We start from the raw sequence: 72,089 nt of genomic DNA on the forward strand, positions 1-72,089 counted from the left end.
TATCATTCTTCAATGGGCATCTCTGGCACAGTGTGTGTGTGTGTGTGTGTGTGTGTATACATGACAATGGGTGAGCAATAGGTTTCCCTGAGTGGAAAGCTGATAAAATTAGTCAGGAAAGTAAAAGTTGCAATCTGAACCAGAAAAATAGTATTGTCATTGACATCAAGGACAAAGAAAATTTCAAAAGCAGAAAGTGATCAGCAATATAAGCTGGTGTAAAGAGGAAGATATGAATATAAAAAGCAATTGACTTGGATAATGAGTTTATTGAAGTCATTCTAAAAAAACAAGATACAGTAGGGAATGAAGTGAAGACTATTTTCAAAGCAAAGTAAACTGGATAGTGGAGACTATTCTAAAGTAAAGTCTTTGAGCTTATAATATTATTTTTAGAAGTTCCCTATTAAAGGAAAGAGATGAGACAGTAGCTTAATGCAGAGGCAGGATCAAAGAAGGGATTTGTTTTAGGATAGGGAATATATAAACATGTTTGTAATCAGAAGGGGAGCAACGAGGAAAGTGATGGATTGAGGATGAAAGGACAGGGATGATTGATGGATCAAAGTTCCAGAGGATGTAAGGATAAAAGGCATCAAGATACCAAGTAGAATAATTATTTTACATAAAAACAAAGTAATTCTTCCTCTGAGACAGGACCAACAGAGGAAAGTATGGGTATTGATCCAGGGAAAATCTGAGGTGAAGAGGAGGGTAATGACAGGAGCAAAGAATCACAAAGAAATTCATCCTGTGTTAGGTGTGTTTGGTTTTCAGCCAGGTCAGAAAAAAATATTGGCCTTATCAGAGACTCAGACAAGTGTGAGTTTGTTGTAAATTATATCTGAGCCATGTGAACATAGAACAGCACTTACATTGGTATGTAAGGTAAAAGTTTTGTTTCTCAGTGAGACTTGATGACCAGGTCAGGCTCTGAGCCTTGTGAATATGAATGGGCCAACACTAATACAGTCTTCTCACACCTGCTCTGCACTGCAGGCCCAACATTCCTCTACTCCAGTATGCACGCTACTGACTTTGCAGAAGCAGTTATCATCAAGGCCTTCTGAGCTAATGGTTGCTCCTTCTTAAAAGGCAACAACATTTTGAACACGTTTCAAAGGGTGTCTGGACGTGTGGGCATACAGCCTGACAAGGTAAATTGGAATGAAAAACAAAATATAACTTGAAAGAGCTGAGTTTGAAATTAATTTATTCTTCGGTGATGAAGCTAAAAAACTATTTGTAGTATTTGATAAATATTATATAAATATGAATAAATTTAAAGTTTCTGTTTGTGTCAGAAGTCAGAAAAGATTGTCAAGCCAAATTATGAGAAGTCCACACTAATAATTTAAATGATATTTAGATTTGTTTCTTAATTTTTTACCTTTCCATTTCTCGTAACACTTCCTGATCCACGTAGTCTAAATTTCATCCTTGGTTTGAGTCAGATCCACTGAAACTTAAATCTTATTCCCCAGAATCACTTTTACTGGACTGTGCTTTGGTATTGTGGATGAAGATACTATGGGGAGATATATGGAACATTCTTCTTGCATCTCTTATAAGAATATTATTTAAAAGTGAGTTTAGGAGAGCAATTTTTCTTTGGCTTCAGGACCAAAGTTGAATTTCTACTGAGAAACTGAAACTTCTTGATTCTATGGGCATTAGGAATATTGTAATTAGTTATGCTTCCTTTTTCACTGTGGCTGTGTACCAGCCAAGAAATGCTTTTAGCCACAATTATATAGATAATTCAGTCAGTGAGTTCTTCTTTTTTCTTTTTACATAGCAAGATGTCTGAAGGTGAGTGCCTGCTGGGGTTGGTTCTGCATGTCATTCAAGGACCAATGTTTTTGAGTTTCTTTCAGACACAGAATAACTCCAGCCATAGTTCTCAAACTTTGGTATGTCCCAGAATTGCCTGGAGAGTCTACAGCCCACAGGCTCCTTGGAGGAGAACAGGGCCTCAGCCTGGCACATGTTTACTATGCTCCTCAGGTGATTCTCCTTTGGACCAAAACTTAAGAACCATTGCTGTAGTGTCTGCTACTCAAAGCAAGAAGGCATAGCAATGTAAAAGTATTTTTCTTTGTCTGGCAACATGTTCTAGCTAGTTAACTAGACAGAAATTATCTGAGTCACCTTAGACAAATTCCTCTTAATTCTGCTTTAAAGAAGGCTGAGGGGAGGACTACACTTCCCAGAAGTCAAAGATCTTTAAGATAAAAATTTGGTGTGATGGAAGAAGCAGAGGAATAGACATTGGATGGGCAAAAGTTGGTGATTTTGGACCTAAATTCCCTCTAATTGTTGTTCAGAAACTTAGTCTATACAAGGGTTTCATGGTTGCAAAGCCAAGTGCTGTACAGTTTGAGTCACACCTCCAACTGTCATACTGTAATCTTTTCTTAAATTATTTTGCTTTTGTAGATTTCTCTGATTTTTCTATTAAAAAGTGTAGTCATCTATCTTTAGTTGTTTTCTGAATACGTGAGTATTCTGTGATGAGAGTCTTACATTCTATGACCCAGAATGTCCACCATCCTATCATGAACAAAATTGAGGCTGGTAGCACTGTGATGTCTATGCTGCCCTGGGAGCACAATGAGAAGAAGGCAGACATGATGCATTTTGACTTATGTTCCATGTTGTAAAGCAGGTGGCTGGGTGAGTCATAGAAGACTTTACCTTGATTTGACACAATTTGGAATTTGCCTCTACTGGGGTTTCTCTTAAAGCCTAAATATGAATGTGGTTATTTCCTGATAGTCTGTGTCCCTAGCTCATTAGATCAAAACCCCCATTATGCATCATAATTGCTTGAAAAATACTTATGTGCAGCCCACTCCATTGGAGATAGGGCCTAGGTATCCACCTTTTTATTTCAAAGTTCCCCAGGTGATTCTAATCGGCAGTCAAAGTTGAAGAACTTCTGCACTAACTGATAGGCTCTCTGATCTAACGGTATCTTATTTCCTCTCACTCTTATGATTGTATTCCTACTTTCATTTTTTGTTTGCATATCTCATTTCCCAAACCCCTCTCCATTTGTAGCCAGACATTAACCTGATTTTTTATTTGTGACACTTCTTTGAGTTTTGAATTAGCTTCTTTGTTCCTGTAGTTCTCAATAGACTCTGCTCTAGTATTTCAGCAGCAAAAGCTGAGATCCCTTTTCTGATCACCAGTAGTATCCCAACTCATTCCACTGATAGCCAAAAAGTGTGGGAAGCTTCAGACTCACAGAGTGTACATGGGTAGGCAATTATTGATCCTGAAATTAAAAAATCCAATGTTTCGTCTTTTGGAAGTTTTCTCTTCTTCATTCCATCTTATTCATCTTCATGTCAGCTCAGTTCTTCTTTGGTTCCAACCAGTTTCCAGTTCAGTGCTTCTCTCAAGCAGCCTTTTGGAGCAGCTGACAGCAGGTTTCTAAACCCAGAAATCTTTGTAACTCTGCTTTCCCCTTACAGGTATCCAAGAGATCATCTTCCTCATTCTAAAGTTTTGGCTTACTTAATCTTTACCCTCCCCAAAATTATTTTTTCTTGAATTTGACCCTGTTTTTCTTTATCTTTATTCATATTTTCAGCTCTCTAGTTATACCTTATATACCAAGTTACCTATAAATACAAAACATGGCTCAAATACAGGTAGTGAAATCTGTGGTTAAATACCCAGGTTTTTGGAGTCAAGCAGCCTGGGCTCAGAGCCTAAATCTGTGACCTATAAGTTTCTTTGTTCACTTGCAAAATAGGCTAATAATAGGACCTAATTTGTAAAATTGTTGGTAGAAGGAAATAAGGTGGTGCAAATAATTTTGATACATACAAAGTGCTCAAAAACTGTTTGGTTTTATTGTAGATGTTGAGATGGAATTTGGATCAAATTTATTGAAATCAACACCTATGGAAGGAAGTGGGAAGAAATTCAACAGAGATGCCTGCCATGCTGAGTGCTCTAGTGAATATCTTCTGTTGGGGTAATTTGTGTGGGGTTGAAATGGCTGCACCCTCAAATCCTCACCTTCTCAGTCACCAGGTGTGGCAGGCCCAGGGAAGCTCTGCAGGTAAGAGCAACATAAAGAGACTGACAGTGGGAGACTGTTTGCTGATGGCTTTCCTGCACTCTGCAACAAGGTCTTCCTGGAAGGATCAGATGCTGCCTCTCCATGCCTATACAGCATTCCCATCACACTCTGATTGGCAGTGAAAAGTGCACATGTGACATGCACTGGGCAATGATAAGGTGGTTATTCTTCACATTGCCTGCATTTAGAAATAATGTGGTCTCTAAGATTCCCTATTGTCTTAGTTCATTCTGATAACTAAGGTTCATCAGCAGGGTGACTGATGAACTGCAAAAATTTATTTCTTACTGCGTGGAATCTGGTAACAGATTTGGTATCATTTGAGGATCTGCTTCTGATTTCACAAATGTCAACTTCTTGCTATGTCTTCACATATGGAAAAAGCAAGTCAGTTCTTTTCTTTAGGGTCTTTTTTTATAAGAGCAATAATCCCATTCATGAGGGCTCTACCTTCATGACCTAAGCACTTCTGAAAACCATCATGTCCTAACACTATCACCTTGGAGGTTAGTTTCAATGTATGAACTTGGAGGAACACAGTTAGACCATATAACCTATCAACAAATCTACTGATAAATAAGGCATTTAGAAACCCCAGGGATATACATGAATCTAGGTTATTACATTCCCAGACTTCACTCTAGAGTTTTTATTATCACAAATAAGAAAAGAAATATGAAGTAAGCATAAGGAGGGAATGGGGTAATTTTAAATGTATACCAATCCTCAGGCTTTTTTTGAGGTCTTTCTTGGAGATTTCACTAACACAGACTGTCAGCGAGCAACAGCAAATTGTGAACAGAGCTCCCAGGACTCCACTTTCCAAAATCACTCAAGCTATCACTTCATAATTTATAAAAGGCCTAGTTTTAATAACTTGTAAGAAATTTTAGAAGTGAACCTAAGCACTGATTTACAGCAGTTTATTTTCCAGGGTAACAAAAACTCAAACCTTACTTAAAGTGGTTTCCCAAGTCTTAATGTTTAACTTCTCAGATGCTGTGATCTTCATCGTTCTTTACTTTCAATTAAGCAGGAACTGGATTCATTCCTAGAATAAAAAGGTGAACTAAAATGATTTTTCAGTAAGTTTGGGTAAAAGTTTTCTGAATCCCTTTGCCTGGATAGTCGTATATGCACACCATAAGTAGACCTCTGTGGAGTCCTGGACCACTGGACTTGGGACAGAAAACACAAGAACTCTGTCCTCGAGGCTATCCATGGTTCTCCTCAGCACATTGTAAAATCATGTCAGTCATAAGGAAATGTGACTTTATTAACAAATTCTGGCAAAGTTATTGTAAAGATGGAGTTAGGACTTTATCATCTACTCAAAGGTAATGTGGAAGGAATGAAGAGCACATTTTGGAGGAACAGAAAGCTGAGTCTGAATCTGCCACTGAAAGGATGGCTGTGGGTCCTTATGCAAATGAATTTTCATCCCTAAGCCTTAGTTTTTCCATCTAAAACATAGAATAATAATTCCTAACTGTGGGACTTCTGTATTTATTATCATGATCAGTGTACTAAATGTTCAACAAATAAGTGCCAACAACATAGCAGTTATTATTGTCTCTCTTTTCTTTCACAATTGAAGTGGTCAAGAGAAGAATCCATTTTACTTTTAAAGGATTTTCACACTTTGGTCCATATGTTTAGTTCTTTTTCCTTTTCATCTATAGATGCTGATGTCAAGGACCTGTCCCATGATCCTAACACTCCTGTCATCACACTCTGATATCCTCACCTCTGAATGGGCTACTACCTTCTACTCACTGCCTGGTTCCTTTTTGCTTCTCTGTCAATCTTATCCCAGTTCAGAATAGCTATTAAGACAATATATTCCGTAATCAGATTGTTTAAATCCTGGTTTTGTTTGTTACTTTCATCCCCAAAATAAGGGTAAATGTAATACCTGTCTCAGGGAGTTATTAAAAGGATCAGGCACAACAGTACCTGTGACATACATAGGCTAGTGTCTTGCACAATGAATATTGGCTGTTAACATTTTATGATACCTATACTCTGATTAGGTATCATAATCAGAATCTAGTTTCTTTTAAGTTTTTTATGGAGAAATAATCCTCTAATTGAGGCAAGGAGAGGTTTTACCAAAGAAGGAGATGTTAACTTAAAGTCATCCACATAGCATCATGAAACATGTGCAAATGAAATTGCTTCCACAAAGTTACAGAGTTGAAAAATACAGGCCTGGTGATAACCACCTTACCAAGCCTATGGCTTTGAGACTTGATCCAGAATCTCCATTCCTTCCATCAGCCCCTCTATTAGTAGATCTTAATATAATGACAACTCAAAGGATCAAGTCCTCAACAGAGAACATAAGAAAGTGTTAAAGAACGTTAGCAAAGTCTAAAACTGCTTCTTTTTCAGTGGCTGTATTTGAATAATAGCCAAGGTCATCATTGACTGCTACTCTAGAAAACAAACAACACAGGTGCTCTAGAAAAATACTTTCACAGTGATCTCATTTGACATAAATATTTTTAAGAGTTAGAGATTTTGAAGAGAATAAATATATAACTATAAATTAATAGAAAAAAGTACTAATAATACTGATGTACTAACTACACAGTTTGACCAATTAGTCAGTCCTCCACACATCCATCTGTATGAAAATAATAAGGTTGTAAGAAGAAAGTGGGTCAAAATAGCCATAAATATAAAATATATATTTTATCACAACTACCATGATATTTAGGAGGAAAGTAGTTATAATACAAGTTAAGTGCAATATGTGCTATTTGATTTAAAGATTGATGACTATTTCAGTTTTCAGGCATTTATTTTATCATAACCAAGTTACTGTCTTCTTTATCTTTCATAGCAGTACCTGAAACTACATCATAGTCCATATTAACTGGATTCCCAGGTAACTGGATTATTAAGGATTAATCTTCCTTTTTTAAACCTAAAAAATTAAAACATGCCACTTATTCCTCATTCAAAATATTCTTAGTTCATTTCTTATATATCTACACAGAGACACATAAAAATGCAAAATAAAATATAATCTTTCTGATTCACAGACAAGGTGACCACTAATGTTGAAGGCATGCATAATTCAAACATACGCAGTATGCCTTTTCATTAAGTAAGCAAATCCTGTAGAAATGCAGTGCATGTCTTTGGACAAAAGAAAGGATTCTATTTTAATGGGGGTCTGAAATACTCTGGAACAATATGATACACTATGGAGGGTACAGTAATAACTGGCTTCTCCCAATAAAGTATGATGAGTGTACAATGACCTCACACTCCAATATTTTGATAATGACATTTCAGAGAAAGCATTCTGTATGTACTCTTAGTGAATAAACAAATGTCTTCAAACGCATTATTCTATGAATCATAGAAATAAAACCCAAAGCATCTTAATGAAATAAACTTGAACAATAAAGTGTGAAATACTCTATAAACATAATTGCAATGCCTGAAGGCATGAATATTTTCTCCCTCATTTGCTTTTGCTTTTTGATATATAACAATTCATTTGTGATTTTACATCATTTATTTCACTCCAGCTAATAATTAACTTATTTTTGGTAATGTTACCTGTGGAATGACAGCACAGAACTACTAACAATACCTCAGGAGGTCATGGTAATGATTTCTCTTAGGTGTTTATCAGAAGAAAGAAGAATATGGCAAGGACAAAGTGAATCTGATAAGCACTGAACAGCAGTGTTGCTTTTAGGACAAAATAATATGAATAATTTATCAACCGCATCCATGAATATATTTGGCTGCATACTGTGAAGGTGAATGCCCGGGCCACATGTTCCTCTTGCATCACTGGGATTCAGGATCACCACTGTTTGATCACTAGCCTTTCTAAGAGCTATTTTAAAATAGATATGACAATTTTTTCTAACACAGTAATGAAGAAATATAGGAAAGGTTTTGTCACCTGAATTTAAAGATACTTTATCCAATGGGGGGAAATTCTTCCATAAAAAAGATATGCCATAAACAGGTATATTGTATTCCCAAAGACCATGATAAATTCAAACCTTGTTAGAAATAACTTCCATAGTGCTCAGTAGTTCTTCAGTGTCCTCTTCCAGTGACCTCTTTCTTGTCCCTCTAGACGTCTATTTGTTCATAATAGTAAGGACTGAAAGGCATGCTCCAGAAGAGACGGAGCCATTCTGGAGTGCTACTTTTTTGCTCTAAATATATGTTCTTTGATTTCATTGCTATCTTTTATGGGTTAAATTGTGTACAGTAGAAAGATATGTTGAAGTCTTAACCCCCTACCTGTGAATGTGACCTTATTTGAAATAGTTTTTGCAGATGTCTTCAAGAGAAGGTCATTAGGGTGGAATTCAGTATGATCAGTGGTCTTATAAGAGGAGAAAAGGCATAAGCATTGTCACACAGGGACATCCCACATGATGTTGAAGATAGACTTTAGAGGAGTACTGAGTATTGCCAGGAAAACCAGAGACTAAGAGAAAGTCATGGAATGAATTCTCTCCTTCAGAGAGAATGACCCTACTGATATCTTGAATTCAGTCATCTAGCTCCAGATCTGTGAGAGAATAAATTTTTCTAGTTTTAAGTTACCTAGTTTGTGTTATTTTTATACCAGCCCTAGAAAATGAATTTAAATTTCCAGAGTGAGGGGCCAAAAGCTAAGGAGCACACCAAAACAAAGTGATAATGAAGGATGAAGATTGTGACCCAGGGTGCAAATGTTTCCCCGGGTCAGTTCACAAAAGGCAGTAAGGCAGTGATAACCAAATGTATGGAGGATATAGATTGACCGGTTTTGTCCCAGTTTTTCAGGGAGTCATGGTCTCCACTTACATTCTGGGTACAATAATTAATTGCTCCCTTTTCATTTTCAAAATATCCCACCTTGGATAGTAAGTAATGATTACTCTACATGTGCACTCTTAATTACCTAGCAAAAGAATACTTTCACCCCTGGTATTCAATATTTTTGATTTAAGAAATTTTAGTATCATAGTGAAAATCCAGTTTAAAAAGTGAAAAATAAAAACAGTGCAGTGAATTAAAGGTTTAAGATTCCTAAGGCCTGGGTCATTTTAGGCTTAATTCACTTTGGGACACACAAATTTTACACATCTCTTGTCTGAGTACTCAGGAAATAACGTTACAGACTGTCTGAAGCAATTCAAATCAACGCAACTAGTTACAGCTGGGGTGAGGAAGGCTGGAGGGAATGGCAACTGAACTCAAGTGGGACATGGGTATTCTGAACCACACAACTCTTCAGTTATTATAAGGTGATCAGCATTAACAACGTGAACTTTGATCTTGAATAAATGTGTCTCTGCTCTCAGTTTTCCCACTGGAAAACTGAAGGATTGACTAATTGGCTTTTAATTTTCTTGATATATGTGTTGATTAATTAGGGAATGCTCGTGAATGTCTTGAACAATTTGAGAACATTTTGTATGACCCATACCTTGATGATGGACCTATGAAGAATCTTACTAGTCAGTGTTAGAAAGATTAATCCCATCTCTTGTCAGCTGCATACTTGTTATATTGCCATACTATACTCTTGGTGAAGTGAATAGTATATGAAAAATGACTTTACACGGTGCCTACAAATCTTGTTCACTCTGCTTGCCTCACCTATATGCTGTTCTTCTTTGAAATAAAGCAATGAACATCACTTTCTTCTAGTGACTGATTTTAGTCTCTACTCTGGCTTCTAAATATAAAATGAAGTTTTCTATTTCTTTCTACACTTACAATTGTTTAAATGCCTTTAGAAGATGGTAGGGGAAGTTGTTGACTGCTAAAAGCAGGTTAGAAGTTGTTGGTATTAGGGAAGTATGGTGTTTTCCAGGGTATTTGTAAATGTTGGCATAGGTGAGGTGATCTAGTATAATTGCCAACATCAATATTGTGTGCTGGTCCCCCTCTGTGCTTATATAATGCCTTCTGAACAGCCATACAATTGCAGTGACAATTTTCTGCTTCTTCCACTAGATGGTGAATTCCTGACATTTGAGATTCTATGTACTCATATTCTTATCTCCAGTACTTTCCCAAACATTGAATGGTAAGTGGCACTCAATGCACATTTGTTAAGTAAATGAATAATATCCTTTTAAATAACAATAATTGACTTGTTATTTAGTAAGTGAACTACTTTGGTGGCTTTGGAATGAGTCAATTTGGCTTGGATGAGCTATATTTACAGTATTTACTTTTTCTGAATTTTTTTATGTAAGGATGATTCAGAAGAGAAATTTTTGCACAAGATATTAAGCATAAATGCAGATGTTAATCACATCCATATTCTTTTTTAGTGCTCAAAAACTAAGGCAAGATCATCTGACACTAGCTCACAAACATTGAACTCTCCTTCTTGGTGTGAGATAGTGGCCAGTACTAGAACTGGTTTACAGGGCTCTGGATCCTCTTTAAGTTCCTCCAACATGTGTGTTACATGTGTGTTTAGCTCCATAATGAAGGGTTACCCATGGCAAAATCTTAGATTCAAGTTTGGAAACTTTGAGAACTGATACTGGTTCTAGTCTGTCTTTGTGGATTACAGCTGCACTGTGGGTTCTAGCTTGTCCCGTTTGCTCTGCAGTCACCTTGCTTTCTGCCAGCCTGCCATGTGGACTTCAGACCCTAACATCAGATGCAAAGACAACAGCCTTACTAAGACTGCTTAACTCCCACAACTGTGTTATGCTGAATTCTCTGCAACAAATTCCATTACATATACACATACACACCCCTCCAGATATATATGTTAGTACAGACGTATACTTCCTACTGGTTCTACTTCTCTGATAGAATCATATCAACTGGTCTATAAGACTTTGGAGGTAAATTGCCTAAATGTATTCCTGTATGTGTATCTATGCATGTATGTGTATGAGTGTGTGTGTGTGTGTGTGTGTAGAACTGAGACAAAGACATTACTGTTTAAGGTATTATTAGGATATTAGAACAAATATCCTTAAGACAAACTTCTTAGCAATTTAACACAGTAAAAAATATTTTCTTACTCTACAAAAATCTAGTATGTAAATTTCTACTTGTTGAAGAAAGGGGAACCTTTTCTACTTTTTAGAAACCCAGACTGAGGAGATTCTACCATCCTTAAGAAGTAGTATTTGAAGTCTTTCTGGACAAGAACATTTAGCCAGCGGAGACAATAACAGAGAGGATGGAATATGTCCACTTACTTGCTCATCACTTCAAGTTAGAAACTTGCTGTTCTGCATATAATCCACTCATGAGAACTAGTTCCAACACATAACTTAGAATAATGTGATGGTGCTGGAAAGCAGAATCATGAATGGGGCAGTTCTCTCCCAGACACTACTGCATCATGGGAGAAGAGCCCAAATGTTTGGAGGGATAGCTAGCTATTCCTTCCATGCAGTCTTCTGCAAAAAAAAAAATATTGGTTAAATCAGGAAAACAGTCATTTTTGTTGGTAAATTTCAGCCTGGTTCCCAGTTTGCTTAGAGAGAGAGTGAGAAGAGGGAGAAGGAGAGGGAGAGACTGCAGGGAGCCAGAAAGAAGGATGAGGGAGTCTGAAAGGAACTAGAAAGGAGGATGAGGCCAACTTTAGGATGATGTATTCCATTGTATCCTGAGGCAACTGCAAGGTAGCACAGCTTGTAGCCACTTTAGAATAAGATCTGGCCCTTGGAGATCAAATTAAAATTGAAATATCCATTCAAAAATTCAATGCTAACTACCAACACCATTACATTCAAGTTCCACCTGAATGTGTCTTAAAGCGAGCTTCTCTATGCAGCAGCTCTGCCACAGTCTTATTCCCTTGTTGTCTGGAGTTGGCTGGTTGTACATAGATATCACTTGTCTGAAGTAAACAGTTAAGTACCAGGTTTTGGCATATCCTTTGGAACAGATTGGTTTTTGGCCTTCTTCTTCCCCTCTAGACTTGGCAGCACTTGTGCAAAAGTTGAAGTCAACTTCTACTTAAATCTTATTTTGTATTCTTTAAATATGCCTTATATTAAGTATTTTCATTTTCCTACACAAATAACTGATCATAGATTTGCAGTATGGGAAAACAACATCTAATTAGAACTCACATATGTTTATACTTTTCTTCCATTTACTCATATGTATATAAAATTCCAGTTTTTCCTGTTTTGATTTTTTATTCTGGCATTTTCCCCTTATGTTTGTTTCATGAGCTAAAATTTTATGATTTAATACAAATCAAGAAGCTATCCAAAAAGGCAATATTTACTGAGGACTGTGTATAAGTCAACAAGCTGTTCACTTGTTGAAAATCTCTGCTAAAGAAAGAATGATTTAAATTATCAAGATATAATTTTGATGTAAAATCCTACATGCATGTTAAATAAATCTACTTGACTAGTAAAACTATTGCTTAATAGCTGCTCATATGAAAAATAAGAGTTTTATATGCTTTGTGAATTTAATGTAGGAAGGCAGAGTGAGAAAGCTTTCAAAATAGCCAAAATAAATTTATATTCTACCAGTATAAAGGATAGAATTCCAGTCATTGGAAATGAAGGTCATTCTGTAGTTTGAACTGGTTACATCCAAAGCCTCAGGTTTATAAATCAGTATCATGAATTGCTTATTTTGGGAATAAAGCTTGTTATAGATTAAGCCTTTCAAAAATAACAATTAATAAATAGAATAATACATACACAAACCTATTTGAACACATTGGAGTACTTTCTAGACAGCCATGATCTGAGGTACCAAAATGCCAGATACAAGAATAATGAGTTAAGATAAGCCTGGAGTTGTGTGCAAATGTTCCCCTTGAGCCATTTTGGCAAAGAGCTTTTGAGCTGCTAAGAATCCATGGAATTTATGGAGTGGGGATCTTAAGCTAGGGCTTTCAACAGTCCTGCCTAACTCTCAGCTTTGAGAAACGAAGATCTCAGAAGAAGGAAAAACTGGTACCAGTTTACCAGAGGACGGAGGTGTAATGTCATTGTTGTGGCCTTGGTTCTTGAGAACAATGTCTGAAGTGATAACATCCTCTTGGTGGTACAAAAAGGAGAATAAGAAGAAAAGCACAGTGGAAAAAGAGACCTATTATGAGAAGAGGATTTAATTAAATGTGAAAGTGTACCTGAAAACATGAGGTGGGAAGTTAAGGGAGAATTTGACTGCTATAAATTTACTTAGCAAAGCAAAAGAGAAAGGCACCTTCCCACAGACAGTGGCAAGGGCAAACAAAATGGCACACAATTTATCTCTTCCTTCCCCCCAGCATCAGGAGTCAATAAAGCACACAATATTCAGACCAGCATTTAAACTCTCCAATCTCACTTGGCAGCTGAAAAGGACTCAGAAATTTCAAGAGCAGAAATGGAGAATCACAGAGGAAAGACCACAATCTGGGCCTCTCAATTGTTGGGAAGTCACTTCCTTCACCTATGCTGAACTCAGATCCTACCAATCTCCCACATTACTGGGAGAGGGGTGAAAGAAAAAGTGGCAAAAGAATTGTTAAGCATTGATTTCCTTTCAATTTTACCATTCACCTTCAAACATATTATCTCATTAATCTAAAAGCCATCTTGCCAGCCAGGCATTAATATTTCCTTTTGGGGAATTGTTTTTGCTTTGGGGGGTCTTTTTGGTAAGGGGGACTATGACTGGGGTTTGGACTCAGGGCTTTTCACTTGCAAAGTTCTCTACTGCTGGAGTCACACCTCTAGTCTCCATATTTATAGTAACTTATGTTTACTGGTAAAATAATGCCTAAATTTAACTCAGTAATATATGGGTAATGGGATTTACTCACAGTTATCCATTATTTCTAAGTGACGCAGAATCTTCAGAAACAAGATAAAGCAAGGGAAGATGGGAATTATATGAAAGAAGGTAGAGTTAAGAAAGTCATTTTTTGGAAATGTGGACTACTCTTCAAGTGATTTCAGGGGCTCTGGCAATGCTTGGGTAGTATATGCTCACAAAACTCTCCATTTTGCTATAATCTCTTTGGCTTAAAAAATGATTCTGTTAAAGAAACAACACAGAAAAGAATGTACTTCAACAGATCTTTACCACTTATACTTTTAGTAAGGAGCTCCCAATGCTTTAGGAAGAAGGGGAACTTTAATTACACCAAAGCTGTGGACACCTAAAACAATTTGGAATTCCTCCATCAGAATTATGTTCTGGGCCAATTTATCAACCACTTAAGGATCTCTGTTTCATTAGGCATGTCCATATATTTTTCTTAATCCAGTTTGTTTATCTCCTTTTTTTATTTAGGCTCTAGGTAAGTCTTAGCTATTTCCAAAACTAAAATTCAATATTAAAGGATAAAGATTGGATACTGTGATAAAAGTACATATATATGTATATGTATAGATATACATATCATATATTATATATATATATTATATTCTAAAGCAAAATCCAAAGACAACTTGAGTAAAGTTAAAAAAAGCTAAGCTAAGTCTATGACTTCTAAGCAGTTTATTTTGAAAGAGGAGCTCAAACTTCTGAATGTGAAAGTGAAGCTATATTTGTTATCATTTTCATTACATTAGGAATAAAAAGTAATTTCCTTCATACAGTATGGGAAATTTCCTACTTATACAGCAAAATTTAAAATGAAAAAAATTCCTTTTTTCCCCTAGATGTATGAAGTTGGGCATCAACTGGTTTTGCAGAGGCCCTTGGAATATTGCTTTCTTGTAGTATGGGATATTTCAGTGTGAAGTGATATAAGGGATATATACTCATAGTGATCTGGAAAGAGAAGAACAGAGCACTGTAATGTGTGAAAGTCCAAGAATGAAACAGTTAGATGCTGCCAGAGTCCCCACCTACTGAGATCTTATAAAAAACACAGACAAAAGAAAAGAGCTTCTGGGGTAACATGGCAAATTAGAAGCTTCCTCTGTGTGAGCATATGAATGAGAAGGCTTAGGACAACACGTAGAGACTATGTTTCAAAGAGAAGAAAAGCATCAGAAATCAAGAAACAGGTGACAAGACAGCTATCAACCACAGAGAAATAGAATGGCAATACAGAGAAAGGTAGAAAAGAGACCATAGTTCCAACCCAGGTAGGGGGTGGTGAAGGGTGAAGAAGCAGATAACAAAACCACTGGATTTAAGGCTTATATCTGTGGCTTTTTCCTTTCCAGCAGTTCTAGTGACAATAGACTAGCATTCCTAGTCATAGAAGAAAACCTATGTTATAAGACTTAAATCCAATGTGGGGATTTGGTGTGATCACGATATCTCCCCAAATGGCAGGTAAGTATTAGAAAAGAGATCCATTGTGTCACTTCCCATATCATAGAATGCTAAATATATATAGGCACTTGATAAGGGGCTAAGGGGCCTATGGTTTTTTTTAGACTGACCTACTCAGAGGACATGAAAACAAGGAAAAATCATAAGTCAGGGATCTTGAGAGCACCCTGCTATGGTGTCTAGGTGGAAGATGGTCAGAGAGGCCATTGTAGAGAGGAGAAGCATCAGGCATGTGCCCACTGATAAGTTTAGGCATCAGGGAGGTCAGGATGTAGAGGGCCTGGTGGCAGGTCATCCTCCCCATTGTGGTGAAAAGCAAGCCCCATCACTTGTGGGATTACTACAGAGACTGAGACTCCAAGCCTGTGGTCAGTGTACTGTTTGGCCTCTGAACTGCCTCTCTAACACATGTGATTTACTTGTCAAGTGGGACTGAGAATTCTGAACCCCAGTCCACCAGATTGCTGGATTTCTCCAGTCTCCTCTCTCCCAAAGGGTGGCTTATTGCTTGGTGGGGTCTGAAAGCACTGAAACTGAGGGGCAGAGCACCAGATTCCCTCACTTCTCAGTGTACTGTTTGTTTCCCCCACTCTCTGATGTGCTTGGGGTGCTTAGTTGAGAACTATATAATAGACTCAGATATGAACAGCTATCCCCCAAGTCTCCACTATTAGAAAATGCAAAAAGAAGCTTCTCTGAGTCTTTGCTTTTTATTTTCTTAACTTTATTTTTACTATATTTTAGTATTATTTTTATTTTTTATTCCTCTTCTCAACTTTATCTAATTGTACTTGTATGTTTTTCTTTATTTTGTATCACATATTTCATCTCTTGCTTATATTTTTCATCCTCTTGCTCACATTCCTTTCCTTTTTACTTATTCCTTTTTTTCCATTTCCATGCTCCCTCCATTATTTCATTTTTTATTATTATTGATTTTTACCTTGATCAGTTTTTAACCTCATCTTTTATTCTGTGTCATTTATACCACCTTCTTCCCTTTGGTTATTGGTGGTGTCGTAGTTATCGTTAGACTTTTTTTTCTTTGATAATAATTTGGTATGAACACAGGGCCTTGTACTTGCTAGGCAGGCATTCTACCACATGATCCATTCCCCCAGCCTTTTTTTGCCTTTGTGCCTTTTTTATTTTTCAAATAGGGCCTCAGATTAATGCCTGGGCCACCTCGACCATGATCCTCCTATGTAAGCTTCCTGCACAGCTGGGATGAGAGGTATGTGTCACCATGCCCAGCTATTTTATTAGTTGAAGTGTGGTCTTGCTAACTTTTTGCCCAGGTTAGCTTTGAATTGCAATCATCCTGATCTCTGCCTCTCTGGTAGCTAGGATTATACACATTATCCACTGTGCCTAGCTAGAATTTTATTATATATCTATATCTGGTCTGATTTGGTGTTGCTGCTGCAACAGTGATTTGTTTTCTCCTCTCAGAATGTTTTAGGGATTGAGACCTCAAGAGAAGGTTGCTCACTAAGGAGACCCCTATTTTAAAACTGGGACAGATATCCATCCCAACAGATGCACAAATCATAGTACAAAAACATAAGGATGGAGGGGGGATAAAGGAGAATGATTGAGGGAGTGAATTCAGCTATGTTATATTATAAGAACTCTGTAAATGTCACAGTGTACCCCCAGTACAAAAATAATATGATAATTAAAAAATGTAAGGAAAGAAAACATAATACATGTAAAAAGCAAGGCAAAATGACTCTATGTCAGATCTTCATGAGGAAAACTCTGGCAGGGATTCAGCCCAGTTAGTGGCCATAATAACACATGTACCAGAGTGAGAAAGACACAACAGTGTTCAACCTGCAACAAACACCCCTTTCTGGTCTACCATGCTTGGTCATTAGAGAGAAAATTACTAAAATACCCTTTTCCCCATCCCACCCCACCCCCACACCAAGTATACTGCAAAAAGCAAGCCTAGGGAAAAAGCAAAGCATATCTATTTTCAATTTCCTCCACAGAGAAGAAATATTGACTGGTCTTTTTTTAATGTTTTGTCTTGCCCTATATTTATTCTCTGTGTGTGTTTTCCCTCACTATTATTTCTTGCACCCTCATATACTATACTTTTTCTCTCTTTTTATATCTTTTTTCCTTTCCTCATTCCCCTTTTTATTACTTATTAATACTTTTACCTTATTAAAGTTCAAATTCCTACTTTCTCTTGTAAGTATCCTAGCTCCTCTCTGTTCTATCCTTTTTTTTTCTTTTATTATTCATATGTGCATACAAGGCTTGGTTCATTTCTCCCCCCTGCCCCCACCCCCTCCCTTACCACCCACTCCGCCCCCTCCCTCTCCCCCCACCTCAATACCCAGCAGAAACTATTTTGCCCTTATTTCTAATTTTGTTGATGGGGGTATGATTGATGTTTCCGATTAGTTTTTACTATATTTAAATATCTGGGGCTTTATTTCAATTGTGCTGTTACTGCGGTTTGTTTTTCTCCTCTGAATAGTAATGGAGATTGAGACCTCAAAAGAAAGGTCCCTACTAAAAAGTCCCTCATACAAAACTGGAAGATGTATCCATCAAATTTCAATATAAAACATAAGAAATATGAAAAATCAAGGCAATATGACTGACTCCTCCAAAAGTTTATGACTCTTCAATAACCAAATTCAAAGATACTGAAATGTTTAAAATGTAAAGAATTCAAAAGTACAGATTGAAAATTGATCAATGACCTCAAAGAGTCATTCAAATAAACAACTGCATGAAGGACAGAAGTCAATTCAAGACTTGGAAGAAAACTTAGCAAAACAACAGAAATTCTTGAAAAAAAAAAACAGAAATCGTGGAAATGAAGAACTCAGTAAACCAAATAAAAATTCAATAAAAATCATTACCAATAAACTAAACCAGGGATTGATACAAGGCTGAGAAACTATTATATTCAGATAATAAAAAATCTAAAATGACCACAACATTTAAGACCTCTGGGGCACAATAAGAGACCAAACCTATGACTCTCTGTTATAGAAGAGGAACAGTCTAAAGGCATAGCAAGCCTATTCAATCATAGCAGAAAATTTCTAAAATCTAGAGGAAGAAGTGGACATCCAACTACAGGAGGCATTTACAATACTAAATAGGCATGACTAGGAAATAATCTCTTCACATTATATTAAAGTTAAAATGCCAATAGTACAGCACAAAGGAATATTGAAAAATGCTACAGAAATCATTAAGTTTCTTACAAGAAACAAATCTATGATAATAACAGCAGAATTCTCAGCAGAAATGCCTAAATGCGAGGAGAGCATGAACTGATGTATTTTGAGCCCTGAAACAAAATAACTGCCAAGCAAAATTACTATATACAGCAAAGTTATCTTTTAAAATCAAAGGAGAAATAAAGACCCTCCATGATAAGCATAAATTGAGCAATTTGTGACCACTAATCCAGCATAGCAGAAGACACTTAAAGTGATATGCACAGGGGATTCCAAGATGGCGGCTAGAGGGAGGAAGCAGAAAGCAAGCCTCCTATAGTGAAATCTTGGAGAGACACTGGAGACACACTTTGCAGGCATAATCACTGAGAAGAGGCATAACTTTGACCCCTCCACACCTCCAGCCAGCACAGAGAATCTCCACTTCACACTAAACGGAGAAACCAGGAGGGCTCCTGGGCCGCCAGTTGCCCGCGGCCAAATGGCTTGGGAAGACACAGACCAGGTGAGCTTCATGGTACCACGGTACTACCACAGACAAGCCTGGGCCAGAGCAGCGTAGCCCCCTGGACAGTCTGAGCTCCACCTGGGGAAAAAAGAGAAACTGAGTAATAAGACACGTGGGAAAGAGGGTGGGGCGCACTGAGTGCCGAAGATTGGGGGAAGGGAATCCTTCCCGGGACTGTAAATAAACAAGCTGGGCAGGCCAGAGAGGCTCTGGCGGGAGCGGGGACGGGGCACACGCCCAGCAACCAGGAGCTGGAAAGCTGGTGACAGTGGCAGAGGGAGGAAAACTCCACAGCAGAGGAGGGAAGATCCACTTCGCATGTGAACTGTAAACAAACAAGTCGGCTGGCAGGAGCAGTACTGCCCAGTAATAAGGAGCAGGAAAGCTTATGAAAGTGGCGGTGGGAGGAAAACTCCACAGGAGAGGGGGGAAGACCCACCTCCCACATGAACTGTAAATAAACACGCAGGCCTGACAATGCAGGTGCAGTGTCATCTTTCCCAGTACTTGGAAAGGGGAAAGCTTGTAGCAGATGCTCCCGCGCAAGAGAAATCTGAGCAAACAAAGCCTGCAGGGCCAGGTGAGTGCTAAGCTCATCCATGAGATCTGCATAAATAACGCCGCCAGCAACAGCAGGCTGACAGCAGCGGGCAGGCAAGCCACAGCTGCAGATACCATTCTCAGAACTGTCTCCAGACTCTTTTTTTTTCTTTTTCTCCCTATCTTTGATGACAGAACAACTGAATTACACCTGCAAGTGGAAAAACTTACTGAAACTGTATTGCATTTGAACATGGGACACTTGGTGGGGTTTTGTGTGTGTGTATGTGTGTGTGTGTGTGTGTGTGTGTGTGTGTAGTTTTGTTCTACTTTATGCATCCCCTTTGATGAGACAACTACAGAACAACATCTGAGGCACCATCTCCAGGATTGGAGACTGAGACAGACACCCAAATTATTAAGACTGAAACTTCATTGCATTTGAATTTGGAGGTTTTTTGGTTTTTTGGTGTTTTTTTTTTAATTTTCTATTTCCATTTTATTTTAATTCATTTTTACATAGAGATATTTCTTTCATTTACTTATTTTTTATTTTTATTCTTACTTATTTTTTTATTTTTGATTTTCAATCCTCTGTCTCTCTAATGTCTGTTCAGCTTACTGTTAATTAGTACACTAATGCTCCCTGTTTATACCTTTGAAACTTTCTTGTCTGAAACCTTGTTCTACTTTCTCCCTCTTGTCTGTGTATTTGTTTTCCCCTTTCCTTTAACTTCTTGCTTTCCATCTCAGCTCACCCTTCAATTCTAAATATTACCATTGTTATTATTACAAGCTAGAAAATACTTAATTGCACACAGTACAGGGACAGTAACGACACCAAAGACAATGATGGGAAGACAGAAAAAACAGGGAAATCAGTTTCCCCACAGCAAAAAATTAGTACAGGAACTAGAGGGGAATGAATAAAACAGAAACTCAGATCCAGACTCCAACAAAATGAAGATAAACTATGCCAAAGGACCCAATGAAGCCCACAAGAATAATTTAAAAGAAGACATACTACAGGTACTCAATGAGAATTTTATAGAGATGATACTGGATATGGTTAACAAAAATGTGCAGGAGACACTCAAGAAATTCCAAGACAACAAAAATAGAGAATTTGAAAAAGCAAAAGAAGAAATAAAGGAAACCATAGAAGCACTGTATAAACACCAAAGTGAAACAGAGAACACAATGAATAAATGGATAAATGAACTCAGGACAAAAATAGACAACATTAAAAAGGAAACCACCCAGGATATGGAAAACCTCAGAAAAAAGAAAGAGCTGCAAAACAAAACGGAAGGCCAATCCAGCAGAACAAAACAAACAGAAGACATAATCTCAGAACTTGAAGATGAAATGGTAATTAAAGGAAAAACCAAAGAACTATTAATTAAACAACTCAAGACCTGTGAAAAGAAAATGCAAGAACTCACCGACTCCATCAAAAGACCAAACCTGAGAATCATGGGCATCGAAGAAGGAGAAGAGGTGCAAGCAAAGGGTATACGTAACCTATTCAACAAAATAATAACGGAAAATTTCCCAAATCTAGAGAAAGATAGTCCCATACTGATGCAAGAGGCCTCCAGGACACCAAACAGACCAGATCAAAATAGAACTACCCCACGACATATCATCATTAAAACAACAAGTTCAGAAACTAAGGAAAGAATATTGAAGGCTGTAAGAGAGAAAAAACAAGTAACATACAAAGGTAAACCCATCAAAATCACAGCAGACTTCTCAACAGAAACATTAAAAGCAAGAAGAGCGTGGGGTGAGATCTTCCGGGCACTGAATGAAAATAACTTCAACCCCAGGATGCTCTACCCAGCAAACCTATCATTCAAAATAGATGGAGCAATAAAAGTCTTCCACGATAACCAGAAACTAAAACAATATGTGACCACAAAGCCACCACTACAAAAGATTCTTCAAGGGATTCTGCACACAGAAAGTGAAACCCAACTTAACCATGAAAAGACAGGCAGCACCAAACCACAGGAAAGAAAAGGCAAGACAGTAGACAGTAATCTCAACTTAGGTACACACAATCAAACCTTCAAACAACTAAGACAACTAAATGACAGGAATCACCACATACCTATCAGTACTAACGATTAATGTTAACGGACTTAATTCACCCATCAAAAGGCACCGCTTGATGAAATGGATTAAAAAGGAAGATCCAACAATTTGTTGCTTACAGGAGACCCATCTCACCGACAGAAATAAGCATAGGCTTAGGATGAAAGGCTGGAAGAAGATTTACCAAGCCAATGGCCCCCCAAAACAGGCAGGAGTAGCAATACTTATCTCTGACAAAGTAGACTTCAAATGTACATTGATCAAATGAGATAAAGAAGGACATTCCATACTAATAAAAGGGGAAACAGACCAAAAGGAAATAATAATTATCAACCTGTACGCACCCAATGTCAATGCACCCAATTTCACCAAACATACTCTGAAAGACCTAAAAGCATATATAAACGCCACAGAGTGGTTGTGGGAGACTTTAACACCCCATTATCATCAATAGATAGGTCATCCAAACAAAAAATCGATAAAGAAATCCAAGATCTAAAATATGCAAGAGATCAAATGGACCTAGTTGATGTCTACAGAACATTTCATCCAACTTCTACACAATATACATTCTTCTCAGCAGCCCATAGAACCTTCTCCAAAATAGATCATATCCTAGGGCACAAAGCAAGTCCCACCAAATATAAGAAAATAGAAATTATACCGTGCATAATATCTGACCACAATGCAGTAAAAGTAGAACTCAATAACAAAAGTAAAGACAAAAAACATGCAAACAGCTGGAAACTAAATAACTCATTACTTAATGAAGAATGGATCATCGATGAAATAAAAGAGGAAATTAAAAAGTTCCTGGAAGTCAATGAAAATGAAAACACAACCTACCGGAACCTATGGGACACAGCTAAGGCAGTCCTGAGAGGAAAGTTTATAGCCATGAGTGCATATATTAAAAAGACTGAAAGATCCCAAATCAATGACCTAATGATACATCTCAAACTCCTAGAAAAACAAGAACAAGCAAATCCCAAAACAAATAGAAGGAGAGAAATAATAAAAATAAGAGCTGAAATCATGAAATAGAAACCAAAAAAACCATACAAAGAATTAATGAAACAAAATGTTGGTTCTTTGAAAAAATAAACAAGATCGATAGACCCCTGGCAAACCTGACTAAAATGAGGAGAGAAAAAACCCAAATTAGGAGAATCAGGAATGCAAAAGGGGAGATAACAACAAACACCATGGAAGTCCAGGAAATCATCAGAGACTACTTTGAGAACCTATATTCAAATAAATTTGAAAATCTTAAAGAAATGGACAGATTTCTAGATACATATGATCATCCAAAACTGAACCAAGAGGAAATTAATCACCTGAATAGATCTATAACACAAAATGAAATTGAAGCAGCAATCAAGAGTCTCCCCAAAAAGAAAAGTCCAGGACCTGATGGATTCTCTGCTGAATTCTATCAGACCTTTAAAGAAGAACTGATACCAACCCTCCTTAAACTGTTCCACAAAATAGAAAGGGAAAGAAAACTGCCAAACACATTTTAGGAAGCCAGTATTACACTTATCCCAAAACCAGGCAAAGACACCTCCAAAAAGGAGAACTATAGGCCAATCTCCTTAATGAACATTGATGCAAAAATCCTCAACAAACCAAATGGCAAAAATCCTCAACAAACCGAATGGCAAACCGAATTCAGCAACACATCAAAAAGATTATTCACCACGACCAAGTAAGCTTCATCCCAGGGATGCAGGGGTGGTTCAACATACGAAAATCAATAAACTAATAAACCACATTAACAGAAGCAAAGACAAAAACCACTTGATCATCTCAATAGATGCAGAAAAGCCTTTGATAAGATCCAACATCATTTCATGATAAAAGCTCTAAGAAAACTAGGAATAGAAGGAAAGTACCTCAGGATTATAAAAGCTATATATGACAAATCTACAGCCAGCATTATGCTTAACGGAGAAAAACTAAAACAATTCCCTCTAAAATCAGGAACCAGACAAGGATGTCCACTATCTCCACTCCTATTCAACATAGTACTGGAATTCCTAGCCAGAGCAATTAGGCAAGAAGAAGGAATAAAAGGAATACAAATAGGGAAAGAAACTGTCAAAATATCCCTATTTGCAGATGACATGATCATATACCTTAAAGACCCAAAAAACTCTACTCAGAAGCTTCTAGACATCATCAATAGCTATAGCAAGGTACCAGGATATAAAATCAACATAGAAAAATCATTAGCATTTCTATACACTAACAATGAGCAAACGGAAAAAGAATGTATGAAAACAATTCCATTTACAATAGCCTCAAAAAAAATCAAATACCTAGGTGTAAACCTAACAAAAGAAGTGAAAGACCTCTACAAGGAAAACTATAAACTTCTGAAGAAAGAGATTGAGGAAGACTATAGAAAGTGGAGAGATCTCCCATGCTCATGGATTAGTAGAATCAACATAGTAAAAATGTCAATACTCCCAAAAGTAATCTACATGTTTAATGCAATTCCCATCAAAATTCCAATGACATTCATTAAAGAGATTAAAAAATCTACTGTTAAATTTATATGGAAACACAAGAGGCCACCAATAGCCAAGGCAATACTCAGTCAAAAGAACAATGCAGGAGGTATCACAATACCTGACTTCAAACTATATTACAAAGCAATAACAATAAAAACAGCATGGTACTGGCACAAAAACAGACATGAAGACCAGTGAAATGGAATAGAGGACCCAGATATGAAGCCACACAAGTATAACCAACTTGTCTTTGACAAAGGAGCTAAAAATATATGATGGAGAAATAGCAGCCTCTTCAACAAAAACTGCTGGGAAAACTGGTTAGCTGTCTGCAAAAATCTGAAACTAGATCTATGTATATCACCCTATACCAAGATTAACTCAAAATGGATCAAGGATCTTAATATCAGACCACAAACTCTAAAGTTGATACAGGAAAGAGTAGGAAATACTCTGGAGTTAGTAGGTATAGGTAAGAACTTTCTCAACGAAACCCCAGCAGCACAGCAACTAAGAGATAGCATAGATAAATGCGACCTCATAAAGCTAAAAAGCTTCTGTTCATCAAAAGAAATGGTCTCTAAACTGAAGAGAACACCCACAGAGTGGGAGAAAATATTTGCCAGCTATATATCAGACAAAGGACTGATAACCAGAATATATAGGGAACTTAAAAACTAAATTCTCCCAAAACTAATGAACCAATAAAGAAATGGGCAAGTGAACTAAACAGAACTTTCTCAAAAGAAGAAATTCAAATGGCCAAAAAACACATGAAAAAATGCTCACCATCTCTAACATTAAAGGAAATGCAAATTAAAACCACACTAAGATTCCACCTCACCCCTGTTAGAATAGCCATCATTAGCAACACCAGCAATAACAGGTGTTGGCAAGGATGCACGGAAAAAGGAACCCTCTTACACTGTTGGTGGGAATGGAAACTAGTACAACCACTCTGGAAAAAAATTTGGAGGCTACTTAAAAAGCTAAACATTGATCTACCATTTGATCCAGCCATACCACTCTTGGGGATATACCCAAAAGACTGTGACACAGGTTACTCCAGAGGCACCTGCACACCCATGTTTATTGTGGCACTATTCACAATAGCCAAGTTATGGAAACAGCCAAGATGCCCCACCACTGATGAATGGATTAAGAAAATGTGGTATCTATACACAATGGAATTTTATGCAGCAATGAAGAACGAAATGTTATTGTTCGCTGGTAAATGGATGGAATTGGAGAACATCATTCTGAGTGAGGTTAGCCTGGCCCAAAAGACCAAAAATCATATGTTCTCCCTCATATGTGGACATTAGATCAAGGGCAAACACAACAATGGGATTGGACTTTGAGCACATGATAAAAGTGAGAGCACACAAGGGAGAGGTGAGGATAGGTAAAACACCTAAAAAACTAGCTAGCATTTGTTGCCCTTAACGCAGAGAAACTAAAGCAGATACCTTAAAAGCAACTGTGGCCAATAGGAAAAGGGGACCAAGAACTAGAGAAAAGGTGAGATCAAAAAGAATTAACCTAGAGGGTAACACACACGCACAGGAAATTAATGTGAGTCAACTCACTGTATAGCTATCCTTATTTCAACCAGCAAAAACCCATGTTCCTTCCTATTATGGCTTATACTCTCTCTACAACAAAATTAGAAATAAGGGCAAAATAGTTTCTGGTGGGTATTGAGGGGGTGGGGGGAGAGGGAGGGGGTGGAGTGGGTGGTAAGGGAGGGGTTGGGGCAGGGGGGAGAAATGACCCAAGCCTTGTATGCACATATGAATAATAAAAGAAAAAAAAATAAAATAAAAGTGATATGCACAGAGAACAAAAGATATGCGCAAGCACAAAAGTTCAGGAAAGAATAAATCTCACTAGAAGAACTGATGAACAAATGAGAATTAGGAAAGAATCAAACATTATTAATTAAGTAAGCCAGCAAACCTCTAAAATGAAGAAAGGAGAAATTAGTTCATACCTTCCAATAATCACTCTAAACATAAGTGATCTTAATTCTCCAATGAAAGGACACTGACTGAAAGGATTATAAAACAAGATCCAACTGTTTGCTGCCTACACAAAACTCACCCCACTCACTCACACACACACACACACACACACACACACAGACACTGAAAGGATGTAAAACAATATTCCAAGAAAACAGAATATGAATGCAAGCAGAAATAGCTATTCTTACATCTAATAAAGTAGATTTCAAGTCCAAATTAATCAGAGAGGATTAAAAAAGATCATTACACATTAATAAAAGGAAAAGTCCATCAAGAAGCTGCAAAATCTATAAATATATATGCACCAGATATTGGTGTACCCAATTTTATAAAACAAACAGTAATAAATAGAAGGCATCGGATAGATCCAGATACGTGGTGACCTCAATACCTGACTCTCATCAATAGATAGATCATCTAGTCAAAAAAATCAACCAAGAGACTTCAAAGTTAAGTTCATCCGTAGATCTAAAGGACTTAACTGACACCTACAGAATATTTTATCCAATAGCAGGAGAATACACATTCTTCTCAGCAGCCACAGGAAGCTTCTCCAAAATGATCACATTTCAGGCCATGAAGTAAGTTTCACCAAATACAAAGAAATGGAAATAATTTCTTATATCGTATCAGATCATAGGGCAATAAAATCAGAAACCAACAACAAAAGAAACTACAGAAATTATACAAACACATGGATACTGAACAATACACATTTGAATAATCTGTGAATCTTTGAAGAAATCAGAGAGGAAGTTTTTAAATTTCCTAGAAAGAAATGATAATAAAAACACAATTTACCAGAAATTTTTGGCTACATTGAGTATAGTTCTAAAATGGAACTATATGTTCCATTTAATTATATGTTTGTCTAATTAAAAAAATTAGAGAGATCTCAAATAAATAACCCAATTGTCCACCTTGAGGCCTTAGAGAAACATGAGCAAGCTAAACTCAAAATTAGTAGACAGAAATAAATAATAAGATCAGTGCAGAAATTAATGAAATTTACACTAAAGAACAATACAAAGAATCAATAAAATGAAGAGTTGGTGCTTTGAAAAGATAAACACAATTGACAAGCCCTTAGTCAAATTAACCAAAAGGAGGAGAAAGGAGATCCAAATTAATAAAATTAGAGATGACAGGGCAGACATTACAATCAATACCACTGAAATCTAGAGGATCATTAGAGAATAATGTTAAAATGTATATTCCAGTAAATTGAGAAATCTAGATGAAGTGGATTAATTTCTAGACACACATGATCTACCAAAATTGAACCAAGAGGATATGAGCAACCTAAACAGATACATAATGACCAATGAGATTGAAGCACTAATAAAGAGTCTCCTAGGGCTGGGAATGTAGCTCAGTGGTCTAGTGTTTGTTAACACTCATGAGGCACTAGGTTCAATACCCAGTACCACCAAAAAAAAATAAGGGGGGTTTCCATACACAAACAAAAGCCCAAGACTGGGTAGATTTGCTGCTGAATTCTGCCAATTTTTTAAAGAAAAACTAATACCAAATATCCTCAAAATATTGCACAAAATACAAAGGAAAATAATACTTCCAAACTCATTCTATCTCCTAGTACCCAAATCAAATAAGAATAGACAAAAACACTATAAGACCAAATTTCTTGATGAACATAGATGCAAAAATTCTAAGTAAAATATATGCAAACCAACTCAACACATTAAAAAAGATCATATACCAAGATCAAGTTGGTTCCGTTCCTGTGGTTCAAGGATGGTTAACGTATGCAAATCAACAAACATAATACAGCACAGAAGTATAGTCAAGGGCAAAAATTACATCATTGTCTCATTAGATGCAGAAAAGGCTTTTGACAAAATTCAATATCCCTTTATAATAAAATCTGTGAAAAGGCTGGAAATATAAAGCTCATACATCAAAATAAGAAAAACCATATAGGACAAACCTGTAGCCAACATCATACTGAAAGAGGGAAAATGAAGCATTTCCTCTAAAATCCAGAATGAGCCAATAGTGTCTGCTCTCTCTTACCTCATTCAATATAGTGCTTAAATTCTCAGTCAGAGCAATAAGGCAAAAGAAAAAAATAAAAGAAATACAACCAGGAAAAGAAGTCAACTTATTCCTATTTGCAGCTGATATGACAATACTTCAAAGACCCTATAGACTCCACTAGAAAGCTCTTAGAGATAATAAGCACTTCTACCAAAGTAATAGGATACAAAATCAAACACTGAAGAAATAAATTGAGAATGGAGGAAGACTTAGGAAGATGGAATGATTTCCCATGTTCATGGATAGGCAAAATTAATATTACAAGGGTCATATTGCCAATTGTCATCTACAATATCGATGCAATCCCTATCAAAATTCCAATGATAGTCTTCACAGAAATTTTTAAAACCCTAAAATTACTGTGGAACTATGAAATACCCCAAACATTCAAAGCAATCATGAGCAAAACAATAGTACTAGAGGTATCACAATATTTTATTTCAAATTATACTGCACAGCCATAGTAACAAAATTAGCATCATATTGGCTCAAAAGCAGAATGTCAATTAGTGAAATAGAATAGAAGGCCTAGAGATAAACTCACACAGCTATAGCCATCTGATTCTCAACAAAGATTCCAAAAACACGTGGAGAACATGTGAAGAAAAGATAGCTTCTTCAGCAAATAGTGTGGGAAAACCTGGGTATCCACATGTTGAAGACTGAAACAAGATCACCATCCTAAACAAAAAAGTCAATTTGAAATGAATCCAAGACCTGACACTTTGAAACTAGTACATGAAATCATAGGGGAAACACTTTGAAATCTAGGCAAAAGCAATAACTTTCTGAATAGGAATCCAATAGTTCAGGAAATAACAGAAACCACTGACAAATAGAATTGTATCTAATTACAAAGCTTCTGCACAGTGAAGAAAACAATTACCAGAGTAAAGAGACAGCATACATAATAGAAGAAAATTTTTTCAGCTATTTATCCAACAGGGGACTAATATTCAGGATATATACAAAAAATTAAATGCCAAAAGAACAATTAGTCCAAACAATAAAATGGGCAAATAAACTGAGCAGAGACTTCTCAAAAGAAGAAGCACAAATGGCTAATGATTGCCATCAGGGAACTGCAAAACAAAATGACATTGAGATTCTATTTTGCCCTGTCAGAATGGCTATCATCAAGAAAACAAGAAACAACAAATGCTGACACGGGTATAGACAAAAAGACCTATTGGTGAGAATGTAAATAAGTACAGCCAATATGATAGTAAGTATCGTGGTTCCTCAAAAGCGTAATAGAAGTATTGATAATCCAGCTATACCACTCCTGGATAAAAAGAATCAAAGTTAGGATATAATAGAGACACGTGTATATCCATGTTTATGGTGGCACTGTTTATAATAGTTAATTATGGAATCAGACTAAATGTCCACTAATGGATGAATTGGTAAGGAAAATGTGATATACATGTATGTACATACCTATATATAGAATGGATTATTATTCAGCCATAAAGAATAATGCAATTATGCCATTTGCAGAAAAATGAATGAAACAAGAGATCATTATGTTGAGCAAAAGAAGCAAGATTTAGACAAATATTTCCTGTTTTCTCTCACATGCATAATCTAGATAAAATTTTTAAAGACACAAAAGCAGAGAAAGGAAATATTTTGGAAAGAAGAGGGGACCAGAGGGAGGGGTTGGGATGGCAAGAGAGGGTAATGAGAATAGATATAATCAAAGTGTGTTATGTATATGCATGAAAATGCCATAATGAAACCCACTATGCTGTGCAATTAATACATGCAAAAAAAAGGGGAAAAAGCACAGACAGAATACTTATCAATTGAGTCAGACATTGGTGACAAATAAAAACTGGAACTAAAATATTCAACCAACAGCACAGACCTGCAGAAGGAACAAAAGAAAAAGATGGTGCAAAAGATGGCACATGTGTAAAACTGAGGGTTTTAAGGACAAAACACAGAAACTGTTGATGCCTCTTGTCAGGACTGACTGAAAAAAGAAAAATAGAACTTACGATCTGACAAGAAAACATTGTGGAAACTGGCAGGTGAACTAAGTGTTTTTCTCTTGAACTGTTAATAAACTGAACCCTTAGGAGCTTATGTGCTCAGAACCACAGAAGCAAGTCTGTGTTGGGAGATGCTCCTGCTGAAAGGCAATACAGCCTTTTGTTCTGGACTGTCTTTATAAATGTTTATAAATCAAACAATTTTGAAAGATAGAGAGGATGTTTTACTCTGGAGTTGGGTGCAGATTTATCCTGCTGCGAAAGATAGTATGGGCAAAGGTTAGGTAAGTTTGCTAACATGCTTTGTAAAAGAATGGGTTTCCTAAATGTAGGTTTATCAGGGAAACAAACCCCCTCTCTGAGCAGCAGCCCAGGTGGCTCTGCATTGACCCCCTTGGGAACAGGGGTAAAAGAACCGATGAAATCTAAAGCCTGTCATGCTGTGAATAGTAATGTCCTTTGTCTCTGATCCAAGAGTCTCACGTCTTCTGCTGGCATCCATGATCCTGGCAGGCTACCTTTTTAGCTTTCTAGTAGAGTAAAATGTCAGACCTTTCATGGTTCTTGACACTCTGCAACATATAAAAAAGAATCACATAGAATCTCTTTTTAAACACTCTCAAAGCAGTAACTTGTTATCCAGTATGAGACAAAGAAAACAGACATATATGTCTCTGAGAAAAAAATTAGATACGAACATGAGGAGAAATAAAAAGCTATCAATCACAGAACCAAAATCATATTTTAAATGATTTACAAATGAGAATAGATGGATAGGCATATAATGAGGATAGACAGGCAGGCATCTATAAATAGATGACAGAAAAGCAAGAGTATGCATTTGAAGGCCTGAGTATGTATGTGAATGTATGTGCATTCATGTGTGTTTATGGATAATAAGCTTTGCATTAATCCAGAAGTTAAGAAAATATGCATACAGGAATAAAAATCCACTTGTAGTTAAGAATTTGTATTTTAAGAATATTCCTCAGCAAGATATTAAGACTCCCCCATTCCCTTCATGAGATGAGTCGAAGATAAAGTAAGTTGGTTTTCTCTTTATTTTTCTCTTTGGTTTCTCTCTCTGGTGAACCTTCAGGAGAAATGGTGCTGTGTGAAAATTAGGTCTAAAATTGGCTCATTCTTTTCAATTTTATTGCTTGTTCCCTAAAAGAAAAATGGAAGAGCAATAAATGATCTTTCTCCTCAGCGTTATCAATTTGTACTCACTGTACTTTATACATCTCATTCAGACGTGCCTGTGTTCTGACCTTCCTTGTAATTTAGTTCCAGTGTACTTTTAGCATTTTATATCATGGTAGGTCTCAAAGATTCTGGAGCATTTCACAGCTTTCTGAGGTTACACTTCACGAAACTCTTGGCCATTTAGCTTAGTTATTACACTCAGCACCTAAACACAATGAAAAGCTTGTTTCATAGACCTCAGATAGCTTTAGCACATTTCCCTGGGACTTAATGTTTCTTCAGACAATGTTGTTTATCAGCATTAATCTGGACTAGGAAAGTTAATTGAGGCAAAACTTACATTTTTTCTAGTCTCTTGAAGCTAGCCCAGCAACTCCACTAAGTAGGAAAACTTTTGCTTTCCCTTAAGCATAGACTGCAGTCAACTTAGAACTGTTACTTTATACTCTGTGGTCCCAAACTTGTACTCACTTTGGGGCCTTATCCCAGCAGAGACAAAGTTCTTTACCTGCCTGGACCTTAAGGATGAATATTTTTTCTGCAGCCACCTGGCCTCACAGAGCCAATCCATCTTTGCCTTCCAAGGGAAAAGTTCTAATACTGGAGAGAAGGGACAATTGACTTGGACTCAGTTGCACAAGGCTTCAAAAACTCTCCCACTATCTTTGGGACTGCCTTGGCATCTGACCTACAGACTTTCCTGGCCAACCAGCATGGCTGCACACTCCTTCAGTATGTAGATGACCTTCTTTTGGCTGGACCAACTCAGGAGGATTGTATGGATGGAACTCGCCTCCTTCTCTCCCTTTTGTGGAAGGCAGGATGTAAGGTTTCCTGAAAGAATGCTCAGATTTGCCAGGATACTGTCAAATACATTGGGTTTCACCTGTCACAAGGACAACATATACTGGGCCCTAAGAGGAAACAATCTGTCTGTTCCATTCTGGCCCCCAAGACCCATCGACAGATCAGAGAATTTCTAGGGGTAGCAAGATTATGCCAAATCTGGATCCCCAATTACTCTTTCTTGGCAAAACCCCTTTATGAACACAAAGCAGGGAGAACAGGAAACCATGGTTTGGGGAGAGGAGCAAGAAATGGCCTTTAAAGAAATTAGGAGGGCACGGACAAATACCCCAGCTGTGGGCTTGCAAGATGTTATGAAGCCCTTCTTCCTATATGTACATGAGAGACTGGGGACAGCTATAGGAGTCTTGACCCAGCTGCTAGGTTCCTGGCACCATCTGGTGGCCTATTTATCAAAGCAATTTGATACAGTTTCCCAAGGCTGGTCACTCTGCCTGCACACCCTGGTGGCTGCTGCCATCTTGGTGGCTGAAGCAGACAAACTTACTTTGGGACAAGAACTCAGTTTGAGTTCCCCACTCTCTTTTGACTCTTATGAAACATAAAGGAAATTATTGGCTGACAAAATCCCAAATGGTCAGATATCAAAGCATGTTATGTGAAAACCCACATATCCAACTAGAGTTTGTTAAGACTCTCAACCTGGTCACCCTATTGCCAGTTGATTCAAGCCCCCCAGACCATGACTGTTTAGAGGTTATGGATGAGGTGTTCTCTAGACAGCTGGACTTGACTAATCAGCCTATCAGACATTGACTATTTCACAGAAGGCAGCAGCTTTGTCTGGACAACATACATTTTGCCAGATATGCAGTAGTGACTCTGGATGCTGTCATTGAAGTGTACCTACTGCCGGTCCAGACCTCTGTACAAAATGCCAAGCTCATTGCTCATTGCTCTCATGTGGGTGCTCCAGCTTGCTGCAGGAGTGCGGATAAACATCTATATGGACTCTAAATATGCCTTCACTACCATTCATGTCCATGGAGGCCTATATAAAGAAAGGGGGGCTCATTAACTCGGGAAGAAAAAATGTTAAGTATGGACAAGAAATTCTGGAATTGCTAGAAGCTGTATGGGCCCCTAAGCAAATAGCAGTAATGCACTGCCAAGGGTACCAGCAGGGGAAAACAACAGCTGTTTGGGGAAACTGAAAAGCTGATAGGGAAGCCAAGTGAGCAGCACTCACAAGAGGACAAACCTCAGCCTCACTAACAGCTGCCTTGTTCCCATGTCCCTTATCTAAATGGGATCCATGGTATACTTCACAAGAACAGGCTTGGTTTAAGAATGAAGGCAGAAGTTTTCTGCCAGGCGGATGCCACCACCAATCAATGGCTGTATTGCAATTCCATAGTTGCTTGCTCCCACATTTGTCAAGCACTTCCATGAAGGAACTCAATCAGGGCAGACAACTCTCGAGACCACCCTGGCCCAGCATTTTTATGTCTCCAAGCTCTCCTACATAAGTAAGACACTATGTGAAAGGTGCAGTCTCTGTGCCAAAAATAACCCCCAACTAGGGCCAAGAGCACCACCCCAGGTACAAAGTGTTGGAGGAACTCCTTTTGAAAACCTGATTGTGGACTTTACTGAGATGCCACAGGCCAGAGGATGTAAATATTTACTGGTGTTTGTCTGCACTTTCTGAGAATGAGTGGAAACCCTCCCTACTCCGACTAAAAAAGCCTGGGAAGTGGCCAGGTACCTATTAAAGGAAATCATCCCTCAGTTCAGAATACCTGTGTCTATTGGATTGGACAATAGGCCAGCCATCGTGGCTGAGATGGTACAATTGGTGAGTAAGGGCTTAGGAATAACTTGGAAGCTACACATAGCCTACCACCCTCAGGGTTCAGGGAAAGTAAAACATATAAACAGGACTCTAAAACTGCAATTGAAAAAACTATACCAGAAGATCCACCTACAATGGGATCAGTTACTGCCGATAACCTTGCTCAGGATTAGGTCTGGCCCCACAAAGCAGATGAGTCTCTCCCCTTTTGAAATTCCTTTTGGGTGCCCATCCCCTTTAGTCAAGGGCCTGCAAGGGGACCTTAAGGGAACAGGTGATCTCACCCTGATACAGCAGATGCAGGCCCTCAAGTTGACTCTCTCAAAAATCAATGATTGGGTAAGAGAGAGACTCCCTGTTAGCCTGACAAGTCCCACACACCCTTATAAACCAAGGGATGCTGTTTGGGTAAAAGAATGGAATGTTCAACTGCTAAACCACTGGAGGAGCCCTTTGGTTGTTATTTCATCCACCCCTACTGCAGTTAAGTTGGCAAAGATCATTCCCTGGATCCACCACAGGTGAGTGAAACCAGCTCCCCTTGAGCAAGTGTGCATCCCTGGCCCAGCCTCCTGTGCAAGATCACCCTCTGAAACACCTGTACCCATCTCTGGCAGGTCCCTGCTTCCCAGGAGAAAACAGGAGACCACAAATAACGAGATGTCAGCCCTGCTCTAGTCATTCCAGAAGCTGGCCAGTCTATGCATGGCAGAAGCTTGAGGAGTCACCCATCTCACCTTTGAGGATGAGTCCCTTCCATGTTTTCTTCTTGCTAATCTTGGTCAGCTCTCTACCTGGGGACCCCCAGGTCTTGGACTGTGGCTCATGTATGAACACTACCTGAGCAGGAAATGTTACCAAAACTCTGGTTTTCCATACTTATTATTCTTGTGCTGGCACAGTTGTTGGGTCATGCCCCCATAACCATACCACCTACTTAGTGTGCTCTCATAATGATCAGTATATCTGCTTTAACCCCATCTGTTGCCCTCGGGAGCAATGGCTAGAGGTTCAAAGCTTCACCAGCACTGGGGAGCTCATTACTGGACACAGGTTCACGACCCTAGTCTATATGCTCAACCACATCATTCAGCTTCAGGCGTTTGGCTTTGGACTACTTGCTAGCCTCAGAGGGTGGGGTATGTGAAAAGTTCAATCTGAATAACTGCTGCTTACAGAATGATGATGAAGAAAAGGTAATTAAAGAGATTAGTGACAAGATAAAAAAGCTTGCCCATTCCCTTTGCAGACCTGGAAGGGATAGAGTCCCAAAAACTCTATTCAGGGACTGGTTCTCAAACCTAGGTGGGTTCAAGAAGACCTTAATTGGGCAATGTTCCTTGTCTTGGGAGCAAGCTTGATATTACCCTGCCTAATCCCCCGGTACTGCAGTCCTTCAGAACCGTTATGGAAGCCACTATAAAAAGAAAGACAGCTGCTCATGTAATGATGCTGTAAAAATATAAACAACTAGATCAAGATGATGCTCTTTGATCCAGAAGTGGGTCTGAGCATCAAAGGAGGGAATGTGGCGGGAAGGCAGGGAGGGAGATAACTAGAGATAATGAGTGCAACAGTGAAACAAAACAAACCAGATTTTGGGAATGTCACCTTGGGTGAGACCATAAAAGGGTCACCTCACCCCAGAGGTTAAAATGGCCAGTGAAATACTATGTGACCATGTATGGGACAAGCTGTACCCCCATTTCTGTAACCCGCTCTAAATGGTATATAAAGAAGCCCCCTTTGTTCTGGAGGCTCAGCCTTTGGATGCGAATCCGCTGAGTCGCTGCTGGCCTGCTTAATAAGCTTGCTTCCCGAAAGCGTTTGTGCCCTCTTTGTCTGAGCCGTCCTACAACACAAGGGATCATCACTCCTCCTAATACTGTCTCTCTCCCAAGAGTCTATTATTACTGCTGCTTAAAGTTGTCAGTTTGGGAAGTTATACAAAACCAGAGTATCTTTTTCCAGACATCATTACAGTCTGGCCAAGTATCACCACCATCATATCTCTACTTAAGAGTTTCTAGTCCTTTGTACTCTCTCTGTTTTAACTGTTTCTTTCTATTTTGGAATTTCTACTTCTTTTCTCAACTACTATAGGTTGCAATTACACTGGGTGTCCCAAATGATAAAACCTTTCCTTGAGCCAATTGCCAGCTTTACATCATCCTGGGTTGTTCTTTGATGACATGACCCTGAAGTAAGCAGATTTCCAGGAATCTTTCATTGCAGCTTGATCACAAGACTGTTCTTAAATCTCCATTAAAGCCATGCTTCTCTTCACAACCAAAGTGTTTCCTTTAATCATTCAATAAATAGTTCAAGAATATACTATGTGCTAGATAAATTGTTAGACACAAGAACATGGAAAGTCATTAGATATGACTCGTGCTTTCTTTGAGCTTACAGCCTCTCAGAATTAAAGTGTTTGTGGGGGGAGTTGCACATAACTGATTCCTAATACTCGAGTGCTAAAATGTCAAATGCATTAATCTATTTGAAGCCCTTCTTACTTATCTATATTGTATTTTCAATGGACATTTTATATAAAGAAAATAAAATCTCCAAGGCTAAAACTTTTTTAAAGCCTACATAAAAAGTCATCAATCTCAACATAGATTTTAATACTATAAGCTATTTAGGAACGAATCATGCTGAAGTGAAAATGAATGAATACAGAACCAATATTTAGAATTTCTAAGCTTTGTCATACACACACAAAGCAAAAACTTCATGGCTTCAGAAAAGCCACTTAACCTTTTGAATTTCATTGCTTTCATCTGTTAAGTAATGGGTTAGAGTAAATGTTCTTTTAGCTTTCTGATATACAATTCAATGATTCTAAATCTAAAAGTATTTCAGGTATGAAATACCATTCTGAGTACATTTATCATGGAATATCAGTGAAATGTAAATATATAGCCAGCAGATGCAGGAAGATTTACTGGTTACAGAGGACTGAAACTGACTGAAATTCCCCTCCACAAGCCAGTTACAAGGATGGCCAGACCTGCCCATGGGTATGGGAACTAGCTCTCAGCCTATACTTCTACCTCCTCTTTCCACAAGCTCAGACTCAGTGCCATCAAAATATTATGGGTCTGCCATAGCTTTTCTTGTCTGTCTTGTGGCCACCTTCCTAAATTCCAGGAAAATTAAGCTTAAAAACTTATTTGTGTTTAGATATGCATGACTCTCACATTTATTAATCAGATCCTGGCAGAAGTGAGTCTATACAATACTTAAGTACATATGATTAAAATGGATCTTTCCTATAAGGGATCTGCCTTTTCCAATGCTGGTAGTCTACAGAAAGGAAGAAAATTAAATGTGGATTATAAAATCATGTTAGCATTTGCAATGCTGATGACTGTAGTATTAAGTTTTCCAAGGACAACCAAATGGGGGGAACAGACATGTTCTTCATGCAATTTTAAATATACATTGCTTTAAAGAAAAATGTTACTCTATACACTGGCTATAGACGTATGGATTCTATTCACATTGAACAACAGCAATTTTCCTTGATGCTATATAAACCAAGTTGAAGAGCATATTGGATAGAAATTAACTGTTTTCTTTTAATTTTCTAATTTAAAAAGTAGTATCAAGCCATGGTTGTTACGTGTCTAGAAACTTTGTGTGCCATAGTAAAGTTATCTAAGAGGGTGATAAATAGTTATGAGTGTCTGAGTTAAATAGAGTGTTGGTGTATTTCCAATTTTTGTTATGCAAAATTACCATCATATTACTTTACAGCCACTTAAAATTATCTTAAAATGTACCTCTCTGTGATGTCTCTCTTTTCTTTATAAGGCTATTTTCCTATTCCAAATCTCACTCCCTCATAAATGTTCTATTAAAAATTGTTGGGTGCTCACATAACTCATCCTGTGGATTGAGGCCATATGTATTAACAAATTAGCTGCAACAGATTTTAGCACCTAAAAAAAAATCCTATCTCTCTTCATCAAAGCTTGCTGAGTCAGAGCCTCTCAAGTGATAAAGGTCAGTGCAGAAGACAGGAATTTTCTGTTGAAGGGAGAAACATTTATGAATATATAATGTATGCTGGAAATCACGGCTTTGAATCACAAATTTTTCATTCTCACCTATCTCCCCTGCCAAAAATAGGGATATGATAGCCAAAACATTGTCCTTCTTTTATGAGGAAACTAATTTGGCACACTAGGAACTTTTTAATTCATTCTGTGACAGTGATGATGGGTTATCAGCTCAGAAAGTGCATCTTGTGGCATCAAGTATGTTGATGAATTTCCTAGAGCACAGGGGTCAATATCTACCTGGTCAAGCGTCATCTTTCCCCATTAAGAAGTAAAACCACTAAGGTAATTCATGGTGGACTTTGCCAAGAATTTGAGTAGGTGGTCCTATTTGAAGGCATTCTCTTCTTGATTGCTATCTTTCTGTAACTTCAAAAATTGCTGTTTCCCCCCTTTTTAGAGGATTGGTGATTTTAAGATCTTACTGATATTATTAGTCAGCATTCTCCATAGAGGTAGCAGATATAGGAGAGGGGACTTATTAGGAGAACTGGCTCATGTGATTATGGAGACTGAGTAGCCCCATGGAAAGCTGTCTGCAAACTGGAGTCCCTGCAATGCTGGCAGTGTGACTCAATCCAAGTTTAAAGGCCCCAAAAATAGGAGTGCCAGTGGCTCAACTCAGTCTAAGAGAGAAGGCCTGAAGAACTAGGGAAATGCTAATGTGAGTCCTTAAGTTCAAAGTCAGAAGGCCTGAGGTTTTGATATCCAAGTGCAAAAGAAGAGAGCATCCCAGACGGACCAATTCATCTTTCCTCTGTTTTTGCTCCATTGAGGCCCCAGTCAGTTGGATGGTGCCCACCTATTTCAAGGGCAGATCTTCCCCACTTAGGCTATTCAGACTCACATTCCAATCTCCTCTAGAAACGCCCTCACAGACGTATCCCAAAATAATGCTTTAGTTCCCTGGGTATTCCTTAATACAGTCAAGCTGATACCAGAACTGATCATCAAACTAATGACGCCAAACCAATGGGTTTATTTGGTCTCATGTGCCAAACAAAGCAATTAATTCATTAATCTATCATCACTTGTATTTTTAGCCATGGGTTTTAGGGGATCAAACAGTTTTGTGTCATAAAAAATTTTAGTAAGATCACACAAATTAATTTTCATCATTTTATATTTTTTATGATATTTGTATGATTTTTAGTGAGAATCCAGTGTCAAATAATTTGACCTATATCAGTAACATACTGAAATTGAGCTTTCTACTGCCAGGAAATAGTAATAATTACAGATGTCAACTAGGACTACTGCATATAAAGTATATAAAATTATGAATGATATAAACTTGAGCATAATGTTGACATAAGTTTTTAAACAATTTCAATCATTTTTATCCATTCTTATTTGTGCTTAAAAGTTTGACTTATATGGGTATTGCATTTATTTTCTTATTTCTCATGCTTTTTTTTTCTTTATTTATTTTATCATTTTTACATTTACTTACATGTGTATACATTGTTTGGGCCACTTTAGTTGGCCACCCCCCTCAGCTTGATGTGTACATTTTCCAACAGTGATTTCTTAACAAAGATAGCTGTACTTAAGCCGCTCTTCATTGAAGTAATGAACAAGGAAAATACGAAGTCAAGTGGGAATGCACTTCTCCACTCTCAGGGGAGACATCTACATAGTAAGATGCATTATACAATTTTGTCCTTTGTTAAGTAAAGCATGATTCGAACTCATTTTTAGAATTCAAACTTATTCTGCTTATCAGAATGTGAATGTTAGAGAATTATTAGTCCTGGAAAAATTGTACATTTAATTATCATGTTGGTTTATTTTTATTTTTCAGTAGGACCCAGATTTGTTGTTTTAATATTTATAGAATATCTTTCTTTCCAAAGTAATAAAAGACTTCAAAACCACACTCAACTTGAATAAACTGAGCTAGGAAATTTGAACTCATATAATCAATAAAATAGAATTTGTTTTTTAAACAAGGCCATGCAGTTGTAGGTTGGTGTAAACATGCCTTTTAGATTCTCTCTTAAACTAGAATAAGCACACAAGGATAAATTTAGAGTAAATGGATTCTAGGAAAGAGAAATATCTCTGATTTAGAGGGATAGTAACATGTCCTGAATCAAATGAAAGAGTTTAAAAATATAATAAAAAATGATTCCTTATGCATTAATTCAAGCAACTGACAGGTCTGGTCTGATGACTGCAAAGATCCGTGATTCTTCTATGAACTGATTGACATTTTAAGCCTTAATAAATGAAGTTTTCACTTTAATGAGTGATTTCCTTATGAGTTCCTCAATCGATGGGACAATGGATAGTAGAAGATAAGTTTCTTTAAATCACTTTTTGCATATTTTGCAACTCAAGTGGTATGGAAATTAGTATCTGCATCAAGGTTTTCATCAGTCTTGGGCCAATGGAAGACAAAGTCTGTCTTCCTACAGTACTGCTTTCTTGGAAGCTATAGTGTTGATATATTTGGAATGTTGTATCTGCTTTGTTGTATTTATGCCTGATCTGTAAAACCACACTTGGGCTATTGGAGCAGAAAGTTGGCAGGCCTTGGACTTAGTGACTAGACAGTACAAAAGATATGTAGGAAGCTTGGCTCCCGTCTGCAGCAGCTGCTTGTGCTTATGACAGCTGTGTACTTGAGTCCCTGCTGGACCCTCATGGGATGATGCTGTGTCTGCTAAAGTGCCTGCATTTTTGTAAAGCCAAAGAAATATAGCATTAAAACTAACTTTTACTTGTGAGTCCAATTGCCAAGTGAGACCTCTAACTGTGAGTACATGACCGCAGGACCATAATTAGACTTTTCTTCCTATCTTCATCACCTCCTCCACTCTGTTCCTCCAATCCTGCAGATGAAAGGAGTATCAATAGATAGCACAAAATGGAATGCAATCCAATGAATATTTATTGAATGTCTGCTATTTGAGAGGAGGAATGGAATTTTCAGCAAAAGCTCGGGAGAAAGCTATTTCTCTTCATAAAAAATAAACTGCACACACAGCTGCATTCTCACAGACAAACACACAGCCAGTGTATCATCTCTCCACACTCAGGCATCGTAACATATGGGAGAAAAACTCATTTATAACTCCAGGCTATGACAATCACTGAGAAAATTTACTACAGAGAATTAACCAACAGTATTTCAGCAGGAGGTCTAGAAATTATCTATCAAAGGCTCAGGGACCTGAGGCAACATATTACCTCATTTATTCAAATAACATTATGATGAAGCATAATGTCCTGTGCAGGACAGCAACCACTGTCCTGTGCATTTCAACAAGCTTACTGCTAATTGATTATTTGGGTCCAGCTCACATTCCAAGAGGAATAGGTTACTATTGGTTTTAGTTGACATTTCATGTGAGTGCATATATTTTATTTTTATTTATTTTCATGAAATTAGAATCAGATTCTATAAGACCTCAGGAGGAAATAAAGGTGTCATGATTTGGCTGCATTCTGTGGCCTTTAAAAGCATTCATCAAAGTAGCCATCCATTTAATCCCATGAATAAAGAACTGATTAAGCTTTTGCAATACTACCTAAGCAAGGCAATCAAACTTAGCAGGGGGAAGAGGAAAGCTGTATAACTAAAAATACAAACACATTCCCAAATGAGGTTCTTCAAGCATGGGCATCTTCAATTAACCCCCCAAGTGGTCTCTTACCCTTTCTTGGTCCTTGGGGAACTTGAATACATTTTAGGAGATGTGGCAGCCATATTAGTGAAGGATTTGTGAAGTCTCTTTCCTTGAGATCTGCTTTTAATGTAAATACACCTCAATCTGAACAACATAACAACATTACATCAATTTAATCAGCCTCCTGCTGGGTTCACCAAATATTTATTGAAGATTTGCTCTAACACTAGCTACAAGCAAACAACTCCCAGCAAGAAACAGTGTCTTCCTCAAGGACTTAAAGTCTACTAGAGAAGGAAAGATGACTAAAGAGGGAGGTAACTAACATTGGTGAAATGTGGTCAGAACAACAATAAAAGCATGCATAGACTATTTGGGAGATCCTAGGAGTCTGCAAAGCCAGTCTGGTCAAACCAGGTATTATGGTTTGAATATGAGGTGTCCCTCAAAAGATCGACATGTTGAAGGTTTGGTCCCTTAGCTGGTGGTGTTACTGAGAGCTGACTGGATTTGAGGGAGCAGCTTCATCAATGGGTTGACCCATCAATGAGTTAAAGGGGTAGGCTATTGAAAGTGGGGCCTGGTTATAGGAAATAGGTCACTGGGGGTATGACTTTGAGGGGATTATCTTGTCTCTGGTCCCTCTGTAACACTGTGTTTCCTGGCTGTCATGAGGTGAGCAGCTTAAATCTACCATGCCTTTCCACCATGATGTTTCTGCCTTGCCACAGGCTTAACAATGGAACCAGCTGACCATCAACTAAAACCTGTGAAACTATGAACCAAAATAACTCTTTCCTCCTTTATGTTGCTTTTCTCAGGTGTCTTGTCACAGCATTGAAAAGCTAACTAACACACCAGGTTTCCTCAATGAATGATAATAGCATCAGTGAATTCCAGAGGATCAGAGAAGAAAGTTAATTTGGAAGTCATCTAGTTCCAGTACCTTGAGTCTCAGTGGAAAAATAGATGATATAGTTTGGACAATAGGTGTCCCTCATATGTTAAAGTGTTGGTTCACAAGCTTTGGAAGCTGACAAAATATTTAAGAGTGTGGGCATGCCCTCCAAAGCTATTTAGGACCCCAGACTCTCCTTGCTTTCTTGCTTCCCCACTGCCATGAGGAAAGGAGCTTTGCTCCTCCACATGCTCCTCACCATGATGCTGTGCCTTGCCATAGTCCCACATCAATGAGACCAAGAAATCACGGACAGAAACCTTTGAAACTCTGAGCCAAAATGAATCTTTGCTTCTTTTAAGTTGTTTACCACAAGTACTTTGTCAAAATAATATAAAGCTGACTAACTAACTAACACACTAGATGTGAGTGAGAACTATGTAAGGAGTACATGTACTTATAGAAAGTATATCACAAGCTTTCACAAGCTAGAAAAGAAGGGTAAAATTGTCATGGAATTAGAAAAAGAAATTACTCCAAACCAGAAGGCATGCTATATCTACAGTCGCAAACTGAGGACATGAAGGAGTAATCTACACTTGTGCCTATGAACAAAAAGACTGGAGTCAGAGAGGAATAAATGCCTTGTCAGAAAGCATTTTCAGTGAAATTTTATTGAGCACTTATTTTATAGACTGGAATTAAAATATGTGCTGAAATTTATCCTGTCCTGGATAGTGAGAGGAAGAACTTACTTTTTCCTTCAAAATAAGCTATTATCGGTGAGTGTATGGGAAATTAGACATAGGGAAAGGAAGTTAGGACAGAAAAAGCTAGTCAGGTCATTATACCAAAAAGGAAGGACTACAAAGTGCTGTCCAACCTTCATGATAAAGGACATGTGCTCCAAAGTATCATTATGTGAAGCAGCCTCAATGACAGCCATTATGAAACTCAACAGATCCAAACACTGGACGGAGAGGGGCACTAACACCCTCTCCCAAGTCCTGGCCTGTATCCCACTGATGGATTTTTTTACATCAGCAATTACCTTTGGATATTTTACATTTATCTTTCATTGGAAAAGTTTCCATTTCATTTCATTTAGCATTTATTCTAATCAGAAACTTTTAGTTAGCTTCTTGAAAAGAGGCAAACACTTTAACATCATGAAACACATACATTTTTCTCTATAAATGTTTTGTAATAAATGAGAAACTGTATGGCAGTTAGTTCAATATTATCCATGCAGGATGAATCCTCTAAGCAATTACCTTGTTTCCATGGCAATAGTATATCTACCCATTCTTTTTTTGTGATACCCACCAAATTGGGCCTGCTCAGTAAAGCTAAATTATGGGAGAAGGTATACAGGATTGTAAATGTTAACTTTGCAAACAAATTTATGAATTGGTTCATTCAAGCAGCTTCAAATAATCCACAAGGGAAGAAATGCAATTTTAGAAAGCAGAAATCAGTAGCAAAATCTGTAGTAACAAATAAGAAGTAGACTTCATAGTACATTTACCCCCTCCTAATCCCTTAGAAAGAGGCCTTGAAGAATTCCAGGACCATGAGTACAGAATGGAAACAAATCTTCAAAAGACCTCCCATCTATCCACACCCTACTCCGCACCCTACCCACTTTGTGGACATCACCCTACCCAGAGTCCATCTGGGTCAGAACTTGCAACTTTTAATTTTTAAAAAATTCTAGAAAAAGCAAAGGAGGCCAGCAAGTGTGCCTTTGACATCCACAAGAAACCATCCTGTTATTTAGGCTGCTACACTGCAAGAAACTATAAGAAAGAAAAAAAAAATGTGTCATGCACTCCATGACATGCAGCAAGTACAAAAGTGAAGGAAGCTACTTCAGAGCAAGACACTCAAGTCAACTGCAGCTACCAGTTCTAAGGGGGTTTTAAACAGAGATTTGAAGTTGGAACTTAAAAGCTACATTACTCAGGGGAAAATGGACATTTTAACAATGGTGTGCTCCCTATTATCAAGGCTGATTATAGGTTCTCACGAGAGTTGGCCCCCAGACAGTTTTAGAAGTAGGATGTAATTTAGAGATATTTTCTTGGTAGGGATCATAAGAAAGGGTCTAAAAATGGAGGTGGAAACAGAACTTGTAAGAAGTATAGGGAGGATTGTGGTGGAAGTGTGCCCTGAAAAACACTGATTAATATGACATGCAATTATATCTAAGTACAGGCATTTATTGGAAACTAGACCACAGCATTGAAAATAAATTCAATACCTCTGAGAAATACCCTCACTAATCTGATAATGGTTTTAGTTCTATTTAGAGAGATAGATTTTTTTAATGTAGAATCTCTAAATCAAATGATTATACATCTGAGAAATTTGCTTATTGGAATGAAAAAAGAAATATTAAACTGGGAGACTACGGGTATAGTCCCCCAAAGACGAGATACAAAAATATTCAAGGAATTACCCCACTTTATAAATTACTCTTCCTTTAAAGTGCTTGTCTTGAAAACACTGAAATAAAAGTTAAAAAGATAGAAAAAACTCTCTGGAGATGTGGACCTGAAAGTATATGCCTGTAATTCCAGCTATGCGAGAGGCAGATTTAGGAGGATCACCGTCTGGCCCCAGGCAAAAGGGAAATCCTAATCTGAAAAATTATCTAAAGAAAAAAACATGCAGGGGATGTGGTTCAAGTGGCAGCCCTGGTTCAATCCATATCCCTAGTACTACCAAAAAGGAAAACAAAACAAAAAACAAAATCCTCTGGAAAGTTAACACACTCTAAAAATTATCTTAAAGGTAGGATTGCAAAATTACAAGTGTATTCTGACCCACAGACTCTGCTAATTTCTTTTCTCACAGGGACTTTGGAACAAAGTATTTATGTGTCATAAGTCATATATTTATCTTGCCTACCAAAAAAGACTCTCACTAATTGTGTCTACAAAAATAATATTCAAAGAAATGTTTCAGAAATCTTGTTTATCTTATTTATAAAACAGTACATCTTACCATGTTTGGTAAATTAAAATCTTATTGTTTAATTCAAGTAACCAATCTATCTTATAAACTATATTAATTCAAATCTTATAATATTTAATATTCAAAAATATAAGAAATCTATGCCTCCACTCACTACTTTAAAGTCACCCACAAATGTAGCTGGATCAAGCAATGTAACAATCATCACTCAGTGAAAATTAAAATATTCATTGTAAATATCTTACCAATATCTAGCCTAAGGCATAACATCATAAATAGCAAACATTGAATAAATGTTTAATCAATTAGTTAATGGGGATCCAAATAGTTGGTTTAATTTGCCTCTAACCACCACTAACAAATGGATTAAGAAAATGTGGTATCTATACACAATGGAATTTTATGCAGCCATGAAGAAGAACGAAATGTTATCATTCGCTGGTAAATGGATGGAATTGGAGAACATCATTCTGAGTGAGGTTAGCCTGGCCCAAAAGACCAAAAATCATATGTTCTCCCTCATATATGGACATTAGATCAAGGGCAAACACAACAATGGGATTGGACTTTGAGCACATGATAAAAGCGAGAGCACACAAGGGAGAGGTGAGGATAGGTAAGACACCTAAAAAATTAGCTAGCATTTGTTGCCCTTAACGCAGAGAAACTAAAGCAGATACCTTAAAAGCAACTGAGGCCAATAGGAAAAGGGGACCAGGAACTATAGAAAAGGTTAGATCAAAAAGAATTAACCTAGAAGGTAACACACATGCACAGGAAATCAATGTGAGTCAATGCCCTGTATAGCTATCCTTATCTCAACCAGCAAAAACCCTTGTTCCTTCCTATTATTGCTTATACTCTCTCTTCAACAAAATTAGAGATAAGGGCAAAATAGTTTCTGCTGGGTATTGAGGGGGTGGGGGGGAGAGGAAGGGGGCAGAGTGGGTGGTAAGGGAGGGGGTGGGGGCAGGGGGGAGAAATGACCTAAGCCTTGTATGCACATATGAATAATAAAAGAAAAAAATAAAATAAGTTAAAAAAAATTTGCCTCTAAGATCATCATGCGATTTATGATTTCAGGCATAACCACAGGTATCTGTAAATTGTCTAAAATATATGAAGGACACTTGCTCCCAGCTGTAATGACATTCTCTCCTATCTACTCCAGCTCCCTCAGCAGGTTCTCCTAAACTTCCCTGGAATCAATTTTAGTTTTCCAGTTTGTCACCTGCAATATGCCATAGCTTTGCCAGTAAGATTGTAATGAGGCAAACACAACAGACTTATTTAACGACATCTCTGTTTTCCATCCTATCCATCAGTTATGAGAGTTAGGGTCATAATTTCTACCCTAATCTATTGGGAAGAAGTAATATGTGGACACAAAAAGAATGAGCCCCCCCCCTGTAGTGAATTATTGGATATGGGCAAATAGGTGTTACAGAACCAAAAATCCTTTCTTGGCTTAGAAATGGCAATGGAGAGGAACGGATAGAAATTCAATAGGTGGGGAGACATAGGAAAACTAGCTTTGCTGATCAGCTGTTTTTCATCGTACTCCATGCTAGGGATTTCACATATAGTATTTCATTTATTTCTTACATCAAAATGTTGAGATACATCTTTTCAGATATGAGGTCCAGCAGGGTTTCATAACTTGCCCAGGATTATATTGTTTGCAGGTCTCTGGGCAGACATTCTAATTCAGGTTGATACTATTTTCATATCAGGCAGGCGGAATAGGAGGAACACAAAGAAACCAAGGTGACATTATGCACAGGTGTGCTCAACAGATAATGATTACAGCAATCATCTAGAACAGAACATCTAAGGGAGAAGGAAGAACTTGGTAACAGTCGTTTTGGAAACATCCAACCCCTTTAACATGTCCTACCCTGCCCAGCAAGATTAGGCCTGGGTTGGCAAGCCTGGGCCTCACTCCATTGCTCACCTCCAGACTAGTTTTCCTTCAGTCCCTCCAGAAAGCAAGCTGTTTCTAGCCATCAAGCCAGAACACTCTTCTCCCAGTTCACCGCCTGGCAGACCCTTGTTTTCCATTAGTTCTAACTGAGATCTTGCCTCCTCAAAGACATCTTCCTTTATTACTGAAATGGAGTTCCCTCAGCCCATTCCCTCCTACCTTATTTTAGTTTAGTGACGTATGTCCTCTCTCTCTCTCAATGTGCTTATCAGACTTCTAAACATTGTATTTGTTTGTCTTCTTGGCTTCTACAGTTTCCTGCCCAGCTGAGCACCCTGAAGTCCTTAATCATGTTGGTTTTGATCATAGTTTAAGCACAGCTGAGGACAATGCCTAGCACAGAAGCCAGGCAATTAATTAAAGAATTAATGAATGAATGACTCCCTTTTTCTTTCAGTTTTAGTCAACATGACTGAACACACTGAGAAGAATGTCCACTGCCATTGTTTAATGTCTATTTTTTAAATAAATAAGGAATTTGTGACTAGTTTATTTAAGAGTAGCAGGTGTTCTCTCCCAGAGGGTGGGAACATATGGCTGTTGATAAAACAATCACTGTAACATACTGAAAAATCTTGATTCTGTATAAGAAAACAAGATATTTTGGAAATTAGGCATCGTTGAAATCCTTATTAGCTGAGTAAGTAGTAAGTTTCCATTGTTATTTGCTGATGCCAGACCTAAGTCCTGGAGTTTCTGTGACCCATTAAGATCTGATAGAAGAGAGGAGCTCATTCTTATCTTCATCTTGGGACTTGTTCAGTTCTGGACTCAGGGTAAGCTTGCCTCCTTTCCTCACAGATCCTTTAAGTCCACACTTTCTTAGTGCCTATGATTTGCTCTAGTAATAGAATTAACATCAGGGTAATTTCTGCTAACAAAAACTACCCCCAAACACACCTCAATAATGTGAGCATAGGGAGAGGATGCTCAGATAAAAATATAAATGGTAATGGTGGGTGTATTTGGTATGAGCAAATTTTAGATGTTCCTTCCATTTTATTTTCCAATTGAGAAAATGAAGTAAAATAGCTCTGTAATTAAAAAATAGTAATAAAACCAGCATGATACTTAAGCTCATTTATTGAGGAAATGAGCTGCCTTAAGGCCAATTTCCTCACTGTTAAAGCTAATAATGGTGGTGAATGAAAATAAGAGACTTCACGAATTGCTCTCCTGATGATGATAACCAACAGTGTTACTGGAATAGTAAAGCTGACAGTCAGTATTACATTGTCATATTTAGTGAGAGAGGACTACGTCAAATGCTATGGCAAGTCCTGTACATAATGCTATCTCATTTTATCTTGACAAAAACCCATAAGGTGATTATTATCATCATCCCCATTTTACAAAAAAGGAAAATAAATCTAAGAGAAGTGAAATGATTATATAGGCCCAGTGTTTAGCCCAATGTTGAGATATCCTTTTTCCAAATCTAAACCACTCATAAATTTATTCATGCATTTCTAAGTATATACTATGTGACCAGCACTGCTACAGTCATTAGAAATACATGTGTGTGAAGATCACTTTGTTCTCAGATATTCGAAACTACTATGAATTAGCTGTGAAAATAGATAACTTTAGTTAAAGCTGATAAGATGTAAGTTCAGGGTTACAGGACAACACAGTACTAGAGCATGTAAACTCAACATAGGTAGAAAAGAAATAAAAGAGAAAAATTCCTGAAGATATAATACCTAAGCTGAATCTTTAAAACAAGAAGTAGCACTTAACTTTCACTGAGTAGTTTGCTAATTAGGAAGTAATGAGTGGGAAAGTATTTAATATAGAAGAGTCTGAACACAGTCCTGGGACAAGAAATACTAGGACATACAAGAAGAGTGCTGTTAGACTAGGGGCATGCCTCAGATCGTAGAGCACTTGATCCCTGAGTTTGATTCCCCAGTATCAAAAACAGAGAGAGAGAGAAAGAGAGAGAGGAGGAAGAGGAGGAGGAGGAGGAGAATAATGGTATTGTGAAGAAGAAAGCAATAAGAAATGAAGTTGGTAGATAGCAAAAGTTTAAAGATGAATGAAATATTATGCTTACATTATGGAAACATGGCTTTAGTAAATGCTGAGTAATTTGAGAAAGACAGACTTCAGAGGCTGGAAGCCTTGTTGGGAGGTTGTTAAAATATAGTAGGAAGGGAGAGAAAAGGCCTTAACAAGCTAGTAATGGTAGAGTTGCAATGAAAGGGGAAGCACTGAGAAATATTTAGAAACTGAAATTTCCAATGAAAATAATGTACAGAAAGAAATTCAGAATATTAGATTAAATATTGATATAAATAATGATAGGTGCCTGCTCTCCCCTGGAGAGAGAGAAAACAAAAAGGACAGTTTACCAAGGAAGAGAGGAAATCAAGTTTCAGTCAGGACAAATGGAATGTGGGACAATGACTGTGTAAAGTGGGATGAAATACTCAAGTGCATTGTCCATAAAAATTTGGAGCTTATAGAGATTTGGGCTGCTCATGGAGATTTGAAGATAGTCAGTGTATTAGTCATAAATGAAACCAAGAAGTTTGGTGAGAGTGCTTAAGGAAAGTGTAAAAAAGAATACTTTGCACATGAAATACAGGAGTTTTGAAGGCAGAAGAAGCAGGAAGATTAAGTGTATGGATAGTCATGACAGAACTTGGGGCAAGGGACATTTTAAGGATTTGTTAAGGAAGAGAACAAACAGAAACACATAGGTCAAGATCAATCTTGGAGATACACAGAGAACCCAAAGTATAGTATAATGGAAAGCCAAGGGAAAGAGATCTTTCAATAATTAAGAATGGATTTGTAGCAATTGAGGCAGAAGAATAACCCAATTAGACAAAATGGAAAAAATCCATTTTATTTGGAAATTGGATGGGGGTTCATTGATGATTTGGCAAAATCAGTAGGTTGGTAGGGACAAAGGGGGCATTGCAGTTGTTAGTTGAATAAATAGAAAGAAATGAAGTGAAAACATCTTTCTGAAATTTTGATAAGTGTGGAAAAGAAAGAATGAGTTGCTATATGAGACTCAACACCAGGAAAGGCAGTTTGTGGGGTTTTGTTTCTTTGTTTCATTTGGTTTTTCTTTTTTTGGTTTTGTTGTTCTTTTGTTGTTGTTTGCTATGGGAAACAGATCAAAGAGATCTGTGCTCTGAGAAGGTTTATGGTTTAAAGTATAGAAGCCAGTAGAAAGAAAATGAAGAGAAACAACTAAGAAAGTAAAATGTCAGGAGGCAGTTGATATGCCTGGAGTTAAGGGTACAAAAGAATGGGCTGGCCTTAGGAAGGAAGAGGAGAACTCATCTACTGAAACTGTGGAAATGAGGAAAAATGAGGTGAACATAGATGAATTTGATAAGGGAGACAGAAATTTGACTGTTTAAGCTTTATGTCCAATGACTTCAACTTCTTCAGTGAGACAAAAAGAAAGGTCCTATATTAAGCTGCTCATAAACATACCAGGTAATAATAAATAGTTCAGTAGAATATCAGGGAAAAATAAGGGAGGGGAAGTTTCTAATGACAGGGTCTCTTTTCCAAAGCACATTTACCTTTAAAGAAGGTCCAATAAAAGTTGAGGTTTGATATGCCATATAGAATCTTATTGGTATGGGTATTTATAAATGACCAGTCATAATAAATTTCCATAAGTGAGGGAACAGTACTTTCCTCCATCTTATCACTGAGATCTGTGCCTTGATTCAAAATATTTTGCTTAGAGGAGTCTTATAAGTGTTTTCTGGTGAACTCACAACACCAGGTGGCATTTAACTCAACATCATAGCACTTGAGACTATCCTGATGCCCAACATCAGTAGATGAGATACACATTAAACTTATAGTGATTTCCAAAACTACGTGCATGAAAGAAATTTGACTCACCAGAACTATTCTTACTAGAAGCGGTGCATTGCTTAGAAGAAACACTTGGATATGCCATTTTGTACAGAGGGTAAGAACACAAAATCATGCAGAATTCACAAAATATGTGTGTGTAAACACACTCATACACATATACAAATATATGTTAACAAGAAGAGTTTCTTATTGAGAAAGAAGTAGGGAAAAGAGTTTAATGGGGAAACAGTCAGAAAAATGAAGAAATGATACCTGGAGATGTGACCTCTCCCAACATCCTTACTGCTTTGGTAAATTTAACCAAATTCAAGAAACATTGCTATGGAATTGCTTGAGAGACACATAAAGGGTATGAGTTTGTTGCCTATACTAAGTAGATGAATGGAAACTAAGACATCACACAAAGAAACAGGAGGAACAGAGTGAGATGCATGAGATTATGGGATGAGATTTCTACTTCCACTTCCAGATTTCAGGAGAACATGAAGGAGAGGAATAGGTTATGGACTTGCCTTGACTATTGAATTGAGCATCTGAGCTAAATCTCCAGGACAATAGTACCACTCTCGTTCAGCTCATATCTGTAATGCACCTATTTTACTTCTGGATACATTAGGCAGAATATTTAGGCAGAGTTTTTTAGTAGACATGCAGAAGGATACAGAGGGCATAACAGTTTAATTGGGGAACTTAATGGGGAGGAAACATTAACTAGAACAGTTTTGACTACAAACATCTGACAATTAAGCAGAGTCCAAAATAGATTCCAATATGAACAGATTGCTCGTAGAAAAATGAATACAAATAGCTCATAAACATGAAAAGATAGTCAACCTTACCCCAAATCAGAGAAATGCAAATTAAAATTCTAGTGAGATACCATTTTTCACTTAGTGAATAAATAGTTATTCTCATGTGTTATTGGTAATAATGTAATTTTTGGCAATAGTAATAGTAATTTTATTCAAGATTGAAATGACAATTGTTGGTAAACCCTTTGTGGAAGGCAATTGATAACATTTATCAAAATCTGAGATATTCTTCAAACTTATTAAAGGTTCATGCATTTCAAATCAACAATTCTACTTGTAAGAATAGCTTACAGGGAACTAGTACTTAAGAAGAATGACATACTCGAAAAGTTTTTTATGGAATGAATGTCTGTGATAGCCAAACTTCTACCAGTGATTAAAATAAAGGAAGATAAAAGCAGACAAAGAAATATTATGTAATCCTTGTAAAAAATAAGACAGATCCACATGCAGTGATGTGGAATTATCTCTAAATCATAGTGTGAAGTGAAAAGTGCAAGGCAAGGCCACATCTGTAATGTCCTTCCAAATGTGTGTGCACAAACACATCTTTGCAAGTTGTGTTTAGAGGCACACACACAAAGGTCTGTGTCTCTAGAGGGATACACAAGAAATTGAAAACAGTGATTATCTTCTGAAAGGGAAACTGACCATTAAAAGAAGAGGTCTAGAAGGCTTATTTTCAATTATACACCTTGATACATTTTGAACTTCAATGTTGTATATCTGTTGACTTGAAAATAAGTTTTGAGTCTTTTTAAATTAAAATAACTACATAAAACATAATAGTCTAAGTTTTGTTGCTGCTCTTTGTGAGTTTTTTGTTTTGTTTTATTTTGTTTTGATACAAGGTCTCAATGTATAACCCAGGCTGACCTCAAACTCATGCTGATACACCTGCCTCAGCCTCATAATTTCTGGTATTACAGACATTCACCACTACACTCAGCTAAGCCTTCCAGTTTTAACTGAAGGCAATCTTTGGCAATTGAAGAGAATGAAAAAAACAAAAATTTAAAAAGAGAGAAATAAAAGATAATTGGTGAGCAGGTTTAATGATACTCTCAAATTGATACACTACAAATTTGGAAAGATATCACCCAGGATGTCTAAGTGTATTTTTCTATTTTCCAGAAATTCTAAAGAATCCTACTGTTAAAAATGAGAGGGTATGTTTTCAGTATTTAGTACAAGATTGGAATTTTGAAGGGTAGGAAGAAAAGAGGTAATAATTTAAGAATGGAAATAAGGGAACAACTCAGATGATCTAGTTTGGGTCTGGCCTGAGAAGCCAAAAAAGACACTTCAGAAAGGCATATGAACTGAGACAAAATGGGAGAAAATGGTAGCAGCAGAATCTTGGATATCTCTAAGATACCAAAGTACAGTTCCAGTTGGGGTGAGGCTGGTAGGGTATATATTGCAAAGTAAAAAATTATCTGATAGAACACTTTCCAAAAGATGATCTGGGCCAGGTTGAGAGTGGCTGATTGGACAAGAGATAAAGGTCCCCCTGAGGCCAGGAGACTAGAGGTTATGTTGCTGCATCAGTGGATACTTTGTCTACACAAAAGTTGGAAACATATAGAACTATTAGCAAAAAATAGAGATGAGAAGTAGACTGTCAACTGGGACCCAAAATTTGACGGAGAAGAGGGAATGATCTGAGGGTGACCTGTGCTGGGGGGAAGATGTACAATAAAATAGCATGAACACCACAGGCTCTGGAAGAATCAGTTCCAGTCACCTGTGCCCTCACCTCCACCCTCCTCCCTGGGGTCTCATTGTTCCAACCATACAGACCACATTGCTGGGCCACAAACTCTACCACACAACCACTCCCTCTGCCTGGGAAACACTCTCTGAGTAGCTGCAAGTTTCTCTCAGGCCTTTGCTCAAGTGTCACCCTTCAAAGAGGTCTACCTGGACTCCCCAAATTTAACATAGCATCCTTCCATCTATCCATCTTCCTTTTTGCACATGATACTTATCATCTTACTAATCTTCTTTGTTAACTGATTGCATCCACCACAACAGAAGCTTTTGAGAGCTGGAGATGTATCTATTTTTTCTTTTTCTCTTCTTTTTTAATCACTGTATCTCCATTGCCTAGAACAATGGCTGCTCATGATAGATACTCAACAAATAATTGTGGGCTGAGTGAAATTAGCTTTTACATAAGGATTAAGAGCCTCAAATCAGACTTCTTTTCCTAGCTATCTGAATTTAAACATAAAAGCTTTAGATGACTCATGGATACGTTTCTTCTATTTCATCAGACATTACAGAGCACTTGTTAGGTGCTGCACACTGTGCTATCGAAGCAGATGGAACAATGGGTTAGAGCAGGTTCCTGCTCTCAAGAATTTCATCTTCACCAGGGGAAACAAAGACAGTATAATGCCCAATAACAATTCAAGATGCAACAAAACTAGGACAAAATGGTGTATGAATCTAGAAAAACACTTTGGCTTCCAAAGTGGTCAGAACACAGTTGCCTGCAGGGGAAATGGGATCCTCATGGATACTGAGAGTGAATCCAGAGCAATGACACAAATGATAATAATGATGAAGAGTGCGCTCTCAGCGTGCAATGGCAGAACAATGCCACAAGTGCATGGCATGTGTCATCTCACATGTGAGGATTTGTCCTTACTTGTTTCAGACATAAAAAAATGGAGACTCAGAGAAGTGACATAACTTACCCAAGGCCACCAAGTTCATGGCAGAGCTGGCTTTTAAAACCAGCCAGTAAGATGCTTAGCCACTGTTAACAGCTGCTCTCTACTGGCTTTCTCACTGCAGAGGGCATGTGAGGGGCCTTAGGCAGCTGGAGCAGAATTTGTCAGGAGGGAGATGGTAAAACATGAATCTAGGGACAGTCTCTGGAGCAAACTATAGGGTCCCTAGGACTTCACTCCCTAGGCAGTAGAGCTATTTTAGGGTTTTAGGAAATGACATAATCAGTCTTATGTTGCAAAATGATAACCAACAGCAGCATGAAACAGACTAAGAGGGGAGTGACAAGTACCTACATTTGGCCAAAGGGAATGGAAAAGAGGGCCAGGCTGGGAGAATGTGAGGCACACCTAGCAGAACTGAATGAGGCTGTGGAAACTTGAGACCTAACTATTCTATTCACAGAAAAACAGTATGTAGGAGATAAACACAGGAATTATTAGAACCAATCAAGTTTTTATATTCAGTGGTATCTAGTAATTCTTATCATCAAGCAGCAAAAATTGGAAATACAAGTTTAAATAGTTTCCTGAGTACATATTAAATGTTCTTCCTTCTAGCCAAACAGATTTTACCATCTATTGGTGAACTCAATTTATCAAGGTCATTAAAAATAACTATAGTAAAAGGTGTGCATATGTTTCCCTAAAACTGCTCTAATGGGTTTTGGAGTTTTTATGGAGAGTGTTACTTGAGTCTGGAATTGCAAAACAAAAATTCTACCAAATTTACCCCTGGTCTTTGTCTCCTGGCAAACGTAACTCTGTTAAGATAAAGTTATTTTTAATTTCAACTTACCATATTAAAATATTTGCTCTTCTGGATTTGCCTTTCTTTTCCTTGTATTCTTTAAATCTCAACTTTACTCATCAGTAGGAGTCAGTGGGGGCTCTGGCAGGTGTACTGGGGTGAACACAGCTCTGGAAGGCAAGAGAAGCCTTCTCATGCATCTCTAGCAGTGAGAAGACATCACCACACTCCTCAGAACTGTTTTCTCATCCAGAAATGAATAAGGTAAATTCAACACTGGCCAAGGTTCATCCGTTTTTAATTCTATCATGCACTTACCCTGAAAATATGCAGTGAGTGGCCACCATGTACATGCCTCAGATTGCTGCAGAGCTGAATCACCCAGACCCAGGTCTCAAGGAGTTTTCGGTTTAAGTATCATGAGCTCAACAACTCTGATTTTAAGAATTAATACACTAATTTTAAAAACACAGTGGTGTCTCAAAATTATCTCTACTCTGAAGCCAAAGTAACCATTCCATTTAAACACATTCAAAATTGTTAATATTTGTTCCCTAGTTAATAATATTTTAGGCTTCTTAAAAATTGAAAGACTCAGAAAACCAAGGGAACAAAAACTAGACAAGATCAAGAGTTCCTTTTTGTCTTCAGCACCATTGTGTCATATTTATACAAAGAGGGCTGAATCTAAGAAAGCAACAGAGCACTACCAGGAGACTCCTAGTTCTCCTTTAGCCCTGGCTTTTATATTGAAAGGAGAAGAAAAAAATAGTAAGAGTTATTTGTCATCAGGCGTACCATGGAGAGTCTGTATAACTGGGGAAATAGCTGTGTTTTTTACCTCCATGGCCTCTACAAACAACTGTCTGCGGACACAGAAAAGGGCAGGTCTCCCCAGAGTACACAGGGTGTTTGTTATGAAACATTGCAGGGGGGCTGCACTGGGAGAGTTTTGACAGCCTGCCTTTCGTGCATTTCTTGTCTTTATACTAGAAAGACACTGTTTCTTGAAAAAGTGTGTCTAGGATTCTGCTGCCAAGCACAGTGGCAATATGGCTACTACTAACAGGAAAGTGCTCACTGTCTCCTGTTGGGCCCAAAGGATTCAAGCTGTCAGCAAATTTCAGACAGAAGTGCCTCCCTCTCTGGGCTTCAGCGATCTGTGGAAAACATCATTCCCCCAGGATAACACAACCAACTGACTCTATTGTGTTTGGTTTAGCTTACACAGAAAAAGCCAGAGATTTTCTTCAAGCCCTCTTCTGAATATGAATGACTATTGAGAAGGCAAGAGTCAGAACTCTTGATTCATGGCAGCTAAGACCCATCTGTCAGGAACCACTAGTCCGTGGTCTGGCAAATGGTAGATGCTCAATAAATTTTTCCTGAGATGACTATTTGATGATTTAATAGCTAATTAATTTATGGGCCTATGCCTAGCACAATGTTAGGCACATAGCAAGTATCAATCAATTCTTTATGAGTGAATGAACTGGTGGCAAAGTGTACAATGCAGTTAAGCGTCAGGCTCCAGCACCAGGCCCATGCAACACTATGAAACAGATAAACGTTTTCTAGTTTTGCCCATCCTCACTTCCAACTCCTGCACTGCTTACCAGAGCCTGCATGGCTCATTCTGGAAACCCAACTGTAATCTTATTCCCTTATAGCCATGATTCTAAAGTGTAATCCAAGAACCAGCAGCAACATCAACCCAGGAACTTGCTAAAAATGGATCTTCTTAGCCCAAACCTATTGAATCAGAAGCTCACTCCTGCAATTGTGATGCACACTAATGCTTGAGAACTACTCCTTTGGTTTTGGTTTCTTTTGCCCCCAGGGAATCTGCATTTTGAACACATGATTCTTTTATACTGCAGAACCATTCTCCTGGAACTTTGTTTTCTTTATATCATGTATTAGCTGATTAGCTTCAATAGAAGTTTCTAGTTGATTAAGTTATTTTATCATCTCAAGGAGGTGAGAACCAAAAATATGAATGTTTGACAGGGAATGAAAGGACCCTGAGTCCTAAAAGAAAAATAAACACTAATGATAGAAATACAGATATTGTTACCAACAGGTAAAGATGCTTGTAGGCTGGGGTGCATAAGACCCCCTCAAACTGAATAGCATCAGTGTCTTCTTATATGACGTTATGAAGAGGTGAGGGAAGAAGCAGATCATGCATTGGCTATTATGTCTTTAGAATTTAGCTCAAAAAAAAAAAAAGAAGATGAGGCCCATGGGCAAAATTCAGCCTACAGATGTGTGTGATAATTTTTTGACCATTAAAGCATCATAAATAGAAAACTACCACATAAAAAATTGAATCAGTAGCATCTCTGGACGCATTGAAACCTCTGGTCACACTGGGCATGAATTTCTCTGTGATAAGAGTCTAACATAGCCAAGCAGCTGCTACTCTTTCTAATTCACCACAGTGGTCATCATTCCCTAGGATTCCCTCCTGCCTTCCTCTGGCCCATCGCAATGTCTTGTCCTAGAGAAAGTTTCTGTTCATAGGAGACATTTGAGTTTGTGACTCATGATTTATGTATATGGATTCAGCACCATCCCCTTAGATGGAAGCATTTGAGAAAACTGTGGAGTACGGTAAGGGCCAAGAAAAGGGAACGATGGTAGTGAGGTAGTCTAGAGTTAAGGAAAGTTCAGGACTCATAAAAAATGTATGACTTAATATTGTATTTCAAAATGAGCATTCCTCTTTCTCTAAGCCTTCTATTCAATTGCAGATGCCTATGCAGGCTGCCCACACCACTCCCCACTCATTGATTATTGGATGGGAATCATCTGGTTATCCCTTCCCATAGGTTAGCATAAGTTTTAAAAGCACCTGGAAAAGAGTAGCACTCTCTCTGCTTCCAGATTCCACCAGTGCCCACCATGCTCCCTTTTGTGTTTCCCTTCCCTAACTTTTAATAAACTCCATTTACACCCAAGTGTCCCGCCATGGATTCTTCCATGGATTCTTCCATGGCAGGACACAGTGACTTTGGAAGTCTTCTGATCACAGACTATACTGTTGCCATTAACAGTACCACTGTCTTATACCATTCACTTAGTGACGATGCTGTCACTATTATTCCACACCTGTCAATCAGGTGTGCCTTCACAAGGAGATTGACAACCTTTAGCATGTAAATGTGTTCTTGTCTCCTCAGTCAGTTCAGGAGGACTCACTAGTCTCCTATTCCATGGAGGGTCCTTAACATACTGACTTTTTTTCTAAAATTCTGCTTAACATTTTAATACATTTTGTCAAATTGCAACATTTTTTCCAAAAAATTAAATAAGCATTTTATTAAAAACATTTTTCATGTTTTAAGATTGAACCACAGCATTCACTTTACTTGGTATTCATCTGATTATGAAAATGGCCATTTTTAACCAAGCATATAATAAGACAAAATGAATTATAGTTGATTCGTGTAATAGCATTTGCCCACACACACCTATCAGAAATATGACACTGCTTATACTATTATTATATTACGTACAATACATAAATAGCTAACCTTATAAATTTGTTATCCATCCTACTATGAATAATTTTCCCCACCAAATGTTTCTGGATTAAAGAAGTAAATGTAGCATCTGCCATTTTCCCATCTTTTTTTGCTCCATCACCCAATTTATTGCTTTATGTTTATTTCATTAGGAATCTGGGAGTGAAGGGATTGAAATTCATGAGTCCCAAAAGCAGTCTAAAACAGAGGTTAAGGAATAGGTCCTGCTCATGATGGAATAGGTAGATTGAAAGATATCATGCCTCATTCCCAATGCTGTCTTGTATGGTTCTGTACTAAGGTAGTTGTTATTTCCCCAGTGCTCTTCTGTGGGTCTCCTTTCACTAACACAAAAGAATGCTGTTGAGCAAGAAGAGGAAGGAGATCTGAAACGGTCCACAGCCATGCTGTTTACAATTCACTTTTAGCAGTATCTTACAATCACACTATCTTCATCAACAAAGCTTTACTGTTCTAGAAAAGTCCTGTCCATGAAGATACAGTTGCAGATAACTTCATTGTTCATTTTAAAATCTTCTCCAAAATCCCATTTAATTCATTATTTATGAACTCAGGACTGTGTGTTTACTAGGCAGGCACTCTACCACTAAAGCCACAACCCCAAGCTTTTTTTTTTCCCCTTTTAGGTATTTTTCAGATAGGACCTCACTTTTTCCCAGAACTGCCCTCTGATTGCTATCCTCATAGCTATACCTCCCAAATAGTTGGGATTGCAGATATATCCCACCACACCTGGCCAGAATCCCATCTATGCTAAAATTAGACTGTCTGGCTTTTCAATAGGTAGTTTCAAATGACTGTTAACATTTTGAGACTCTTGGAAACCTTACCACAAACTGCTTGCCTTTCTATACCCATTATTTTTACAGTATAATATCACTATTATTATCCAGTCTTTTTTTTTTTTTTTTTTTGGCAGTACTGGAGTTCAAACTCAGGACCTCATGCTTTCTAGACAGGCACATGACCACTTGAGTCATTCTGCCAGCCCTGTTATCCAGTCTTAACCCTCAGACAAGATCCAAAGTCCCAGAAATATCCTGCTCTGTCCTCTCTTCTCCTTGATTTTGTGAGCAGTATACTCACTTTTCCCTTACTATCAGATATTTGAGTAGTATTTTTTAGGGAGCCAGCATTCAAAATACCAAACCTACCAGTGACTTAGTTGGTGTTTTTATCAAAGTGCTTTCCAAACCACCCCCTTCACAAAAATTTCTTAACTTATTTTAATTCGATTGGCTCTGCCCTGCTGATATAGGAAATTATCTGGTATTGGATTCCAGCTCTGAAGCATCCTAGGTCTGCCCACCTCTATGGTCAGTGATGGCTCTCATCTCCATCTTAGACAGTGTTTTTACTTTCTTCAATTTTAACTTCTGCCAGAAAAAGTTAGTCATGGGATAAACCTAATTATGCCCTCATCGAAAAAATTCTTTAGCCACCTATTACTCTTTGTTTTCATTTTCAAGATGTAAGTTGCAGACGCAAAAAGACATACTCATGCCCTGTCTCTTAATGGAATCCGATATTATGGTGCACTGAACCAGGTGAGTTGGGTGAACCCAAAGCCAATTCCCTCTAAAGGAAGCAATCTGGCCCACAGTCATTCTTATGCAAACTTCAAATGTTATAAATACTTTAAAGAAAATTATAAAACCACAACTCCTGAATTCAGCATGTCTTGAGCAAGTAATAGAATACATCCTAGAAGTCTTATGTCCAGCCCTGGTTACCAATGGGGAACAGGACCAATGCAGTGTGTTCATTGTGAAGCTCAGTCAACTGATGAGTGGCCAGGAAACAGAGAATTTCAAGATAAATGCCTGCATTGTACTTGTACAAACTGGGAACTTAGGAAGCTTGTCCTTAGAAAATGATCCTTAAGAAATGCAAATTAAAACCACGCTAAGATTCCACCTCACCCCTGTTAGAATAGCCATCATCAACAACACCACCACCAACAGGTGTTGGCGAGGATGCGGGGAAAAAGGAACCCTCTTACACTGTTGGTGGGAATGTAAACTAGTACAACCACTCTGGAAAAAAATTTGGAGGCTACTTAAAAAGCTAAACATTGATCTACCATTTGATCCAGCAATACCACTCTTGGGGATATACCCAAAAGACTGTGGCACAGGTTACTCCAGAGGCACCTGCACACCCATGTTTATTGAGGCACTATTCACAAAAGCCAAGTTATGGAAACAGCCAAGATGTCCCACCACTGACGAATGGATTAAGAAAATGTGGTATCTATACACAATGGAATTTTATGCAGCCATGAAGAAGAACGAAATGTTATCATTCGCTGGTAAATGGATGGAATTGGAGAACATCATTCTGAGTGAGGTTAGCCTGGCCCAAAAGACCAAAAATCATATGTTCTCCCTCATATGTGGACATTAGATCAAGGGCAAACACAACAAGGGGATTGGACTTTGAGTACATGATAAAAGCTTTAGCACACAAGGGAGGGGTGAGGATAGGTAAGACACCTACAAAATTAGTTAGCATTTGTTGCCCTTAACACAGAGAAACTAAAGCAGATACCTTAAAAAAGCAACTGAGGCCAATAGGAAAAGGGGACCAGGAACTAGAGAAAAGGTTAGATCAAAAAAGAATTAACATAGAAGGTAACACACACGCACAGGAAATCAATGTGAGTCAACTCCCTGTATAGCTATCCTTATCTCAACCAGCAAAAACACTTGTTCCTTCCTATTATTGCTTATACTCTGTCTACAACAAAATTAGAAATAAGGGCAAAATAGTTTCTGCTGGGTATGGAGGGGGTGGGGTGGAGAGGGAGGGGGTGGAGTGGGTGGTAAGGGAGGGGGTGGGGGCAGGGGAGAGAAATGACCCAAGCCTTGTATGCACATATGAATAATAAAAGAAAAAAATAAATAAATAAAATAAAATAAAAAAAGAAAATGATCCTTAAACCGAGACCTCAAACTTTTATTCTGTCTTCAACAGCATATCCTGAATATGTGATATGATAAAAAAATATGTATATACAATTTTTCCAAGACAAAAAGGGAAAGTCTGTCATGCTATAAATTCACAGGTAAGGTTCTGTGTACAAATTTCTCTAGCTGAATGTGCCCAGTTCTTACTGATGTGTGTCTTTTCCTTTTTCCTTGTTTGTTTGCCAAAATGGATATTGATTTGTACATGTGAGACATATTTTGATAATCTTCAGATTTCAGGTGCAAATTTTCTTTTCCATCTTCTTAAGTGTGATAAAATGAAGTTTACAAACTAAAAGCACTAAGTAATTCCTTCTAATTTTCATTTATCTCAATTCAATTTTATTTGAATTTTTTTTTTCCTTTTCATATACTGTTTTTCTCTTATACTGAGGAGAATATGTCACAAACTGACATGATTCTAGAGCTTCCTGAAGAGGTTAGACATGTTGTATTGTATCTATTTAAAGAATACAAATGAGAACTTCATGAATTTAAATTAGTGTTTTATTTTTTCTAGCGTCACATATGATAAATCACTTGTCTGGTGAGTGACGGTGATAGGAACAATAAAACATCTTCTCATTTCTATACAAAAATAAAGGATTCAATAAGATAAATGAAAGAACTACTTCAAAATGAAAAAGACAAGCAGCATTTTATGTTTCTGAGAGGTCAGTGGGGGTTGAGGAATAGAGAAGATTTCATAATCATGTGATTCCCACCACATCATGGAAATCACACGATGCTTTTGTTAAAGCCTGGTTTGGAGACAGAAGGGTTCCAAAATATTTTGAAGACAAAAATACTACAATACAGTATTTTCTCAGTAAATCTTCTCAGAATTGCCACCTGCATTGAGCAAGCAATATGACAAGAAGGAAGAAAGGAAGGGAGGAAGGAAGGGAGGGAGGGAGGGAAGGGGAGAACGAGGGAGAGAGAAAGAGGTGGGCTCTGTCTCCTTTGCTACAACAGATACATAGACCCAGTATTCTGTTTAATAAAGCAAGTTGACCAAAATTTGTGTTTCAGTGGAGCTGATTTCTATCTAATGAATGTGAGGAAATTTTATAAGACTATTCCAAAGAAATTGGGGAATAACTAGAAAGCCATTATTTACATATATTGACCTTCAAAATCACACAAGCTGGAGATGACCTGGATCCTTGAGGGAATATTTGGAAAGAATGCTGAGTGTTTTTTGCCTATTACTAGCTTATTTTCAATTACATTTGAATATGAGAATTTTTATGTTGTTAAATTATTTCTCAACTCACCATTTACCTCTTCCCTGTATACTATGACCAGTACATCTTCTCTGGAGTCAATTCATCAGATAGGAAAGTAAATGATACTAATTCCAGATTTAGTTTACTTTAATTAAAACTTTCCTGTGAAAGGATTTGTTTATGACCACAGAAGTCAATAAAACCCAGAGCCCTAACATCTTACAGATGAACTGGGCTGATTATTCTCCACAGTGTCACTCTACTTTATGTACCATAAAATTTTCCCACAGTCTTACAATGGAAGGTAGTCCCTGGAGCCAATAATATGTCCATTTGCTGAGCTACTCTCTTATTCTTTATTTCTCTGGACTTCCAGTTCAAGAATAAGATGATCTCCAAATCAGTTACATTACCTCAACTTTGACATCTTCTACTTTTAAAGTTTGAACAACATGTTGCACATAAGTGCTAATGAAGCAGTTTATCTGAAAAAAACACTAAATTGGAGTCAGAGAAATTAAAAGAGACAATTTCAAAACTGCCAAAATAATTCCTAAATCTACCTCTTACTCCTATAATGAGTTAAAATGAGCCAAGCAATTTTATCGAATGCCTGAGGCACTCAGCAGGAAAGCCTAGGTCCTTGGCTTCCCCAGGATCTCACTCAGCTTCTAAAAAACTTGACCAAATAACCTTTGAATGCTCTCACTACTGTGAGATTCTCATAGTTCTTAAAGGATGCTTGGAGCACGTAAGATGAAGAAGTCATTCTCTTACAAGATGTAAATGATGATGAACCCTGCTAACATTTTCCTGTAAATGCATGGTTACAGTCCCATTTCCAAGTTCACCATCACTTTATTTCCTTTCCCCCTTACATCCCTACAAAGTTCTTATTATAGTAAACAACTTCAGTTCAATGGTTTGCTTCTGATTCAATATTTTAATATTAGTTTCAATATCATTCTGTTATAGACTATAAACTTAGAAAGCGTCAATCTGTGTGAATCCAACCAAGTAGCTAACCAAAGGCACGTGTTGCTAATTAAATTTAAAATAACTAAAATGAAATAAAATTTAAAATTCAGGTCCTCACTTACACTAGCTACACTTTAGGTGTTGAATATGTGGCCAAGTGGCTATTGAATTGGCCAATACAGAAATAGAATATTTCCATCTTTGAAAAAAGTTACGTTGAAAAATATTGCACTAAATGACTAAGGAGATTAATTAGTTCCTTAATTCAACTGGGCTAATGTTTCTTCAGTTTTTTTTTACTTCTCAGCTCCTTTAGACCTCTCACAAGCATATAACTAGGGTAGTGTCCTTTATAGGTTGATTCAGTATCCACCAAAGAGTTTATCAGGCTACGTGGGTAGACTCAAAAGAGGACACTATGCCAAGAACCATCACTTGAAGTAGGTTGTCTGTTCAGACTAAGAAGAAAATCAGATTGTCAACAAAGTTTTTTTGTCGTTGTTTTTTTAGGCTGATGTCATGGAGTAAGTTAGAAGACAGAGCATTAGAGCTGGATTCAGATAAGGAGAGAAGTTAGTCTTAATGTAGCTGCTGGCAGGCGCACAGAGGGCCTTGGGGACAGTTGGAGTTCAATGTCAGAAGACGGTGGAAACTGAGTAAGCAGAAAGACAAACTGTGCTGTCCAGATCACATCCAAGGACCCATCTCCTTTTGGAATGGCCACTAGGATTTCTGTGACTCTCTTTGGTTCATACTTTTTTTTTTTTAATCCCATCAGAAGAGAAGCTCCTTTGGGACCTTCCACTGCATCTTTCTTCTAACAGTCTCTTTTTCTCATCATTAGTTCTGATATTCAATATTCTACTTTGTACCTGGGAAAAAAACCCAACAGGTCTCTTGATTGTTAATGTCAGAGAGAATTTTATATATGTATCTAAAACTGTAAGTGCTGGGCTTACACTATAGTTAGAGAAAATCTATGTTGACAAGGTACTTAGCAATGGCCTTGGTTCTGAGCTATTGTGCTATTGTTCTTTTAAATTTGATTTTTAAACTTTGCCCTTGGGTACTGAATGAACTAAAAGTAGAGGGCACCTTACTCAGTATTACTTTGGTTCTGTTAAAAGATAAACTTAGGCACATTAAAATTATAGAATTTATTCAGCAGACAGTGATTTATGAATTGGATGGGGCCAGACTTCAAGATGTTTGCCTGCACTGAGGTGGTGTGAGGGGTAAACTTGTGCACTATATTCACAGAAGATCAAGAAATTATATTTGATAGGTTAAAGTAGAAAGTTCTAGTTAAAGGTTAGGTTAGTAATTCCTGATTTGTTAAACTTAGGTTGTATTTTACTGTTTACATGGAGTTGGCTGAGTAGGAACCCAAGACAATGGAGCCATCTCAGCCTAATGGTCTCCCAAGTATTATTTTTTTTTAACAGTTCCATTGGTTTTATGACTATCCTTCTATAATAAAAGATTTTCTCTTTGAGAGAATTAGTATTTTTGTGTTCCTATTGGCATTTTTAGAAGTACAGATCAATATTTCTGATTTCTCAAATTTCAAATAATTACCTGAAACTTTATTTTGAAAAACCTTATTTCCTAGTCCAAATCTTACTAAATATTTCTAAGTACACTCACTGAAACAGAAGAGAAGCAACAAAGATTAAAAAGAAAGGGAAATGCAGTTAAATTTGGGTCCTTTTTAAACACAAAGACCTAGACTGTCAGTGGTCCACTTGGCGTACTTCCAAGATCTTGCTTTCTTCCCATCTTCTGGACTATTTTTACTTTCTTCTCCATATCTTCCCAAGTGGTTCTTTGCCACCCTCCTCAACTTTATTATAAGAATTAATCACTTGCTAAGTAAAACCTATTGTTTTATATTTCCTAAAGGAATTCTGAAAGTACTTCCATATTTCCTATTCAGTCTTTCTCTCTTTGTGACCTCACATTTCATCTAGCTCCTATAGGATGACAAGTCCCCAAATGACCATGGCTAACTGCTTTTCTTGTGCTTGCTTCCAATTCTCCAGCAGAAGATAGCAAGAATGCAACATCCTCAGATTAGGAGGAAATGTTTGGAACAACCCAAGGCTCTGTCCTCATTTCTTCTAGAACAGACTGGCTTTTGATGCTTGACCTCAGTGATCCCAGTGGTGCTTGAGATACAAAACTCAGAGTTGATATCTTTTAGGGTCCCTCAGCTGCAGTGCAAAGCAAGGCATGAGCACATGATGACCCATTTGTCCTTATGTGGTTCTCCTGAGCCCTGAGGAACTGGCTTGCTATGGATCTTAAGCTTCTGTTGGCTCTTGCTGCCTGTAAGTAATAAAACTGCTTTGCTTAACTTGTTTAGCTAGTGTTCTGTCTAAACAAACACATATTATTGTAGCTGGGTTTAGGAAAAACCTCCTTCAAGACTCAGAAACTTGTTCAATCTGGGAATATTAGCAGAATTTGAAGAAACACGTTAGTCATTTCCTATGATTGGTAACCAATGCATGGTGTCCCCTTCATGGGGATTGATGCAGGTGCATAGTATCTGCCTAACAGAAATTGACAAGGTAATTAGAGTCTTCTGTTAGGTTTGGCAAATGGTGGGTGATGTTCTCCATCCAGAGCTTGGTATGGCGCACAGTATTCTGTTTCACAGCTGCATGCTACAGATAATATGATTATGACCTCCACCCAACACAACAACATGCTCTATGACTGCACCCACCCTTATATCTCTGACCTCATTGATGAGCACACTGGACATCACAATCCTTCTCATCCTGACAACAGAAAAACGTCACCACATCTGCATTGCCATTGACACCCTTGCATCCATCACCTAAGTGAAGAAGCGATACAGAGATAGGAACAGTTTATACAACTGACTAATTAGTTTCACTGAATTTGTGTTGCAATTGGGAGGTGATGCAAAAGCTGTGAGTCTATGTGCTATTCTGGGAAGGGTCAAGTAAGAAAAGGTCAAGGAGATCTGAGGCTTCTCAGTTAATAAAAGTTTGAATTCATTACCTACCATTCAAGTGTAAGGCTCTCAAAAGATTTCATCTGTAATTTTTTTTTCTTCAAATGGCATTTACTGATACTTGGTTTATATTGGACTGGACCTTTGTCTTACTCACCTTTGATTCCTTTATGATATTGGAGCAATTTCTTGCACAAAATAAGTTATCACTATATAGTCTTTAAGTAAATCAATTAATAAGAAGGTGCACTAGATAGAAGACATAACCATAAATATACAAATATATTTGTATCATATGATATATATGTATATCATAAGTAGGTAATGTTACAAAGGAGAGTAATCTCCTGAAAACCATCACTCATGATTGGGGCAAGAAGCAAGAACAGCCTTGAAACTGAAAGGGAAAGACCTGCCTTTGCTTGAGAGTTGTTTGGTGCATAGAAATTTTAAAAGAGAGAGATAGAAAGAGAGCTGGTACATGGTCCCAATCTTAGCCTGACCAAAAAAGAAACAAAAAAACAGCTAGCTGCCTAAAGCCAGTTACCATATTATGTGTCTATATAGACAGAATACTAGCTAAACAAGTTAGGCAAAGCAGTTTTATTACTCACAAAAGTGCTCTCTCTCTCTCTCTCTCTCTCTCTGTGTGTGTGTGTGTGTGTGTGAGTTTAAATTTTGAATCTAAGTAAAAGAGAAGTGAACTTGAATCCAGACCACTGACAGATGAAATATTCCACATGGAAGGAGGGAAACAAATTACAGTGCTAGAAATATTAGAACTTTTGAAGAGTTAGCGATGTGGCCTAAGTGGTAGAATGCTTGCTGTTAATAACAAGTACAGGGCCCTGAGTTCAAACTCTGCTACTGTAAAAAAAAGAAAATAAAAGAAAGAAAAAATGACTTCAGAAGATATTGGAATGGTATGAATGTATTCTGATAAGGGAGAGCAAGGATCATAAGCAACCAAAAGAAACTAGGAAAGTCAAAGAAGGATCCTCCCCTAGAGCCAGCACCTTGATTTTAGACTTCTAGCACCCAGACCTAAGAGTTAGTACATTTCTGTTGTTCTGAACACTCTAGTTTGTGGCAAATATGGCAACACTAGAGAACTAATACACTTAAGTGCTTGTTATACCTCATTCCTCTTTAGGGAGGTGCCACAGCAGACAATACACTTGAAGAGAGATCAGGGATTGTACCATTTTATTGGTCTATGAGGTAAGACTGGAGGTACATGCTCTGTTTGAAGCATATCATACTTCAGTGGACAAGGATGTCAAGATCAGCTGAGTTTTAGTAATCCCATATAGCAACAATATAGGAAAAAACAGAATAGGAGAGAGGTCTGATCTTAACTAACTTGGACTCAAAGTGACCCCCTCCCAGGATTGTTGTTGTTATCATAAGACAAAGATCCCAATGAAAAGAGATACTCTTGGAACAAGTAGCATGAGAGTTTAACATCATCTAATTTGGATACATAAAGTATATTCTTGTCTGTGTATGAAGATAGAATAACAAAATTCACTTTATGTTGTTGAATAATAGGGGAACAGGGTGATAGAGAAAGAGTAAGTAATAGGGAGGATTAATCTGATTAAAGTATGATACATACATTTGTGAAATACCAAGGTGAAATTTACTTAAACAATCAATATACTTAAACGAAGGACAGGAAGGTAAAACAGGTCCTGTCCAGTGGTGGGTACCATGAGAGGAGAGGGTAAATTGAGAGGGTGAAGGAGGGTGAATATGGTTGATGTACAAATATATATATGTGTATAGAAATATGACAATGAAAACTGTTGAAATTGTTCTAAGAAGGGGGAAGTGAAGACAAGGAAGAATGATGGGGGAGTGAATCTAAGATATACTGTAAGCATATATATAAACGTCACAATGAATCTTCCCTGAACAACTAATATATGCTAATTAAAAATTGTAAAAAGAATATATTCTTATTTGGCATTGCAGGATGGTAAGTCAGGATGCCTTGGCTGTAATACCAAAGATTTGTCTTTGATACCTAACCTCTGTACATTGGGGTGTTGAGAAATCCCATCCAGGGGCATAAGAAAAGAAAATGTGTTCTTTATTCTTCTTCAGGATTAAAAGGAGCAAAAATAACAAGAAAAACTTATATAAAGTTGCTATTGTAACCTAGGTTAACTCTCAAATCTTACTTTTCCTACATTTCATTTTATGAAGAGGTATATAATTTAATTCGTACTATATTAAAATCATCCCATAATAGCTTTATCAAAACTGTAGCTCTCTGATAGCTACAACTGTGATCCAGATGCCTGCACTGCTATCTGCTACTCAGAGTCTGGGTCACTGGATTGCAGGTCCTTGGTCCGTTAGGATGTCTTTCAAATGCACAACATGACTCTGCAAATTCTTTTGAGAATTCAGAGAGCAGTGTTAACCCATGGAAACTGGTCTGAGTTTGTTTTATGCTGCTATAAAAAATGTCTGAGACTGGGTAATTTCTTAAGAAGAGAGATTTCTGCAAGCAAAGGGGACTGAATTTGTTTTATAACGATCCACTCTCATGATACTCTATGATAAGGGCACTAATCTATTTATGAGAACAGAGCCCTCATCACCTAATCACCTCTTATTAAGCTCTCCTTTGAGCACTGTGGCCTTGGGCACTGAGTTTTGAAGACATGAACTGTGGAAGATACATTCAAGCCAGCATAGACTATCTATCCCAATTCACAAAGAGAACCAATCTCACTGGTTATTCTAATAAGACTGTTGGTGTGTGTGTGAGTGTGTGTGTGTGACGTCCCAGCTCTATGTAGGATGAAAGAGGATGAAAGACTAGCCCTATGGCCTCAACTAGCAGAGTTGGGGCCTGAAACCATCCTACCTCTCTCTCAGGACTCCTTCCACAATTCTCTGCATCAACTTGCACCATCTTTCCTCATTAAGAATCAGGCAAGCCCCATTGGAAGAAGTCTTCCAAAAAGGTGTTGAAGCTGTGCAACACCCCAGCAAACACATTGGTGACACTTGGGTACAGATTCCAGGTTTCCACACACTCATAGACTTGGTCTTCTGGTCCCTTCCCACAAGGGAGGAAGGAAGCAAGTAGCTTAGTCAGCATCCAAACCCACCCCACAATCTGGCCCAGTCTTGTTCATTTCCTCCTTAGATGAGCTCCCAATAATAAACTGCAGAGGGTGCCCTGCTGTTAGGTAAGTAACAGGTTTCTATATATGGAATATTTTTACATTATGTGTTTTGAAGCTGTTTCATTGTTACTACTATGTCTTTACTGTTTTAAGAATTAAGTGGGGGAGGTCTGCATGATTAAGTATGTAAAACCACCACTAATGGACTGCATTGTTTGCAATAATATATCGCTAAATAATTAACATTTTCTTACAGTTAATGTACTAGGATCTTAAGAAAAAAAAAAAACCAAAAAACCTCATAGTGGTTTTGAAGAGTAAATTGAAAAACAAAAACAGGGCAAAAATAATTGCTTTTGTCCTGACGAAAAATTACTGAGACACTGAATAAAGATATACCATGTATTATCCAAAAACTTGAACAGTTTTTAGGTTTAACATTCATCTTTCCTCTTGTGATAGTATTTCAACTCGCTCCACACAAGTCTCCCAACTCCAGGGAATATTAGTGCAAAACTATTTGCAGATTATTTAAAATATTTGAAATTCACAAAAAAAGATCTCCACAAAAAGTTTTAAATCTTCTGTAAATTTCTTCTATAAAGCTTCTACAAAATTTAAATTTTATATTTAAGGTTGGGTTGACAACATATATGGATACCAATATGGTATACTTTTTGCTCTAGGATATTGACTTTTATTTTTTATCTTATTTTTCCTAGTTTTTAATATCTTGGCATTAATTTAGTTACAAAATATTTTTATTGTTAATATGACTAAATAAAGTAACTACATCTCTCAAAAGATGCACCTGGCCACCATCATGATGTGGTGAATTTTCATGTGACACGTAAGAGATTATTTCTGGCAGAGTTTAACCAGAAATTTTGATTAAGCTAATCACTATTTTCTGCATAACAAAATCGGAAGTGATATTTCTGAATCCCTGTCAATTGTGCTTCCATTTAAACCGACAGCAACAATCAACTTGACCAATTCTCTTTGGAAATAATTTTCAGAGAACAGGCTGACACTAAATTTAGGTAAAGGTCACCTCTAGAATTAAAGAAGAAGATTAAGGAGTCATTCTCAGAAACTCAAGTCTGAAAAAAGGCAGGATGAAATGGATGCTGGTCTCCTGTGGGATTCTTGCTAGAAAGAATCATATTCTAATATATATTTCATTATAAAGTATTTCTGATGAGAATAGAGAGTCCTCTAAAATCCATATTCTTGGCCTTCCATCTAAAATTCAGTGAATATAAGGAAAGCTACACTTACATATTTGAAACTTGACTGTTAAGGCAACATTGGAGTCTTTTGCTGA

This window comes from Castor canadensis, chromosome 1 (assembly GCF_047511655.1).
Source record: "Castor canadensis chromosome 1, mCasCan1.hap1v2, whole genome shotgun sequence".
Lineage (NCBI taxonomy): Eukaryota > Metazoa > Chordata > Mammalia > Rodentia > Castoridae > Castor > Castor canadensis.